General features: G+C 30.0%; 8 protein-coding genes and 1 pseudogene across 15 annotated transcripts; 3 read left to right on the top strand and 6 right to left on the bottom strand.

The window, feature by feature from the left end:
• The first annotated feature begins 2,132 nt into the window (after positions 1-2,132).
• On the top strand, positions 2,133-5,352 carry LOC100792129 (galactinol synthase 2). The gene is made up of 4 exons (NM_001356376.1): positions 2,133-2,583; positions 3,873-4,193; positions 4,705-4,839; positions 4,942-5,352. The coding sequence occupies exons 1-4, from the start codon at positions 2,245-2,247 to the stop codon at positions 5,140-5,142; spliced, it is 996 nt and encodes a 331-aa protein (NP_001343305.1). The 5' UTR covers positions 2,133-2,244; the 3' UTR covers positions 5,143-5,352.
• A 1,821-nt stretch (positions 5,353-7,173) lies between these two features.
• On the bottom strand, positions 7,174-10,750 carry LOC100811613 (WAT1-related protein At1g09380). 2 transcript variants are annotated; one of them, XM_003520739.5, is made up of 7 exons: positions 10,334-10,750; positions 9,223-9,285; positions 8,627-8,743; positions 8,266-8,515; positions 8,032-8,190; positions 7,743-7,894; positions 7,174-7,597 (listed from the first exon to the last, which is right to left on the bottom strand). In XM_003520739.5, exons 1-7 carry the CDS (start codon positions 10,507-10,509, stop codon positions 7,414-7,416), a joined length of 1,101 nt encoding a protein of 366 aa, XP_003520787.1. In that variant the 5' UTR covers positions 10,510-10,750; the 3' UTR covers positions 7,174-7,413. The 2 variants fall into 2 exon arrangements, with proteins under 2 accessions (XP_003520787.1, XP_025983728.1); XM_026127943.2 differs by lacking the exon at positions 10,334-10,750 and adding an exon at positions 9,376-9,529.
• A 5,666-nt stretch (positions 10,751-16,416) lies between these two features.
• Positions 16,417-19,687, top strand: LOC100790553 (GDSL esterase/lipase At1g09390). 2 transcript variants are annotated; one of them, XM_014773982.3, is made up of 6 exons: positions 16,444-16,780; positions 17,117-17,182; positions 17,369-17,557; positions 17,891-18,051; positions 18,516-18,780; positions 19,196-19,687. In XM_014773982.3, the coding sequence occupies exons 1-6, from the start codon at positions 16,537-16,539 to the stop codon at positions 19,426-19,428; spliced, it is 1,158 nt and encodes a 385-aa protein (XP_014629468.1). In that variant the 5' UTR covers positions 16,444-16,536; the 3' UTR covers positions 19,429-19,687. The 2 variants fall into 2 exon arrangements, with proteins under 2 accessions (XP_003521655.1, XP_014629468.1); XM_003521607.5 differs by lacking the exon at positions 17,117-17,182 and having other exon boundaries at positions 16,417-16,780.
• A 2,214-nt stretch (positions 19,688-21,901) lies between these two features.
• LOC100790028 (protein NIM1-INTERACTING 1) lies at positions 21,902-22,727 on the bottom strand. Of its 2 annotated transcripts, none has more exons than XM_006577142.3 (2): positions 22,585-22,727; positions 21,902-22,380 (listed from the first exon to the last, which is right to left on the bottom strand). In XM_006577142.3, exon 2 carries the CDS (start codon positions 22,367-22,369, stop codon positions 21,947-21,949), a length of 423 nt encoding a protein of 140 aa, XP_006577205.1. In that variant the 5' UTR covers positions 22,370-22,380; positions 22,585-22,727; the 3' UTR covers positions 21,902-21,946. The 2 variants fall into 2 exon arrangements, with proteins under 2 accessions (XP_006577205.1, XP_014629467.1); XM_014773981.2 differs by having other exon boundaries at positions 21,902-22,409; positions 22,585-22,683.
• Positions 22,728-27,169: 4,442 nt separating this feature from the next.
• On the bottom strand, positions 27,170-33,519 carry LOC100811075 (inactive glucose-6-phosphate 1-dehydrogenase 4, chloroplastic). Of its 2 annotated transcripts, XM_003520738.5 has the most exons (12): positions 33,285-33,519; positions 32,963-33,197; positions 32,683-32,861; positions 31,747-31,841; positions 31,253-31,367; positions 30,920-31,125; positions 30,690-30,798; positions 30,536-30,573; positions 30,261-30,381; positions 28,406-28,608; positions 27,746-27,946; positions 27,170-27,650 (listed from the first exon to the last, which is right to left on the bottom strand). In XM_003520738.5, the coding sequence occupies exons 1-12, from the start codon at positions 33,381-33,383 to the stop codon at positions 27,413-27,415; spliced, it is 1,839 nt and encodes a 612-aa protein (XP_003520786.1). In that variant the 5' UTR covers positions 33,384-33,519; the 3' UTR covers positions 27,170-27,412. The 2 variants fall into 2 exon arrangements, with proteins under 2 accessions (XP_003520786.1, XP_006577204.1); XM_006577141.4 differs by lacking the exon at positions 30,536-30,573 and having other exon boundaries at positions 30,261-30,392; positions 33,285-33,500.
• Positions 33,520-35,471: 1,952 nt separating this feature from the next.
• Positions 35,472-38,664, top strand: LOC100789152 (pyrrolidone-carboxylate peptidase). Of its 3 annotated transcripts, none has more exons than XM_003521604.4 (5): positions 35,472-35,691; positions 36,310-36,644; positions 37,356-37,460; positions 37,569-37,616; positions 38,149-38,664. In XM_003521604.4, exons 2-5 carry the CDS (start codon positions 36,372-36,374, stop codon positions 38,389-38,391), a joined length of 669 nt encoding a protein of 222 aa, XP_003521652.1. In that variant the 5' UTR covers positions 35,472-35,691; positions 36,310-36,371; the 3' UTR covers positions 38,392-38,664. The 3 variants fall into 3 exon arrangements, with proteins under 3 accessions (XP_003521652.1, XP_003521653.1, XP_025983727.1); XM_003521605.4 differs by having other exon boundaries at positions 35,679-35,779; XM_026127942.2 differs by having other exon boundaries at positions 35,689-35,900.
• A 5,153-nt stretch (positions 38,665-43,817) lies between these two features.
• On the bottom strand, positions 43,818-48,315 carry LOC100788612 (shaggy-related protein kinase alpha-like). 2 transcript variants are annotated; one of them, NM_001367556.1, is made up of 13 exons: positions 48,183-48,315; positions 47,644-47,802; positions 47,449-47,541; positions 46,801-46,860; positions 46,441-46,713; positions 45,927-46,001; positions 45,763-45,819; positions 45,503-45,643; positions 45,368-45,418; positions 44,754-44,849; positions 44,540-44,623; positions 44,286-44,388; positions 43,818-44,188 (listed from the first exon to the last, which is right to left on the bottom strand). In NM_001367556.1, the coding sequence occupies exons 2-13, from the start codon at positions 47,746-47,748 to the stop codon at positions 44,106-44,108; spliced, it is 1,221 nt and encodes a 406-aa protein (NP_001354485.1). In that variant the 5' UTR covers positions 47,749-47,802; positions 48,183-48,315; the 3' UTR covers positions 43,818-44,105. The 2 variants fall into 2 exon arrangements, with proteins under 2 accessions (NP_001354485.1, NP_001242406.2); NM_001255477.3 differs by having other exon boundaries at positions 47,644-47,799.
• A 1,676-nt stretch (positions 48,316-49,991) lies between these two features.
• LOC100788081 (mannan endo-1,4-beta-mannosidase 4) lies at positions 49,992-52,855 on the bottom strand. The gene is made up of 5 exons (XM_003521602.5): positions 52,403-52,855; positions 51,574-51,768; positions 50,923-51,042; positions 50,581-50,780; positions 49,992-50,481 (listed from the first exon to the last, which is right to left on the bottom strand). The coding sequence occupies exons 1-5, from the start codon at positions 52,778-52,780 to the stop codon at positions 50,127-50,129; spliced, it is 1,248 nt and encodes a 415-aa protein (XP_003521650.1). The 5' UTR covers positions 52,781-52,855; the 3' UTR covers positions 49,992-50,126.
• Positions 52,856-54,785: 1,930 nt separating this feature from the next.
• Positions 54,786-60,130, bottom strand: LOC100810541 (mannan endo-1,4-beta-mannosidase 5-like; annotated as a pseudogene).
• Between the last annotated feature and the right edge of the window lie 818 nt (positions 60,131-60,948).

Raw genomic sequence — 60,948 nt, 5'->3', positions numbered from 1 at the left:
TCAATTTCTTTAGTTTACCACCGACATTTTATAAGTTTTGCTTGCTAGCTAGATAGTTTTAAAATTCGTTGATAGATAATATAGCAACACGCTAACAATTTTCATATTGTTCGCATTCCCAGTCGACGTCATAGTGAAAAAATATCAAGAAAATAAAAGAAAGTGAAACCTAATAATAATAAATTAAATGTAGGAAATGTCTTTTTTTTTTTTTTTTGTTTACATCAAAGTAGGATTTGTCTTATTTAAGCTATAATGGTCTCTGTATTTTTCAATAATTTATATCATCTAGTAACTCACGTCTCACTTTCAGGTAGCTCTTGAAAATATGTAGTAAAATAAAAAAGAATCATAATATTTAAAAGTATTGAAGTAAATTTCGTCACAATTAACAAGATTAAAAGGTAAACAAACACGCCACTTAATGATAAAATAAAATAAAAATATGAATGACACCAAATTACATGGTTTAAATTTAAGAAAATATGATATTTAAAAAGATGAAAAAATATTTTAAAAAAACATGTAAATACCATCAAGGTAAATATTTCTCATATCACAAAGTTATTTTTAGGTAAAATTAACTAAAAAATTAATTACAAGTTAAAAATTAATTGCTAAAAATAGAAAATTTAACTTATTAAAGATATGTTTGATAAAATTAGTTAAAAATTTAACTGAAAAGTGAGTTGATAGTTAATAGTTGAAAAATTAATTTATTAAATTAAAAATATTTTATAAGATTAACTGTTAAAGCAGTTGAAAAATATAAAATGATAAAAAAATAAAAAAATTATAATTTATTTAAAGGGCTAATCAAGAAAGTAGATAAATATATTAAGTATAGAAATAGAAAGAAAATATAAAAAATTAGAAGTTAATGTTTTTATTTCAAGTAATATTTTAAATAATGTTAGAAACAACTGAGAGCTTACTTTGATGCATTATTTTTCTAAAAGCATTTCTAAGAGAAAAAAATAAGAAAAATGATTTTTTTCCATCAACTAAAATGTGTTATATATTTAGTTAATCATTAACTAATTTGTAGAAACTCTCACATAGTTTTTCTAAAATATGAAAAGATATCTACAAATTAGTTAATAATTGATTAATTAATAATTGATTAATGAAGAACTCATCTTAATTTATGTAGAAATTCATTTATTTTATTCTTATATTTTTCTCCTAAAAATACTTTCAGAGAAACTTATTGAAACAAATCATAAAAAAAAAACTTTTATCAAACTCATAATTAATTATCAAGTCAAACATAACCCAATGCATGTTTATTTTCACACTAAATATTAAATACGTGATCAGTCAAATCATATTTTTACGTTAAGAGTAAAATTAATAACATTTTTACGTCAATAGCGCAGAAAGAACACAATATATTATTTGCAATTTCTTCTTAACAGAAATCAAATAATTATAAATATTAATATTATGTTGGCAAGATATTTCAATTAATTTTTAATTTTTTTAAATAAATTTATTTTAATAAGTTTTAGTTTTTCTTAAAATATTAGCTTCTAAATTTATATATTTTGTTTGTAAATCAAATTAACTAGCGGTCTATAGATAATCAAATTTCAGAGTATTTTGATACAATCTTTGATCGTTTGCTTTCAAAGAAAAGCTTAAAATCAGAAAATTTATTGATTTCATTCTGTCCATTTAAACGTATTTGCAATAAGAAAAGGCATTTTCATACACTGAAAAGTTTAATTAAGTCATAAAAATGAATCAGAATAATCGTGGTACGGTTGAATTGCCATATACGAGGATATTCGCTCTATTATTGTTGTGTTCGCGCTATCTTGAGCATATGGATTTTTAGAATATAGTGATATGAAGTATATTATATTTTATAATAGAAAGATTTCGTTACTGTGCTTGAGATCGAACTAACTCCAACATTGAATATATAGGTAGAAAACGTTAAAAGTTGGACTAAAATGATAATATAAATTAATTAAGCAAAAGCTTGATTATTCAATGAAAACGGTTTGGCACCGTAGGATCCAGAGAGCATCTCTCTAACCGTTGGATCAAACTACACTAGCAGAAAGAAACAGCCTCCAACTCCATGAGGCCAAAAAGTCTATATAAGTCACCATTTCTCACACACTACAATTCATAACAACCAACCTCTTCAGTGATTTTTGCTTAATTACTAAACCAAACCATTTCTTATTCCCTCATCGAAACCTTTTCTTTCTATATATTTCCCTTTTCAATATCATGGCACCTAACATCACCACCGTTGTTGCCAATGCCACCACTGAGCAATTACCCAAAGCTCATGGAGGAAGTAGTGGGCGTGCCTTTGTGACTTTTCTTGCTGGAAACGGTGATTATGTAAAGGGTGTTGTGGGTTTGGCCAAAGGACTGAGAAAGGCCAAAAGCATGTACCCTTTGGTGGTTGCTGTGTTACCAGATGTTCCTGAAGAACATCGTGCGATTCTCAAATCCCAAGGTTGCATTGTCAGGGAGATTGAACCTGTGTACCCTCCTAAGAACCAGACCCAGTTCGCCATGGCCTATTATGTCATCAATTACTCCAAGCTACGTATTTGGGAGGTATATATATATATATATATATATATATATATATATATATATATATATATATATATATATATATATCTTAACCTTTTCTGTCAATTGGTTTTTTAGTTTAGTACACGTATCAGTATAGAAGATTTTATACAGTTTTAACGGTTGAAAATTAATATTAGTATCACGATTTTAATAAATTTACCGTAAATCAAGTTTGTAATTTTACAAAGTGGGTTTGGTTTTTTATGGTTGCGTGGGTTACACGTAGTATGCATTGGTCGTTTAATTTGGAGGAGTTTGGGAGATTCTGTCACCTTTTCTATTGCCTTGTGTTGTCTGGTACAGTGGAAACCGTTTTGTGATGCCCTCTCCACCCTTTCAATAATCATTTATATTTTTTTTATTTAATTAGTCATTAAATCCTTAGAGTTACAAAGCTTTTTTTTTTTCTATAGTTTAAAACATTTCAATATTCCCTATAATTATAAGATTTTTTTTGTCCTCGCTTTCAAGTGTTGAAAAAAATTATAATTATAGGGAAAAAATATGTTATTTTAAACTATGAAGACAAAAAAAAAAAATGATTGCAGGAACAAAATGAGGAAGAAACCGATATTTTATTTGCCCTCTGAATTTGATGGAATACCATTTTTGTACTTAAACAAGTGTAGTACACGTTTATAGCTCAATATAATTTTTGTACCTAAAAGTTAAAGTCCCGAACTGTTTTTAAGATAAAATTAGTTAAAAATTTACTTGAAAATTAAAAAAATTAGTTAGAAGCTGAAAACTTAAAAATTAATTTATTAAATTAAAAATATTCGGTATTAAAATAACTAAAAAATATAAAATGATGAAAAAATAATATCATAATTTATTTTAAAAAGATAATAAGAAAAATGAATAAATATATTAAAGATAAAAATAAAAATTAGAAATTAACGTTTTAAAAAATATTAGTTTCAGTAAAGTTTTAAAAAAAATCTACAAGCTCCTAATAAATTATTAAAGCAAGTTTATTTATGCAACAATCAAATAAATTTAGCAAAAAAAATTATCTTTATTTGCACCCTTTTATTTTCTCTTGCAGTCTTTCATGTTTTGTATTTTTTTTAGAAATACTATTTTTCAAAAATAAATTTTTGGAATTTACCAAAAAGTAGGGTGTAGTGAAAACAAAATTATTTTTTTATCAATAAATAATAGTTTATTAGTTTCGTTATTGAAAACAAAATCATCTGATCCGAGTTTTTTTTTTTAATTCTGACATAGTTTAGTTTGATCTATATTGTGAATGAAATTATTTGCAGTTCGTGGAGTACCAGAAGATGATATACCTAGACGGCGACATCCAAGTTTTTGGAAACATTGACCACTTGTTTGATCTTCCTAATAATTATTTCTATGCGGTGATGGATTGTTTCTGCGAGAAGACTTGGAGCCACACCCCTCAGTTCCAGATTGGGTACTGCCAACAGTGCCCTGATAAGGTTCAATGGCCCTCTCACTTTGGTACCAAACCTCCTCTATATTTCAATGCTGGCATGTTTGTTTATGAGCCTAATCTCAACACCTACCGTCATCTTCTCCAAACTGTCCAAGTCATCAAGCCCACGTCCTTTGCTGAGCAGGTATATATTTGCTCAATTAATAGCATGCTTCACATGAAAAAAAAAATATAAAGCTACACATTTAATTTCATTAGTCCAGCACCATGTGTCGCATTATTAAATTGGTCTTATGTGTAAATGTTATAAGTTTGGTCCTTAGCACGGTTAACCTCCTTATGTATTCTTAATTTAGTTTTTATTAGTAAGAATTGGATTAAAATTGCGTGTTATACATGTAGGAATCAAATTAAAAATATACTATACATGTATATTGTATAAGGATATATAAGGGGATTATCCTCTGATAACGTTTGTATGTATAAAGTGATCGATTTAATACACTTTTTTTTTATATACAGAAACTAAATTGCCTATAAAAAGAAAAGAAAAAAGATATACAAAGACTAATTAAATTGAGAATTTGTAATACATATACATAACAACAAAATTATATATTTAACCAAAAATAAATTAGAATATGTGAGTTTCGAAGTGTAATTGTGAATTTGTTTTCATGTACGTGTCGATATAGGACTTTCTGAACATGTACTTCAAGGACAAGTACAAGCCAATACCGAACGTGTACAACCTTGTGCTGGCCATGTTGTGGCGTCACCCTGAGAATGTTGAACTTGATCAAGTTCAAGTGGTTCATTACTGTGCTGCTGTAAGTGTTCATCTCACAATAGATTCATTAATTAAACTTTTTTGTTTGATTTTTAGTTGGTAATGTTAATGATTGATGTTTCATTTGTGTTACACACTATAGGGGTCTAAGCCTTGGAGGTTCACTGGGAAGGAAGAGAACATGGATAGGGAAGATATCAAGATGCTTATGAAGAAGTGGTGGGACATATATGAAGATGAGACACTGGACTACAATAACAACTCTGTCAATGTGGAACGTTTCACATCAGTACTATTGGATGCTGGGGGTTTTCAGTTTGTGCCAGCACCTTCTGCTGCCTAATATGATTCACAGCTACAAATTAAAGTCTAATTAACGACAAAGTATATATGTATTGTTATTTGTTTTTGTTTTTTTTTTCGTTTTTGGGTCTTATGAACGAACCACGTCTATAGTTTTAATTTGGATGACCTTTTTGTATACAAAGTCACATGTGACGTCTTACAGCTTTTGATTATTATTAAGATTTAATTATATGAGTCCTTTACTTAATTTGTTTTCATTGATCAAGAGTTGTGGATATATATATATATATATATATATCTTTAATTTTATTAAATGAAATTTTAAGGCATGTTTACTTTGCTCTTTTTATTTTTCATAAAAAATATTGCTAAAAATTAAATGTTACCGATGGATTTTTAAATAAAAGCAACCAAATTAAATGAGGTTTAATAATGAAAAAAGAGAAGGAACGGCAAGGCAGAGTTTAGCGGACAAAGATCAAGTTCATTTGTCACTAACATAAAACTGATATACAACAATACGTTTAATGTAGAGCAGAGAGGATAGCATAATACTATTTATACAGTGTAGTCAAATTGCATGCACGCATTCATTTAATCTATATTTGTAATCATTGAATGAAGATTGGACCACTCAAATTTTAAATGTGCTCTTTAACATTGATTTACTGAAATAAATCATGAATTATCCTATTTTCATCTGAAGTTTCCAAATTATTAAATGTGTGAATGCATGGAATCCAAATCAGTTTCACAAGCAAGATTTGATCATAGGAGAGATTAAATATGATATGAGAAATATACCTGAAAGACCAAGTGATGCAAGAGGTTTAAAGTATTCATGCCCTTATAGTAACATACTTTAACTCCTAAAAAATTAAAAAAATATGTTTTTACTTCTATACTTTTAGTTAAATGTGATCAAGATACCTTTATTTTTCATATTGATGAATTTGGTACTCAAACTTTTAAAAAATACAGATTTTGTCCCTCTTACTATAAAAAAAAAATTATGATTCTTAAAGAGGAGAGAAATCCACATTTTTTTAATAAAATTTGATGACGAAGTTTATACATATAAAAATAGAAATATAGAATCCTTGACCACGTTTGCCAAAAAGTATAGGAACCAAAAATATATATTTTTTCTAAAATTGTGTTTCCTTGGATTATTTTAATAATTTAAAGAGTAAATTTTTTTGTATATTTTCAAAACATGTATATAAAATGGAATTCAGGTATGAAACTCTGCTAGGCAAGTTTAAATTTTCAACGATAACAATTTGTTTTTTAAAAATGAAAGTTTAAATTTTCAATAAGGCACGTGATTTGCACATCCTCACCATATATAGATGGATGTCCAAACATCAATTATCATATGTAGTTTGTATATTATGTCTTTTGCTACCTGACTACAAAGAAACATGACAGTGACAATGCGGTAAACAATGTTGGAATAAAACAAATCTCTAGTGTATCATATAGCTTTAAGTATGCAAGTGCAATATTTCCTTGGAAGGGTAAGTGTCAACTTATTGCAAAAAAAAAAGAGTATCATCAAAAGTCACACTTTTTAATCATTTTATTGAAGGGTAAGTGTCAACTTTGAGTGATTCTATCTAGCTATATAAAAAGGTTGAGGTGTGGGCAAGAGTAAACTCAGACTTTGATAACAGATTTTGGAGTCTCCCCGTTATTGATAATGGTGAATCTGGAAGTAGTGATCTAACACAAGAATCAGATCTTCTCTTCTGGTTTTAGAACAGAGCATGTTGGAAAGTGAGAGGTGTGGTGTAAGGAAAAGCGTTATACTTAAATTCTAGTAAATGCCATTTGTATCAATATTAATAAAAAGCGTATTATATATATATATATATATATATATATATATATATATATATATATATATATAAAACGTTATATTTAAATTCTAGTAAACACCATTTGTATCAATATTATAGCTAGTTCCATAATCTTATATCGAATCGTATTAAAGAAATGGAAATTTTGAAAAGTACCCTACTGTAAGATTCGGACTAAAATCATAGTTTAACATTTCTGACACATATTAAAGGGATAACTGATTCCGGGTTAATATATAAATAATAATATATGTCTGCAATGCAACTGCAAAGAGTTGTGGACCACTATCAAATGTGACACAAGATTACACACATATCAAAATTCAAAATTCAAATTTACTAGTAGGAGCAAAAAAAAAAAAAAAAAAAAAAAGTCAAATAACCGAAACTTGTCAATCCTTAGCTACTAGCATCTTGCGACGAATCTCACTCTGCCTCGTCCTTCTTCATGCAATAGCACAACGATTATTAACATTGGATGACACATATGATTGCAATTCCATGTCATTTTTCGGATCCTTGACTGCTTCTTTAAATGCATCTTCAATACCGTCTTCCTTGTTCACCTCTTCACTCTTTCCCCAAAGAACAGAATAGAGACCCAAAACTATCAAGAGAGACCCTACGGCACTATATATAAACCAAATCAAAATATGTATGACTCAAATTTAATTTTATATATATATATATATATTTATTGTAAAAGACAACATGTATAGTTTATTTACTAGTTATAGATAAGTTATAAGTAAATAAAATGCACGTGATTTCTTACGTTCCAACGTATAATTTCTCACGAAGTAAAGCCCAGCTTAAAATGGCAGTGAGGACAAGCTGCAAAGGGGTAAATACAGAGACATAAAGAGGACCTTTTCTCTCAATGGTCCACGACATGAGGCAATACGCTAATCCAGTGCAAAATATTCCCTGGAACCAACATTAGCATATAGTTACTATTTGTTAAAAGAAATTATTAATTAATTCTTTGACGAGGTTAATTAAAAATAGTAGTAGGTAATTAATGTTCATATGTAGAAGCTTGCATAATGAATTAATGTACCTACCGCATAAAGAGCAGAGGAAAGTCTCATAGCATTGTGGAGTGACCAAGCTGAGGCAGTGTGGTCGACACACACGGCAATGATGATGCATTGAAAGCTTGCCATGAAACACATTAAGCCAGTGCTCGTGTAAGGAGCTGAAAAAGTCTTGCTTATGTCTTTCTGAAAAGAGGAAACAAAACTTAATGATTCTCTAAGTTCTAATATATAAAGGGAAAACAAAACATTGATGCTTACTTGAATTATGAACCATGCTGCCCAAACAAGGGTGCTAAGAATTACGACTAAAGGGCCTAGAAACATGTTTCCTTTGCCAGAAGAGCTAGTTCCTTCCATTTTCTCAGCATATCTCCAGTGAATACTTGATTGGCCTAAACCAATGGTTTTTCCATGGTAAAATGACAAAAGCAAGGCTCCGCTCACACACAATATTGTCCCGAATACCTTTGCTAGCCCAGCCCTCTTCTTGATTCCCAAATTCTCTTGTCTAATTAACCATAAAAAATTAAAACATCAAATACCAACTTTCTTTAATTTTTGGCCATTTGGAAGGCCTAGTGTGGAAATAAATTATAGGTTCAATCTGTTTGCTACCAACCTGAAGAGAACTGCAAGGATAAAAGTGAAAGCTGGGAGCAAATTGGTCAGTGCACATGCAATTGTAGCGGATGAATATTTCAGCCCCACAAAATAAAGCATCTGATTTCCTGTAACTCTGCATATTCAAGCTGAGGTGTGTCATTAAAATGCCAATATGCTCATGAAAACGAGATATATAGTCCATGATCTTCACTATATTATATATCTATAAGAGATTTTATCAATATTTTCTTTCAGTGACTTGAATAAATAATTTTAAAAATTTAAAGTATAAATAACTGAATTTCCAATCCCCCATTTCACATGAATAATTTTCATCTTATTCCACTTCTGTATGGTCTTAGTAGATTAAAGAAGTCTGCATGCGGAACAAATTATTATCTGTATACTTCTGCATTTTGAAGTTGCTTCGGGTTAACTTCTTTTTCAAACTAATTGGCTATTCAGTTATCGATGGCTTTATGGTTTTTCTTTTTGAATTATTTCACAAAAAAAAGAGAGTAGAATCTGGTGTGATAATCAAAATAAATAAATAAACAAATAAAAGATATTACAACTTGAGCATAAAAGGATATAAAAAGACCAAAAGCTTACCCTGTCAGGGACGAAAATAATATCTGAAGCATAAGACGTTTTGTGATCCTGGGAAGCGTATTCCTGAGAGGAAAGGAGAGATAAAAAAAAATGAAGTTGACTTATCAAAACCTAATAAAGGATTACAAATTCATTCATGCATGATGCATTTACTGATCAGGGTAGTTTTGTTCTTTGTCTTGTCTCTATTCACTCTCTCTACTCTTTTGTTGTGTATTTCATAAATAAAGTTAATGCCTGCCTCAACAAGAACCTGGCAATTTCCACCGAGATTATTTTTCGAAGAAGTACGAGACAAGCCATAAATGAAACTGCCATATTCAAGTCATGCGCTACTGCAAATCTATGACTCTATATCCTTTTAAGAAACTCCGTGCAACGTGTTGCACTACTTGGTCTTAAGAATAGAAAGTTGCTGGCACGTAACATGCCCACAGACTCATAACGCGTCCTACATGCATAACGTTAGCGTCGTCATCGTTTATTGGTCTCTACACTCTACACAAATGAGAACAAGACAAAGAGTTCATGCATAACATGCGTTTTAATCAAGCTATAGGAGCTTAATTACCCCCATTAACTGCGACTAATGCATGGTTGGTGCCTTGTTGCTAACTTTTTTTGTGTTCTTCTCTCCTTCTCTTCATGCATGTTCTTCCTTTGTAGCTAGGCAAGAAAAGCCTCACGCATGAATGTTTATTTTCCAGTTTCATTAACCGTTTGAAAACCTTTGAGTATGATATAGTCCGACGACGCTAATCATGTAGAAAAACAACTTCTTTCTTTTTCTAGTTAGGAAGGATGCTAAATTTGCCTTACTGTTTTTCTAATGATTATTTTTGTGAAATAAATGGAAAGTCCGCTACTTAATCATCAGAACATGTAGCATTTTTCTTTTGAGTGTCTCTCTACTCCATTTTTTGGATACAAGAAACATATATAGATAGATAAATAACACATATGAATCAACCAAAACAAAAGGGATATCGACGGTGACACTCAATGTGAGAATATTATAAGTGCTTCAAAGTTGATCAAACCCTTTCATGCATGCATTGTGTATATATATGAAATAAAACAAAATCAGTAAGGGAAGTATATATATAATTACCATTCAAGCCAATAAGCAAAGGGAGCAATGGACACAGTTGCAAAGAGTTGTCGATAAGCAACAAGGACAAGAGGGCTCATGCCAGATTCTATTGCAAGCTTTGAAGTAATGTTCATCACTGCATAGACCAATTGTACAAGAACCATTAAGAGGAACGCAACGAGACCGGCACCCATAATATTAATTCTCTCTTAATTTCACTCCTCTGCCTTTGAACTTTAGAGAGAGTTTTGTATTTGAATTATGAAATGCATGAGAGACAATACTATACGTGTTTATATAAAGAGGAGCCGTGTACAACTTTCGTGAAGTAACAGACAAATTAAAGTAACGGTGACAAGCTGCAATTCAATGTTTATTGTTATTTTTTTATTACACAAAAGAAACGGGGTTTCCATCGATTTCTTGCTGCACTTTAGGCTTTTGTGCGGGGTTTGGTAGCTTTCAATATTCATTAGAGTGACGAAGGTAACTTATAATAACTAGTTGATTCCAGTCATGTGCATGTCAACAAAAGCAATAAAATCAAGGGACCCATCACACTTCTCGTTGTAGGACCATTCATTCTCACAAGTCACACCCTACCCCCAGGCTTGTTCCACGTTGCAACACATTGCATATGCCTTCTCTCTTCCTTGAATTAAGCAGCATTTTCAAAATAAAAACAGCTATAGAGAGACTGGGGAAGTTTCACTTTCAGGTACCTTTAATTTTTAAGGGTCAAGTTTGTTACAATTTATGATATCATTTAACTCCTTTGCCTTGGGAAATGTAAGTGAAGTAAATTTTTCCAGGCTACAGTTATGACTGTGCAGATCTCTTTTATTCATATTGCCAAATCTAAGGGCCTATTAGGAGAGATGGCTTTGAAGTTAAACTAGGCAAACTTTCAAAATGCAAGGTTTTTCTAGATTTTACTCCATTCCTATATTATCATATTCACCTTCACTTACCCTCACGAGAAGTTTGTTTCTAATTTTGAATAAACGTTTTTTATAATGCTGTCTTAATACAATATATATAGACATTTGCTTTAACCATCTAGATTTCAAACTTTTCTATATATATGGGTAAGAGTCATCATCTATTTTTTCTCGTCGCGTCCAATTTGTCACTAATACATATACGTGGTGAAAGGAGAGAAAAAAAAATATCAAAAGAGAATGTTAACTAGTGTTGGAACACGAAGTATATATATATATAAAGAAAAAATAGAAAGTTTTCTAATGAAAAAATCTTTATCAATTAAAAAACGAGAAATGAATTTAATGATTACTACTGCTTTTTTAAATAATTAACCGCGTTTTAATAAAATTTTAAATGTACTGCTTAATAATGAAATCATCAATACTTGTACTGCTTAGCAAAACCCAGTTATTAATTAATATGTAGTGATATATGCAGTTTAATACTGCAAAATGCTTATTTTAGATCTGTATATGTGGCACATATTCATTTATTACGGCATAATCCGAGGACTTAATTAATTCATACGTAAGGTAAGGCTAAGGGTATACTTCAGCTTAGGATCCAAACAAGTGTCGGGCTTTATTTCAGGAAAAGTAATGCAGCCAAACTATAATGATAACGAGAAACAAAATCAACACGTATAGGTAGAGTACAAGAGATGATAAAGAGCAAAATATTACTAATATAAGCATTATTTTTTTGGACATGAAAATCCCTTTTTAAATGTAGAGATTGTAGGGATAATTTTTATTTATTCAATAGCATTTTGATTATTTTCATTGAATTTTAATCAATGTATAATTAAGTTTTCCTTTTTTTAAAATAAGGACAATAAATTTCGTATAAAATACTCAAAAATCCACTAGCAAACAAACCCAATGGATTTTAATATAAATAAGTTAGGTTATCTTTGGATAAATTTCTCCAATCATACAAGAGAAAAAAATAAGAAGAAAATTAAAATAATTCTCTGATACATCTCATAAGCTAATTTTAGCTTCTTCAAAAACTAATTAATTTTAATTTATACTAGCTGAATTTAATTTATGTGAGAAATTTATTTCATTTTTTCCTTATAACTATTTATAAATGAAAAAGTTTCAATACTATATATGTCACCTTTAGTGGGCTATAGATACCATTTGATAAATGTAAGTTGTGTTTTTTTTTTAATTTTTTTGTTCAAGTGATTTAATTAAATTGTAAGAGTAATTAAATTTATATTTGAATGCCTATAACTAATTAATGATTGATGTGATGATGCTTTGCTTATATTTGTATGTGTTTAGTGAGTTTATGGTGAGTTAGGACCTAGAGAAAGATGGATTTGTGATGATTAGTGAAAGAGATGTGAGTTTAGCAAATACATAGGTGTAGAAAGAAAAAATCTTTCCACAAACCCTATATCTCCCTAAAACCCTCATTTATGCTCAAACTCTCTCTCTCAACACAATTCTTTTCATATTTTTCTCTTCTCCAAGAAACCACCATAAGTAAACTTTGAACTTTAGTATTGTTGTGCATAAAGAGAGCGTATTTCTCCTCCCTTTAGTGATTGTTGACTAATCTTAGGTGAGAAAATCTTCCTTTCTTCCTCTATTTGAGTTCATTTTTTGTTTCCTTAGAAATCATACTTCCTCCATTTTTTATAAAACCATACTTCTTCCACATGATTAATTCAAGTCTCCCCAAATGATTAGATTAGAGAATAGAAAGTGTGACTATGTTAAGGAATGCACTTGGATTAATCACTCAAAAGGTGAAATCTTCTGGGAGTAAGGTGTCAACATGACGTGACATGATAGTTAAACATGTGCACTGATGATTGTGTGACTTGAGAATGATGTGTTACTTGAAGAGTTGTAGTAGTACATGACCGTTGGAAAAGTGAGGGATTTTTATATCACTTTTAACGTATTGATCTTATATTTCTTTTATATGTTTTCTTTCAAAATGAGTTTATCCTTGCGTTTTTTGTTGAACTGTGATGATCGTGTCACTTGATACAGGAGTAGATTATGATGTAGCCTCTAAGAATCATGTCTTTCATAATTGATGTGGACTTGGTGATGAACTTAAGAGCAAGATCCAACCCTTCGTCATTTATTTATGTTTTGTCTTATTGGAGATAAACTTAGGATTTATATATCTTCATAGATTTATATTGTATTTATTCCATGAATGGGATCCTAATTGAATTTTGTTTGGAGATTTGTTCGTGATGTTTTGATGATGTAGTTCCTTGAAGTATATGCACTTATATGTTTTATGACTTTGGGGACTTTTTTTGGATGATGTTTATATGACATACTTGTATGTATGAAAAAAAAATATTTGCATTTTCATTAATTAAACTAATTTAAGATTTTTAAAGGGATTAAAAATAATTTTTGTGTGTTAACATCTTAGTGTTTCATGTAATGATATTTAGGGTTGTTACAATAGACTATTGTAAAAATATATTAGTAGCATTTATTTATATTTGACAACATTTTTTAAATGTTTGTTATGAAAAAAAATTAATAACATTTTATGAAGTGTTAGATAAAAAAATATTATTAAAAATCATATATGTCACAGTATTTATTCAAACAACTTCAGTCATTAGTTATTGTATTCTACACATGTATTACATCAATTTATTTTAATTGGTGTAGAAAATATAAATGGCTTTAATTCACTTTTGTTACATAAAATATAATTAAGTTTAGATTTAATAAGAAGAAAAAATTAAATCCAAAAAATTAAAAATAATAATTTCAAAATATGAATAGTTAATATTGGAAATAAAAAAGTTTTGATAAAAATAAAAAAATAAAACCAGTAGTAATATTTAAGAATTTGAAATTTTACTATGAAAGTTTGGAAAAATAATAAATAACAGCGAAGTCATAAACCTTTCGTTTGAAATAAGTGTTTCTAATGTGCTGATATTTGATTTGTGATTGATAGCTTGCTAATAGGCAAGACGAGAAAAATTATCCAAACATGTTTCCAAAATAAAATTGATTTTTAAAGTGTGACGATATGCATTACAATCAATTAAACTTTTCCAAAATTAATCCATATATAGCTACTATATATTCTCCATGATCACAGAGTCATAGTTAGAAGGGGTTCAAAAACTTAATACATATATAATGAAATCTTAATAAATTATTTCGTCCCAACTCCCAAACTCATAAAATATCACAGATGACATGAATCTGAACGTAACTAACATTCGGAAGGTAGTAATTGTTGAACTAGCGAGACTACCAAGTTAAAGTTACTCCTTTTGGTTAAGAGGACTTGTCCTTCTTTCTACCATTGCTTCAACCCTATTGGGAGAGATCTAGCTTGTTTTAGATAAGGATAAAAATTGGGTAATATAGTTCTAGCTTACACATCTTTAAAATAAGCCAATGGGGGAGGGTTATGATAACTGGTTAGCAAACTCAGGTCAATTAGGACCTTTATAGTCAGACTGTGAATATGCCTCATGAGTCACTTTTTACCTTCTTTTTTTTTTTCTTTTTTCTTTTGGGCTTTAGTATCCCCAACCAAAAATGGGAAAAAGAAGATAAAGGTTACTTTAATATGAACAAAACAAGGTTACTTGGAATGAATGGTTGATTGCCAATAATAAAATTTAAATTTAATGAAAACAATAAAACATTTTGCTCTATTATTTGTTTTCCTAACATAAAATATATATTATTTTATTTTAATTTTATATGTTACAGTATGATAAATATTTCGTATTTTAAGAAAATAAACAAAAAAACATATAAAAAAAATATTTTTCACTCCATTTCATACCAATTTAGGGATAAGAATTTTCTTGTGGGTCTCAAAAATAAAAATAAAAACTTTCCTCCTGAATATTTTTCATCTGAAACAAAAAGATAGTTGTTTTTATATATCTATTTCTATCTTTTTTTTCTTCATGTATATTTCCATCCTCCGTGTTTCCTATGAGACACACAAAAGAAAATGAATAATAGTGAAAAGTGGTAAGTGAAAATAAAATATCACTTATTTTTATTAAAAAAACAAAATTATATTTTTAGTCTCCCATTTTATTTTTAATTTTGGATTTTGTTCCCCGATAAAATTATTCACAAATTTTATCCTCGTATTTAATTAAATCACGTAATGTTGGTCTCCCAACCCATAATTGGACGTTAATTGTTATAAAAGAATGTTGACGGTCACGTGTCATGTTGATGATGATTGTCACGTGTCATGTTCTGATTGGTTAATGAAAACAATTCATTTTTCATGGAGTTGACATCCAATCAAAAAATGATACGTGACAGTAATGATTTAATACGAACGTGACACGTGTTCGTCAACATTGCTCTATAACAGTTAACGTCTAATTGTGGTAGAGAACCAACATTGTCTGGTTTGATTAAATATGAGAACAAGATTCGTGACAAATTTTACTGGAAAATAAAATCTGAAATTAAAAATAAAATGGGAGACCAAATTTATAATTTTAACTATTAAAAAAAGTGACCCATAAAAGGATAGATATTGATATATTGAATTGCGGTTGGGGGAATCCTCTTATATAATTTCTTTTTCATAGGACAATAAAATACAAATAAAGATTTCATACCTACTTTAATAATTTTTTTTTTAATAATAACAGTGATGAGGATCGAACTTAAGTTCTCATCCATTTATCCCAGAATTTTTTTTCTTATTTTTAAAATCAGAAAATATTTTTTAAGAATAGATCGTAAACAAACAAGTTGTAAGGATTCCTTTTAAGTTTTTTGTCTTGTTGTGTTGAATTTTTTAAAATTAGATCTATAATCAAACTGATATCCAGACCAATTTATCATATTATACACAGATAGTGTGATCTAATTTTATAAAATGCCTATTTTTTAAAACTAAAAAGTTAATAAAAGAAATTTTTATTAAATAATAGTCAAAAACTATTTTTTTATATAGAATCTAATTGGACGAAATTTTGGTTTTAAAGAAAAGGAAAACTTAACTAAACTAGGCCACTAATATATTTACGTTTTTAAAATACTTTTTTATTAAAAATTAAATAATTAATTCATGAAAATATTCCTAATAAATCAAAATAAAAAATGAACAAAATTAATTATGGTGTAATTAGTTGAAATGATTATGATGATGAGCGTGTAGCTGAACTGAGCTGAGCAGAGCAGAGCGTAGGATAGGGGCGTGTATATAAGTTGAAGGCCTAACCGACACAAGAAAGTGACAGTATGATGGGTTGTGGCGGTGCAATCTCAGTGTCACTGCTGCTGCTGCTTCTCTCTTGTTTTACAGAAATAGCCTTGGCTGGCTGCGATAAGGCTCCAGTGCTGTTCGTCTTCGGCGATTCCAACTCGGACACGGGTGGACTCGCCTCCGGACTCGGTTTCCCTATAAATCCTCCCAATGGCCGCAATTTCTTTCACAGATCCACTGGCCGCTTGTCCGATGGTCGCCTCCTCATCGACCTACTCTGTCTGTCTAAGTTCCCTTCTTCGCTTTTTCATAATTCTTTTTTTCGACTTTAAAATTTCATTACATTACATGTTCTTAGTTTTTCAAATGTATCGTTTATTTTTTTCTCTGTGTTAAAAATTTTAGTATTTTGTTAATTTTAAAATTTAAAAACAATTAATTTACTATAACGAGTGTAAAAATTTACACTTTCTTTAATTTAGTCGTATTCTTCTATTTTCCCATTCCTCTCTTTCTTCATCTAACGCCATAGATTCCAACCTCGGAACCTTCCATCTCCCCTCCTGCACCCTGTCCTCCCTTCCCTCCGATTCCGACCAATTCGACATCGAGCAGCCACGGGTCACGGAGATCGAGGGCCAAATGCCGCACCTCTGGCTAGTGACGACGTGCGATTACGAGGTTGGTGGTGGTTATCGCTCGCGGACCTGCTTCTTCCACCGTCAGATTTGATCTCTGATACAGTTTTCTTATTATTATTATCGAACAAATCTATGTACAAGTTATGGATAAGAAAGTCCTTATTCAAATTTGAAAGGTACCGGTCATGATATCTCTAGCATTCTCTTATTCAAAATACATTTGCAGGCCTGAGTTTGAATGCAAGTTTGTTGGTACCATACTTGGACGCCTTGTCTGGAACCTCATTCACAAATGGAGCAAACTTTGCAGTGGTGGGGTCCTCTACTCTCCCAAAATATGTTCCTTTCTCCCTCAATATACAGGTCATGCAGTTCCGGCGTTTCAAAGCTCGCTCCCTTGAACTTGTTACCGCAGGTACATTTCCTCTGCTATTTTATTTACTTAACTTAGAAATAACTTTTCTCAACAGTCTTTGTGTCCCTTGTGTTAAGTATTTGACAATGGCATGTATGTCAACACTGATTTTTTGACACTTAGTGTCATATTTTTCTCTGTTCTAAAATTAGACTTTTCTTGTTCAAAGAAAGTCTTATCCGTATACATCAATTTGAGTTGAGTTGAGGTATTATTACATTGTTGTAATGCTAGTAAAACCATTGAATAGTATTTCTTTAACTGGGAAAAAATTCATATTCATTTATGAATTTGTACTTAAGAATGATCTGATTGCACTGTAAACTTGCGTAGGTGCAAGAAATTTGATCAATGATGAAGGCTTCCGTGATGCACTCTACTTGATTGATATTGGACAAAATGACCTTGCTGATTCATTTGCCAAAAATCTGTCATATGCGCAAGTCATCAAGAAAATCCCAGCAGTTATAACTGAAATTGAGAATGCTGTTAAGGTCAGTCCAGCGTTCTTCAAAATGTTTTAGTAAACTCGCTCACTATCAACGAATCTGACTAATTTTCTTTGTTTAGTATTGATGATTGTTGATTTAGGTTGGTAGAAGGGGCTGAGTGTAACCATAAAAGTGATCCTAACGTTCTTGCCTATCCTTTATGTCCAGATAATCTCTCCCTTTTCTTCTAATTCATTTCCCTTTAATTGAGTGCATTCTCTGCATTGGCAAATGTTTCGTAGTGTTTATATTGTGAGCGTTAAAATTCTTTATCAGAACTCAATAGATTATAGATAAGAGTGAGAAGACATTTCTACGTAACTACTAATTTGCCCTTTATTACAATAAGCTGCAACAAGATCTTGGGTGGATGATGTACATTGATCTTATTATTTTTCTGAGTTTATTTTTTTATTTTTATTTCTCCTTCTTAGAGTGTGATGTTTGCCTTCTCTATCTGTATGCAGAATTTATATAATGATGGTGCCAGGAAGTTTTGGGTTCACAATACTGGGCCGTTGGGCTGTCTTCCAAAAATACTCGCACTGGCTCAGAAGAAGGATCTAGATTCATTGGGATGTCTTTCTAGTTATAACTCTGCAGCAAGATTGTTTAATGAAGAGCTGCTTCATTCAACTCAGAAACTAAGATCTGAACTGAAAGATGCTACTTTAGTCTATGTTGATATTTATACCATTAAGTATGACCTCATCACAAATGCCGCGAAATATGGTAAATCCAAGCAACCACTTTCTTCTCATTTAAGTATCCATTATTATTTGACTCACTCTTATGTTGCTAAACTGAATCAAGTTTTCCTACTTTCACTCCATATATTATGATGACATAATTGGCACATTTAGATGACTATATATATCTGCACAGTTTGAACACATTTGTTATTGGCTGAAATTTGTTAGATATCACAAAATTTTGTAGGTCTCACTTCTTATTTAACATGTCACACTTATAATTTTGTAATTTCTAATAAATTTTAACCAATACTGGAAGGTATATTTGAAGGAATGTGTTGCTACTGGTGAGCAAGCATTCCTCAATGGGGTTAACTTGCAAATGGTTCAAGTTATTGGATTACTCTTATTATTATCATAATTTTGATGATGTTTGTGAATGCATTATTGATTAGGTTTCTCGAATCCGTTGATGGTATGTTGCGGCTATGGAGGGCCTCCTTACAATTTTGACGTAAGGGTGACATGTGGTCAACCTGGTTATCAGGTTTGTGATGAAGGGGCTCGGTATGTGAGTTGGGATGGAATTCATCAAACTGAGGCTGCAAATACATTGATAGCTTCTAAGATACTTTCCATGGCTTATTCCACACCACGGACACCTTTTGATTTCTTCTGCCACCAATGATTATGCACACTGAGTGTGCAAAACAGTGAATCCACTGTTAGTTCATTAGTTGTTGATTTACCATCAATATAGTTCTCCAAGAACAGAGTTTGTTATGTAGTAACGCCCACGCTGAAGTTCTAAAAGATTAGGGTCTTGCAATTGGGCTGTAACTAGTGGCCTATGTTACCAGAAATTGTATTTTTCTTTGCCAACTTGGATGTATGCTGTATTATGTAAACAATTGATGACTAAAATGATTTTTGGCCTGTTTTAGAAATTTGGACTGGTAATGGAATAAGTGAAACTACTTGCTTACATTTTACTGGTTTATTTGCAGTTGTATCGTGATTGAACCATAATAATTAAAAGAAAAATATATTCATGGGAATTGAAAACAATATCAAAGAATTTATAATTCATGAGCTAAATCCTATAAATAATTAAATTACATATTTTAATCAATCATAATATAAAATTATAATTAAGGTACGATATATGGATTTCTTTAGGAATTTCATCATAATCTTAGTGTTCACTTCTCCAGTTGATTTTCTCTTTTTAACTTAACGTCTTTTCATTGAGTGATTCAACTATATATTAGACCTGTTTGAATACAAAGTTAAAAAAGTTTTTAAAAACTTTTCTAACCAAAAAAAAATCTAATAGAAAAACTCCTAATTCGTTATTCAAACAGGCTCATTGGAGGTGCAGTTTTAAATTCAACTGCGATTAATTTTCAAAAGGAAATTTCATGTTTCAATTTAATTAAAATAACTGTCAATTTTTTTTAATTAAAATAACAAATCTTTTGAAAGGTTAGGATTTGTGCAATTGAAAACATAACTGCAGAATATCTCAATCTAGGGTTCCAACTTCCAAGCTTTGTCCCCATTATATTTCAATTTCAACGGATGTGGCATGGCTGCGCATAATAGATGCCATGCACTCACATAAAGTTGTCATTATTCAATTCATTAAATGTAAGACTCAAGCTGTGAAATATGTGGACCTAATTATCCTCGTTTATACTATTTGTAACTCGTCACGATTACCATTTGACCAAAACACAAAATGATATATTGAGGAAAAAAATAAGATAACTTTGCAGGTGATTTTATCGTCCCCACAAATTCAAAATACTATAAAAATAAAAATTGTCATGACATCTAATATTGCTTTCTTCAGGAGAATTATTTTTACCACTAAATCATTTGCTTCTGGGTGTTAAACAAGCGGTGCGTTCAAATCTGTAATAAACTACAATTAGTTTTAGCTTTTTTTTTTTTACCACCTCCTATATTTTGGAAATTAATTTTCAGAATAATTTTATAATTTAGAAATTAATTTTTAGAATAAAAAGGAATGTAATTAATTTTTTTTATGTACTGTTAATATAAGAAGTCGATAAATATCAATCCAAAATTATAATAAATATGATCTTTATAATAATTATTATAAAAGTTAATAAATTTATTATAAATATTAGATAATAATATAAAAATATTTAAACTACATGTTAGACTATTAGTGCATTAGTGCATGAATTATTTACTCTTAACAAATTAGACTTAGTTAAGTTTTTAGTTTTTGTAATTTAGCTCTTTTTTATTTTTGTTCTTAAAATTATTTTTTATATTTTACCTATAAGTTTCAATTTTTTTTTTATTTTTAATCTTTTTCGTCAAACATGTTAAAAGAAAATTAAGGATGTGTTTGAATTAGTATTGCAATTACGTTGAACAGAAACACTTATTCCCTTTTTGTTTTTCTAACTCAACACTGTCACACATTCATTTTTCCTATGCTCTTTTCTTTAATCATCATTCACTGATTCACAGTAAAAAAAAAAAAAAAAAGGTGAAAATAGGTAAGATGGCATGCCGAGGAATTAATACCACCTAAATTTAACATTTTTAATAAGCATACTTGACAAGATTAAATGTTCTTTCTTAATTATGAAAAAAATATAAATATTTAAGAATTAAATAAAGAATAAGTATAATGAAAAGGATAACAGTGAATATTGTAGTAAACTTTAAAAAAGATAAATAAATGAACAAAAACAAAACTTTCTTTTGCTGATTAGATTGATAAAAAAGAATTATAATTTAAAGGTTCTCAATAATTTATTTACTAATCCTCATAAACATAAATACTACAATTAATTAACTAGGAAAAATATTCTCGATTCAACAGCAGAGAAACAAATACTACATGAGATCCATTACTACTAATGGGTCCCACAAAGCTCATATGTATGTTTTTCTTCCGTTGGATTTTCCTTGTAATCAAGAGAGAAGTCATACCCAAGTAGATAATAATGAAAAATCGGTGACCGCAATTTACTAAGTATATGATAGCTTCTTTTCAATGTACAACAACCACTTTAGGGTCAAAATCATGATCAAGAGCAACGAAAACTGGATTACAAAGACATTAGTAAGGTTAGCAAATCATAGTCATATACTCATATAGTATAGGGCATAGCCAATTCATCAGATATAAATGCATATTATTCTTATAATATAGTATAATTTTATAAAGTAAGATCCAAGTCTAAAAAATGTTCACTTGCTTTGTCTTTCTCTTCATTATCTTGGGCTGCTGCTGGTGTTGCCGTGGTTGCTTCTTGTAAATCTTGTTTCTTTTCTATGATCAATTCTTTCTCTGAAGGAACAGCTGCATGATCATGACCTGAAACAATATTAATAATATTATTTCTCTTTGCCGTTTCTCCAGAATCGATGAAGTCTTCTGGTTGAAACTTTGGGTTCCAAATAGTACTCACTGCAGCTGCCCTTTCTCCATCAATCTTCTTAGTATCTGTTAATTTCTCCTTACAGAAACGATCGCGAACATCCTTTGTCCTCTTTATCAAGGCAAAGAACTTTTCCATCTTCTGCTCCTCATTTTCTTCTTCATTCTCTATTTTTCTCTTCCTTCTTTCTTCTCCTTCCATGTTCCTTATAACTAACGTATTAATTTGACGCAAAATTAAGCTGTACGTTAGTATACATATATATGTGAGCCGTTTAGAGAAAAAAGGAAAAATAAAAAACAAGAATTAATATTGAGAAGACTATGATGCTAGTTCAATTCCCTATACTGTACAGATACACAAACAAAAAATAAAATACTAGAGCATAGAGAATAAAAGTTTGAGAAGGTGATGACCTAGAGCATAGTATAAGGGTTCAACCCAAAATAATTAATAGGCTTCTTTCACCGTGAGTTGAGATCTGACATGAACTTCCTCTAGTCAAAGAAATGAACGATGGAAATTGCTTACTCAGTTCAATGAACTCAAGCCGTACGTGTGTTATTTTATACTAGTCATATTATTGGATTGACAATAATGCCCTTGAGTACTAGGTACCCTTGAGAATTGAGATGAGAAATTATTAAGTAGTTATGATGTTCATGGTCTCTGTACATATATTTAATTTTTTTGTCAATCATGACATATATTTAAGTTTTTAATTTATGAGAAAAAATTAATATTATTTAATTATATGTTATGTTAAAATTAATAAGGACCATATGATCCATGGATTTATTTTTCTTTATTTGACATGAAATTTTGATCCATACAGCTATTTATTTGATTTTAAATTTGACTCAATATCAGGATTTGATATTTTATAAATCAAGGCTAGATGAACTCAATTTATTAACATAATATATTAATATTAATATTATGTATAGTTAAATTGTGTAATAAAAAAGTATAAAACAAAATAAAAATATATTTTATAATATATTTTAAAGTAAATAATATCATGTTATACAAAATATTGTTTCTTAGAAATTTTTTTAATATTAATACATAATTATTTAAAAATTTATATATTTTTAAAAAAAATATGCAACATCAAAATTGGATTGGAATGACCAGATATATGATTAAAATTTATCCTTAAAAATATATTAATTAAGTTTAATTTATAAAAATGAATCAGTCAAAATTAACTTCAAAATAACCAAACCAAATTAATGACGAATGATCAAAATTGAAAAAGGAGTCATAAAAGTGAGGGGTAGGATGTTAAGTTTATGGAGAAGAGACTTTGATCGAAAGCATTTAAGCATGTAGATGCATCTTTCGTACGTCATCCCATAACGTAATATTTCCACCTTCATAATAGTTTTTTTTTTTTTTTTGTCATGGCTGCTTTTTAAGACACATGATGTGTGATTTTAAGGAAAAAATATTATAAGGTCAGAGTTTATTTGGACCAATTTTCACGATATACATTATTGTATTTTATAACATATTACATAAAAATAATATATAGATATGGACTATCAAGAGAATATACCTCAATTTACTAAATTATTCTAATTTTTTAGTATTTATTTTTAGTCATTGGAATAAAAAAAATATAAATACAAACTATACAATAATTCCTTCATCTTAAATTGTGATAGATTCCATCGAGAATACTTTAGGTTGGTGAACATATATAGAGATGAGTGGACCCCATAAGAAACATGGAATACTTATCCTGAATTAATGATGCGTGTCTGGACTCAACAATACTGTAGCATCATCAGATTTCAAATCAGTTTCTATATACTAGTATTTTCTTAATAAAGTAATATTGCTACATCATTCGACTACTTTATTCTTGTAATGTTTAACAAGTATGATGATGCTACTATATTATATTGCTAGTGTTTAACTTATATTGCTTGTCAAAAATAACTTGAGTTATATTAATTTTTTATTATCGAAAATATGATTCTTTTTTATTAGTTTCAATCAGTTAAACAATTTTTTATTATTTAAATAACGCACTCTCAAGTCATTTATGATCTAACGAAAATGTTTGTTAAGTAATATGAATTAACTTTAAATAACTAATATAAGCACAGTCAAAGCTGCTCTAAGAAAAATGTTGACCATGTCTTGAGCGTACTAAATAAGATAACAAAAGTGAAATTTCTAACATTAATGTTATCAATATACTTTCATGTTTCTTTTATCAGTATACTTCAATATATTTCCATATAGTTTCTAACATAAAAGCATTTTACATTAATTTTTTAATAAACGAAATTTATATACTTGTTAGTAATATATTTTATTTAGTATAATCAAGTGATATTTAGAATTTTTATTTCACATTTAACTAATTTTCTTCTATCAATTTAGTTATTTAGGATAAAATAATATTTTCAATTATTACTTTATGTCTAAATGGAATATTGAACTCTAAACTTTAGTTAAAGGAGCCAAGTGACATACCTCCGATTTTCAAGTTGTAACAAAAATAAAATGCTTTGTTTAGTGCAACTTGAATTTTATTAATTTGTGGAATCTAGATGGGAAAAAGCAAAGAACGAATCTTCCTTGTTTTGTTGCGTTAGTGGACCAATTTCAATTCTTTGTACGAGCTACTCGGCCTCTGTCCATAGTTTTTTTTAAGGAGCGATCTTCAATGGGCTTAGTCTTAGATGAGTTGACTCATTACTTTAACTAAAAGCATTTGAGAGGATTAGTAACATTTTTTTATTGATTAAAATTTATTAAAAATTTAAAATCATAAGTAAATATCCTTAAATAGAAAGTAAATCTCACAAAATTTTACGATTTTTAATCAATTTCATTCAATAATAAAATGTGTGCTAGTATTTCTTAAATGTTTTAAAATGATAGGTGTGAATTACATACTAGTATAATATATTCATCATTTAGTAAAAAATTATCAATAATATATTCATCGTGACAGTGAAAGATGAAGACAAAGTAGCACTATACTTTTGTCAAAGTTGTAATTTGTAAGGATGCTTGTGCATGCGACGTCTACTCATGATCTTAATTACTCTGGCCCCTATAGTGGAATGGAAGCAAGGATAATCCATGTGCCATTTTGAGATGGAATTCTCGTTAAGATTATGTTTCAATTTTATACTTATCACAATGTAGACCTTAAATAAGCTCGATTCATTTATTCTTCTTAAACAATCAAATGTTGTGATACTAGCAAACAACTCACTATCCTCTTGAATAACATAGTGTCCGGATCCTTCCTTAATTGAAAAGGTTTTAGAAAATTCTAGAGCTTTTAAAAAAAGTGTAAAATTTTCTAAAACGTCCTCAAGAACTCTAGAGTAGTGTAAAACTCTTTAGAAGCTTGTGGAAGAATGTAGAAACCTCTGAAATATTCTGGAGATATGTGGAACCTTCTGAACCCTTATGAAAGGGTATGGAAGGAAGTAGAAGAGTGTAGAGACTCCTAGAATGTGTGGAGCATTCTAGAGATAATTTTTCACCCTAAGATACAAGTAATCTCCACCATTCATTGTAGAGGTGAAGTAGTATAAATAAGGGTAGGAGTCTTCATTTATAACCATTCAAGACAAAAGTGAGTTCACTTCTTAGAGTGAAAAAGCTAGAAAGTTAGATAGCCTTTTTGAGAGAGAAGATAATTAGCTTGAAAAGTCTCTATCCTCAAGTTTGGGTAAGTCACCGTAGAGTGAGTCAATCTTGTAAACACATCCTTATAACCCTACTATTCTTTTGCATAGTGGAATAATCTTCATATTAGAGAATTGTAATTTCTCATTACTACCTTTAATTACTAAGTGTTTATCTTAACTTCACCAAACGGAAAAGTCCAAATTTTTCCATCAGATACATACATCATCATGGGAATTTATCAAAGATTATGAATCCTTCATGGACATTTTGACTAAATTGGAATCTCACGAGTTTTATCACACTATTCACATTATGATTCAAGTACTAAAGGATCCAATAATTTAGCAAGAAATGATCAAGTTGGGTAACCCGACGTGAGTCAGATTGGTTGGTGACCCAGTGGGAGAACATTGTTTGATATCTATCAGGAAAAAAGATAGACAGAAAATTTTAATATGATTTTATTATATTAAAGTTGTCATAAAATGATTCATTTTAGGTGACATCTCCCCTGTTATTAAAGTGTAGAAGATGAGATGCCTCATTCTAATTCCATGATACATGCGTTTGGATTACAGTTGACAGACCATGATTAGACCCAATGAAAAAACAAAAACTTTTTTAACGTCTATCCAAACCATGGTTTAGGACTCAAAACCATGTTTGAATACAAATCAACCACAATTTTGTCGAACATGACGATATTTGTGGATAAAGCACAAGTTACACTCTCCAAACTAAGATTTGGAGTGTGCAAACTATAATTCAATATCCACTTTCATTTCGTTGTCTTGATTGCAAAGTGGCCTTCATCTGAGATAGTCTTTTTAGTATTTCGATAGACTTGATTACCCTACACGTTTTAATTGTAATGCTGCAAGTGGCGAGCAACATGACCTACTCATCACGTACGTATGCATTAGGGGGGGATGGGGGGGCTCCCCATTTCTTCGTATGTACATATATGAGGGACAATAACTTGTTTGTACATCAAATTAACCATCTCTACTTTTCTAATATCAAATAAATAATTTTTTACACAATAAAGAGCTTTAATAAATAGTTAAAAACAGATAAATCAGATTTAAATTTCCTAAAAAATGTTTATATTATACTGTCATCTCTGATTTTTAAAATTACACTATCTTCCCACAAGAGATAATTAATGTTATATTTTAATTTAGTCTATTTTAATTCAAATAAACACCCTATCACGAAAGAGTTAGGATATTTTAAACACACCTATTATCAACTTTGAAATTTCATCCAAAAAAAATACTTTATTTCATTTTAAAAATTAATTGATAAAAGCGGTCCAATGCTGAAAATATATGCTTTCCTTAATTCTCCTTATTTTTCTTGAATTTTTTTCTTCACCTAAATTCAATAAAAAAAAAATTACAGTTTTCAAATATATGCAATTGTCAACAAGACAAAAACAACGCTGTTCGGCAGTTGAAGTTTTTTCCAAAATACTTGACACAGCCTAGGTAGGTAGTCCTTACAGGGCAGGCAGGTAACATAGTATAAACACAGAAGTAACGTGCTATAGAAGAAACAAAAACAAGGATGCAAGTTTTAATCCTCCACCCAACGGACACCATGTTTCGCCCAGAGGTAGTATGCCCCAATAGGACCGCGACCCCCCATCTCATAAAGCTCCACTGACATATTGTTCTTGTCTATCTCATTCAGAATTGGAGTTAGAATGGTCCACGCTGCTGCCAACTCATCACTTCTCATAAACAAATGGTTGTCTCCATCAATGACATCCAGAAGAAGATGCTCGTATGAATCCGGCACCTCCATGTTGTACCTTCAACATTAATAATGTAACATGCAGGCATGGTTGGTTAGCATCATTTGGTCAAAATATGGTGCAAACAAATAGTCCAACATTTAAGAGCTTACTTGTCCTTGTAAAGCAAATTTAATTCTGAAGAGTCCAGTTGCAGGCCTAGTCCTGGAACCTTATTGTTCACTCTCACCAAAATAGCTTCATCAGGAACATCCCGAAGAATGAGTTCATTTATGGCACGGTCCCTGTTATGCCCGATGCACTCATGGTATACATTCCCCGGAACATTGCGAAATTGAATCCGAATCTCCATTCTGCATTAACATATTTTCTTAGCTGGGTCAGCAAATAACACTACATTTGAACCAATATATTGTACTTTTAAAGGAATTGTTGCATTCAAACACAGCCATAAGCAACTCTTAGATCTCCACCCTCCAATATTTCTTTTGAGTGTACAAGTTTAAGACATGGGGGCAGGGGAGGAAGGAAGCAAATTCATTGTACTATTCAGCCTTTCCTGGACTGACCTTGAAATAACAAAAAATCCTACTACCACTATTCTTTACCCTTTTATTAGACCACTTTTCAGAATTGGAAATTTCATAATTGTTACAAGATCAATATTTCTCACAGGCTACAAGACCTAAACTCACTGCAATAAGGAGAAATTATTGGAACAGGGATAGTCATGCCAAGGAGTCTAAATATGTAATCTAGGACATAAAAAGTACATATCTAAAGAAAATTGACACAAAAGATGATGATTTTACTGGTGTTTGATGAGCCCCAAGCCTGTTTTAATCAGAAATGGCACACCATCCCATCGTGCATTGTCAATGTATAGTGCAGCAGCAAAATAAGTAGGTGTCAGACCATTTACGCATGCATCAACTTTGGCTCCACCACTTGCTTTATATTGGCCAAGAATGACATCCTTCGGCTCCAATTTGCGAATTAACCTCAAAACCTTGAGCTGAAAAAGAAGGCAGCAACTAATGATACTAGGTGATAATGAGGAAATAAAGCATCCTTCAAGTTGCCATTGTAACAAACAACCTTAATATCTTAAGAAAAAGTTGTCCTTAACAAATATTAAAATAGTATTAGTGTATTTGTTGTTTTGAGTATTGTTAAGTATGTTTTAGAGTGACTCCTTTATATTTTAGCATTTTCTGCATTGCAATTAGGCAAGTTTCTTACTTAGTTGTTTCTTTGTCTTGAAGTTAATGAATGAAGGGAAGCAGTAGAAGGCATGAATAAGTGGAAAGAACTCAAGTTTCACAGGAGAAGTAAGCTGTGGTTCTAGCACCTAAGCACCAGAAGACTAGTGCCTGTGTGCGCACTGGGAAAATGCGCATTACTCACAGGATAGCCAGCATCAAGTGCTGGTTAGTCAGCACTGTCTTGCACCTGAACGCTGACACGCACCTGAGCATCCAATGGGCAGCACTAAGCATGCATGTATGCTTCAAAGTACCCCATGTGACCATCAGATCCCGAAAACTGGAATGTCACCGCCTAGGAGAAAGTGATAGTTATTTTTCCTGTCAGTATACAAGGACAGAAGGACAGAAGGACAAATCTAAAAAGACAGACCAGATCAGAGGCTGAAAAGAGAAAGAAGCAAGAACAGGTTAGCTTAATTGGAAAGGAGGAAATTCTTATGCCTAGTCTCCTGTTTTCTTTCTATATTCATTTTTAGCTGAATTTCTCTAGCTAGGGTCAAGATGGATCTTAGTTCTGAATTAGATGTAATCCATATTTGGATTTAATTCAAACTTATTGTTCTTTAACTGGACGATTAGTTACATTCTTAATGCTTTTTTTAAAGTGGCTGTACATGATGTGATTCGACGATCATGCTTAACAGTTGGGAAATTGTATGATAATGCATGGCTTAATCATCATGTCTAGCATAGATCCGGATGATTACTATGCTTGTGGTCAGAATCACATCATACGAATTCTAGCCTTCTTCAATTACGGCCAATCTAAGGGATTAGATAATCATAAATTCATAATTAACTAAAAGAGAATTAATACGCTAAGGACTTGGATATTAACTTACAATTGGGAATTCTACCATCCTTAAATTTTTGAGTTACAAAGAAATCTAAATTTGGTTAATCCATGGATGAACTATGTGGAAATCAAATCCCTAGCTTCCTGTCCCATTGCATGAACTTTTGTGTTGTTTTTGTCTTGCTGTTCATTTCAATTAATTCAAAAAACAAGAGAAAAATGCTAATAACACATTCTTTAATTCACTTTTAATTATTGATTGAAATTTATTAAGACTCAAAAAATCATATGGATCCCACACCCTAGTTAATGAGTCTAACACAGTATTTTGTGAATCCCAGTATAATCCAACTGATTTCAACCAAAAACAGTGTGTTTGAGAGTGTATTGTTAGCACTCCTCAGAATAAGAATTAGTTTCAAATGTTCACTTTGATTCCAATAGAATTCCCTTCAATCCGTTTACCATTTATCCGAGTAGCTTCAATACAACGAATTAGTGATTATTCTTTATTACTTATTTGACTTGGTACACTTGCTAAGGCATATCATAAGGTTTGTTTACTTTATTATAGAGTTTATAATCCATAATTTGCATGTGTACCTTTTCATTTCTAATATCTTCTCCATCAAGGCTTATTGGTGGTTCCATGGCAAGCAATGCAATTGTTTGGAGCACATGACAGTGAACAATATCACGGATAATTCCGTAGCCACTGAAATATCTGCATGGGTACTGGGTAAACAGAGGACTAAGCTGCTATCATATAACAAACAACTACTTTGGAGGAAAAATTCTTTATACATATTCAGTACAGAATTATGCATTGCATGATATTTACTCAAATGAGTCTAATGACATAATAGTCACTAAATTACCTTCCTGGATGCACACCCAAGTCCTCTGATAAAATGACCTACAGCAATTTAATTAAACAATCTAATGACAAACATTAATATGCAGAAGAGACATTTGAATTTTCATAAATTCCAGAAATTAAGGCATGCTAATCAGATTAAAAATGGGACTAACCTGTACATTATCTATGTAAGTACGACTCCAAAGTGGCTCAAAAACTAGATTTGAAAACCTTAAAACTGTAAGATTTTCAATGAGATTCCTTCCTAGTAGATGATCAATCCTAGCAACAGATGAACATGAATCATCAATTTAATTAACAGTATTTCTGTATCTGCCCAGGTGGTTCATCCATCTATGTCTTTGGGTGCATGAGCTGAAAGGTGAGAGGAAGTAATAAATACCTAAATATTTGCTTTTCCTGAAAGTTTGAAAGAATATATTGTGTCAGCCTATCGGAAGAACGTGCATCAAAGCCAAATGGCTTCTCAAATATTATGCGATTCCATCCATTCTGGGTCTGAGCACTGCTTGCAAGGCATGAAGCAACATCCAAAAGTGCTTCTTGTGGCACAGAAAGGTAGAATATCCTGTTGGTTTTGGATCCTCCCTGAGGTAGATAATAAGCTGTGATAGAATCAGATACCAAAGGGAATACAGCTAGTGAACGAGTTTACAGGTACTCATTTGAGACAAAAAGAACTTCATATATTCTGGTGAGATTTTTCCGAAGTTACCTCAATTTGCTCCATTCGAGAATTCAGCATGGACATCCCATATTTATTGTCATAGCCTCCATTAATGTAATATGTTTTACTAAGGAAAGCATCTAATTTGTTGTCACAATTTTCTCTGAAAGTTTTTGCATTTCACATTAGCCACCAAGCTAGAATATTGTATAATACTGACTAAGCACAGGGGGAAAAAGGGAACTGGACATTATTCTTTTATTCTCAAGCCAGAAAGACGCATAACTTTCTGTTTCAAATGAAATTAGTCAATTTAATTAGAACTTTAATATTAAATAATTAGACACATATAAATGTTAACATGAAAAATAAATTCGTAGGAGATTTTATCTGCTATAGGTTGGGAGTAAGTTTTTACAGAACATGACTTAGGAAGCAGTTTCCCAAGTTTCTGAGTGTAAAGTTCAGTGCTAAAGATTTGTCCATGAACAAGAAGCAATACATAGAAGGTAACAATTTGGAAACTGGTAAGAAAATCATACTGATGATCAACTCGGCATGTTAATGTTGAAGCTATAATAGATCGCAGGTCTTCATCAGTTATATCCTTCCTTGAATAACCAAAAATGCCTACATTCTGCAGACATGGCAATGTAACAATTGGAAAAGATAAGATTCACTAGAAACAAGTACTCTTGATATGTTCCAATTTCTTTATCATAGTAAAAAAATATTGGAATAAAATATCATGCCAAAATCCAACAGATTATGTATTCACAACAAAGGAATTCGAGGTAGAAAAAGAACAAAGCTACAAATTAATTTACATAAAAGACTCATTAGATGGATGATGAACTTGCTTATGGTCTCATAGCCAGATTTGAGCCCAGCTAAAGAAGGAGGATTCTGTTAGACTCTAGGTTGATTCAATCCAGACAGACAATGGTGTGCTGTTGTTTTTGTTGCTCGTTAGGTGGATGATTGAATCCAATGCAATTTTATTATATTTGAATTTGTGTTGAAGATCCAACATTGACTAGCAGCAAATGAAATGGCAAAAATAGTGTATATGAGTGGAAGGCTAGTAAAATTTTATAAACTAACTTTTGGGATTGAGTTAAATCCAAACCCAAAATCTAATATGGTATTAGAACTTATGCTAGTGTTGTTATTAAGCCTGTCGAGCTACTCGTTATCGGACCACTCGCATATGTCCAATCCTGCAAACCTCACATTCAAGATGTTCAGTCTTTGGCATGAGGAAGGTGTGCCAGAGATCCTCTAACTAATAATACGGTCAAAATAGTGTATATAAGTGGCCAGTAATCCTCACTTTATGAGCTATCGGGATGAGTTATGCCCAAATCGAAATTCTAAGAATTTTGAGTCTCAAGATATGAACTGAGGCTTTTGAAATGCATGTACGAGAACTTTTAAGTTGAAAAACAGGTGCGATAATGCAATAAAAGATGTTGTACCTCGGGAAGAAAGCCACTGTAGTAGAGGGCAAACAAAGCAGGGAAAATCTTCCTCTTTGCCAGCTCACCGGTGGCTCCTATGACAGCAATACAAAGTGAGGGCTTTCTGCCAACATCCACGGGAGTACCAGACAAACCTGTCTGCAGCAACGATAGAGACTCCACCGGAGTGACCTTATCTGTGTGAATGAATATCATGAACAATTTTGAAGACAATTAATCACATGGAAGCCTAAACAATTAAGACAGGTGAACAGTGGTCAATTAAAAGTCAACACACCATCAGGAACACGAAGATTTGAAGATGAATCAGAAACCGATCCCTTTTCATTTTCCAAATTATTCCTGAAGTGATGGTTTCTATTCTTAGGTTGCTTTGGTGGCTGGAATTGGAAGCTGAGTCTCTCAAGTAGCCACAGTTTCAAACCACGAAACTTTCGACACAAGCAGGTGCCTCCAACATTCAGCACAAGACGACCACCACCTGTTGCTGAATGAAAGTTGTTCGATGCAACCTGCAACAATTAAAAACTCATGCAGCAGTGAGTGGACTTGGAGCAACAAATTTAGAACGCAAAAATTAAAGTGAAGAAGAAGCATACGGTGAGTGAATTTGAGCAAAGATGTGCTGGAGCAGGTCTTTGGAATGCAAATGAGGATTCCGAGAACGAAACCGAGGTTGAAGAGAAAGACACAGACATTTCTACCTACGTGTTCGGAGGTAGTGAGTGATTAAAGAGAGGACGGTTGCAAACAGTGTTCGGAGCCAAGACTGAAGACACTCTGCTGAACCAAAGGTGAGCTCATTGGAAAGCCCGTGATCTTTGTATTTTGGTCGGAAACACTTTAAATTATTGCTAAATATTTTTTTACTCCAATGATGTGAATATTTTTTTTAAAGTGTTCATTTTATAATTATCAAATTCATCAAAATTTATTAATTTAGTTAATAATAATAAATTTATCTTAAATATATGTATTTTTTAAATATTATTATCGTTAATAATTTTTTCTCTAATACATGTTAATATATTTTTTCTTATATTTTAGACTAAAAATAATTAATGCTTAAGTTTCATATAAAATAACAAATAATTTATAAAAATTGAGTGTCATGAATAAGAATGGATGTAATATTTATATGGATAGTTTGCATGTTTAGATAAACACACATAAATATAAATTATAAATTAAATTCATAAAAATATTCATATATAATTTCATAAATCTAAGACACCATTGACATCACTCCAAAAAAGACAAAATAATTATAGTAGTATACGGGATCCCTCGTTAAATAGGCATTTGATCACACTAGGTCACCCATTACTGAATTTGTTAGATTTTTGAGTTCACACTAAATTGTAAGATCTTTGGCGGATATTTTTTGGCATGAACAATAACCAATACGTAGAAATAAATATTAATTTTTTAGAAAATTAGAAATTAAATTGTACTGTTTTAATTTTTATGAAATTAAATTGTTTGGCTAATACAAGAAACTGAACCTTTCTCTTTGGTGAAAAAAAAAGTAACTTGAACCTAATTTTATAGGTTGTCATTAAAGTCAAAACAATAATTATCCGCTTAAGTTTTCCTTATTAAAGTCAAAAGAAATACTGGTGCTGTGTGGCAGGAATTGACGAAGAAGGTGTAGGTGAAAGCCGCTGCCATGCATTGCAACTCCAATAGAGCATAATCAACAAAATTATAACTTCAGCCAACTACCAAACCTTAACGGCACAGTTAAGATTAATGTTTAGGTGAATTTAGTGTAAAATATTTTAATCTCTGTCATATTAGTTTTCACGTTTTATGCATCATTAACGTAAAAAATTATATATATTTGAATAAACTTTACATGTGATTCCCATTAAATTGCATAAAATAGAATGAAATGTGTTGTACTCTAATAAGTTTCAAATGCCCTTTTGAGTTTAAATAAAATTAATCGCATCTTTTGAAAAAGGAACAGACAAAAAAGTGAATTGCCTTGATTAGTATATGTTAAATAATTAATTATAATGATTTCTTTTCTTTTTAACCACACTGATATTCCAATAGGACATTTTCTCTCATTATTAATCTTAGCGATAAAATATTCACAAGTCACTATAGTTTTTCTTTTTTGAATGGGCAAGCACTACCTACATACATTACATGTAATTAACATTACATTACATAGAATAACATATAATGTATCTAATACTATGTCTTAAATGCCTTTTTTTCGATTATAAAATTATTGTCCTATGCTAAATGATTAGTTATAATGTGTGGTATTTAGATTACGATACAAAGAAAAAAGAGACAGAATATAAAAAATAAAAACATGAATTATAAAAATTTAACTATTCAAGAAGTAACTATAAACTTTATTACTTGGCATTTTCCTTTTCATGTTATAAAACAAAATAAAAAGAGAAAAAATTACATCTCTTCACATTTTATAAATAGAAAATGTTATAACCACAAAGCCATACTGATGACATTCTATACTAGTATCTTTTATTTTTTTTTATCAAAACCCACTATGATGATTTCAATACGACACCTTCTTGAAAACTATAAACACCTTTTATTATTTTGAGTATTTATAAATACGTATTTATTTTCTCTTTCTTCCTATTTATTTATTTATTTATTTCTACAATTTGTTGGTTTAACCATTGTAATTTGTAGGACGTACAATCTACAAAGGTGTGTTATTCACATATTCTTGTACCACAAAATTATTAAATTGTTACGCACGTTGAGGTTAAAAATCTACAAACGACAAATCTGTTATCAAAATAGATAAAATAAAAAATAAAAACGGAACAGCAGCAACGTTTGTTGTTTGAAGGTGACATTGACAGCGGCACCCACCTGTACTTGTATTATTTTGGTATTCGTATAAATGTTTTCCTCTTTCTCTCTTCTCTTCTAAATCTAATTCGAATCTTCGCCAGTTAATAGAAACTCAACTTTGAGTAGATAATACTGCTGGATGTCTCGTCTCTAATTATTGTAAGACCTTCTCTCTCTCTCTCTCAATCAAAGTTCCGTTGCGTTTTCTCCTTCAATTTTTCTAATTTATGGCTCTTTGATCATTTGGGTGCGTGATCATCATCTTTTTCTCAATTTTATTTTGATGGGGTCTTGGGTTTACGGTTCTACTACAATTCAGCAATGAACAAAGTGCTTTGCTTCCTCCGTAACTGTTATCTATCTGAAAAGTTAAAAACTCTGGTCTCATATGCGATTATTCTTCTTTGCATCACACTTGAAACTGATTTTTGTGTTGTTGGTGGTTACTCATATCTTAGATTAGTGAATTATGAGATTATGTAAAGACCCGTTTCTTCTGATTCTGGTTTCCCTTTTTTGCCGTTTTTTGGTTTTTTGTTGAAATGGTTGCACTTTTTTCTTTCACTGCCTCGTGCTTCGAAAAATTCCGAAGTGAACTTCTTTTCTGGTACTTTATGCAATTCATCAATGATAATATTAATATCTGAACTCTATGTTGAATCAAAGTTTGCTTGATGTGTTTCTAAATAATTTCTTTGGATATGATCCACCATGTAGGAAAATATTTCAATTTTTCTGTCCCATAATATGCTCAAAAGTTCTTATCTATTGATGCAGGTATTTGGAAAATAGTTTTGAGTTGAGGATCTAATCATTACCAGATTTAATATACTTGGCAAATGGGGTCTGAAGGTCCTACGACACCGACAACAACAATTCATGTGACAGGATTTAAGAAATTCCATGGAGTTTCAGAGAATCCAACAGAAACAATTGCCAATAATTTGACGGAGTACATGAATAAGAAGGGTTTGCCAAAGGGTTTAGTTATTGGGAGCTGCAGCATTCTTGAGACTGCTGGTCAAGGAGCACTTGTTCCACTGTACCAGAGATTACAATCCGCCGTTATTGCCAAGGACACTGAATCTTCAAATTCCAATAGAATTATTTGGGTGAGTTGCCCCTGTACTCGATCTATAGCGTCACTGTTTGTGCTCATAGCTTTGTGTATTCATTCTTAAGTGCTGGTCATTTATGTAATTAATTCGTACCTGTCAATTAATTTCCCACTGAACCTGGATATGTTATGTTATTCTAGCTGAATTATCTTGCAAAAAAGAAATAAAAAACCAAGAAGGAGAATAACATTATCATCCAACATGGTAGATAGCACAATCCAAGACTGTCAGTCACATTCCTTGTGAATTTCTGAACACACCAATAAAAGTCTGCAGGAACTGCAGAGGAACAACCTAACACTGCTCCAATAACTTAAAATAAGCATTGCTCACTGTGAAATGGATTGAGTCTTTGTGACTACTATAGTAATTACTCTATTAAAATCTGCTCATTAAATACTGTGAAGATCATATTGTTAACGTTTTGTTTGTGATTAAATCAGTTGACTTTGGACTTCTATTTTTAGTACTTTTACACATTAATTCAAAGGCTGAACAAAAAAGGATGGCAATGAAAGCTTGAGCATCTAAATAGTAAATATCATGTTATAGTCATAAGAAGTCTCGGAATGAATAGTGAGAAAATAACCAGTTGACTGGGATTTTTCGTTGGTTAGGCTCAGATATATCTTTATTAAGTTGAATATATTTTTTTATTCCTCCATCCCTGCAAGCCCTGGCTGTTTCTGATTTTTGTTTATTCAGCTGCATTTTGGGGTTAACAGTGGTGCAACAAGGTTTGCTATAGAGAACCAAGCTGTCAATGAGGCTAATTTCCGATGCCCTGATGAAATGGGATGGAAGCCCCAGGTGAGATTGGAGTAGTAGATTCATTTCAAACTTTCTTTCATCAACAAACCTTAAGAACGGATGTCCAAAGATCATCTTCACCGAAATTTGCATAATTTTATGTTGCAGAAAGTCCCCATTGTTCCTTCGGATGGTGGAATTTCGCGAACAAGGGAGGTAAATAGGCCACTTATATTTCACATATACTTAATTCCTAAACTAGTGTGTACTCTTGGGCTTGGTGTTTAGTCCTGACACTGTAAATACTGATTGCTATTTGTTTTGGTGGCACTGGAGCTGCTGCTTACTCCTTACACTAGCCAATTTTCTTATGCTATTCTAAAAATCATTAGCAAATTACGTTTTTGGGCTCCTCATTTTGTTAAAAAATCAAAAGTAAGGAGGTATAGAGGAATTTAGTTATGTGGGGTTGTGCCCCTTCCCCTTGATGGGGAAAAAATATTACATGGTTCGAGACTACCATGGTCTGAGACTTCCAATCAATCTCTATATGACAAGTAATTGAATGTTATTAATTCTCGTGTAAATTGAAAAACTCGACATAGACTTGCAATGTAATAATTTCTCCTTAATGGGGGAGGCTTACACAGGTAGAAAATAATTTTATGCATAGATAACATGAAAAAACCACTTGGTAAAACATGGTTGGCTCTGCTTACTAAAGAGAATTCTACCTAACTTTGTGCAGACTTCACTTCCTGTTGTGGAGATCACCAAAGCCTTGGCAGAGAAGGGATATGAAGTTATGGTATCAGTTGATGCAGGCAGGTTTGTGTGCAATTACGTTTACTATCATTCCCTTCGCTTCACCGAGCAAAACGGGATCAAATCCCTTTTCGTGCACGTGCCGCTCTTCGTGACAATAAATGAAGAGACTCAAATGCAATTCGCAGCTTCCTTGTTAGAGGTGCTTGCCTCTATACCTCAGTAGTACCATTACACTCGGTCTCAGACCCTCAAAAGTGGGAGCTCCTATATTTATTCTGGTGTGATTATGCTTATGAAAGTGGATGATGGTATCTTGAATGAGATAGTTATAATAAAAATATTGTATTTAAATGGAAACGGTTTAATGAAAATGACATATGTTGTAGAGGGCATTTGCTCTCATTGGTAAATGTTTCTGATTAAAGGTTCCAGCACATTGTGATGACAGTTTGATATCTTCAATGTTTACCTTGTGAATAAATGTTCATTTTCTTTATAATAAGCTCTTTTTTCCCCCTATTATATCATGCTTCTGAATTAGTGTATAACAACATGTGGCTGTTCCCCAGTAAAACTGAAAAATAATACTATTTGAAGAAAGAAGAAATATAGAGTTTAGGCGTGGTGGTAGAATTGACTGACTCATCATGTCTCACCTATCATTCACTTCTAAAAATTGAGACACAAAATGGGTTGAATCATTTTTGTAAAGTTGGATAAAAATTTTAACATTTAGTAGAATTTTCATTTTTAACCATATTTTTTCGTCCACAATTAAGAAAAGTATTCTACTTTTTTTCTCTCTTTTTTCACAAGTTATTTTCTAAACTTACACTACAAATAGCTTGAAATAGGATTTCTCAGTAGTCGTAAATCATAATTTTTATTTTCACTCCTTGTTACACCTAAAAAATTTTAAAAACTTTTACGGCAAGATTTTTTCCTCCACCATCTTTCACTTCACTTTTGCTCATGATAGGTGAAAAAGTGCAAGAATAAAGAATCACTACTTGGTGAATGATGATTTTCTTTTGGTTAATATTATACATTTTAATCCTCGAATTTGTTCTCTTGCTTTTTCCTTTTATCTTTTATAGAAACATGAGTGAAGAGAAAAAGAGAAGATTTTTCACTCCTTTTCGTTCTAAATTATTTTTATCATATAAAAGGTTGGTGTAAGAAGAGAGCATAACAAGATAAAACAATATTTTTTTTTTTGTTTTTGTGCAAGATTTTATTTTTATTTTTCGTAATTATTTCTTAAATTAATGTGTTTTATATCTAAATAATTTATGTTACAAAATATTTAATTATTTGTTTTCCTTAAAATAGTTAAAACCAAATATATAATGTTGGTAAATTTGATATCATAACTAGTGAAATGAAAGTGACATCAGTGACGCCCAGAATTTACCCTATACTTACACCAATTTACATATATTACTTCATTTATTAATTTGTAATTGCAAAGAACCTATAACAACACAAAGCATTGTTAGGCATCATATATGGAAATTACAGCGTATATATAAACATATATTATCATTCAACGTTGTTAAACAACATGTAAATGCTAATTAGAAGATAGAGTTGGAAAAATATAAATATATATAGTGATCCATAACATATACATTTAGGGGTACGCTACAACCCTAACACGAAACTTGTCATCATCTAAAACTTGACATAACCACATGCTCACAGGCCTAATTCATTATCAAGAGGATCAATGGGCCTAAGCTTAATAGCCCCAAAACAATACTAGTATGATTTTCATCCATCTTTTTTCTCGCGTCGTTCAAATTAGTTTTTGTACTTTATCTTTTTATAATTTTTCTGTTTTTCATGTACTTAATAAATACTATCCTATTTTAATACGCACACGTGCTACATACATATAATTTTTTATTTCCTTCTTTAATTCAACTTATATTTGTTATTAGATTAGTGATTATGATCTATGTAAAACTATTTTACACTAATAAAATAAAGATATTTAATTTATTACTAGTGTAAAACAATTTTATGCTGATAGTGTATAATTATTAATCTCATTTGTTATTATCATTATCATTTTATTTTTTCTCTTTTATGTAGTTCTGTGTAATCTAATATTGGCTGAAAAAGTGATGTTTTTACCAAGTCAAATTCATTTGAAATAAGTTCACTCTTATATCCATAAATACCCATTTACCTTTTAATTCTCTTAATATTTATATTATAGTATTCTTCCATGGTCATGCCGCCACACATACATATAATGCTTTAATTTATTTATTTTATCATTTTTCTTCTTATCTAGCTTTATTTATTTATTTTTGTCCGTTAACCACTATACTCATTATGTCCATGACATGCAATGCGATTTAAACCACTTCAATATCGGACACGTAACGAACCGCAAGGGAAAAAATGCATATTATATAAAATAATAAAAGTATAAATTTTAATTTTTTCATAATTTTTTAAATTTATGGTTTTAATTCCTTAAAATTTTAATTGTAACATTTCATCTTCTAATCTTATAAATTAGTGATCTCCATCCTTGTGATGGATTACTCATAAATAATTTTAATTAATTGAATTATTAAGTTAATTATAAATTAATTAAAATAATTAATTATTAAACATTGAATAAAAAATATTAATCCTAATTTTTCACAATAATATGTTTTTCCTCTTATCCACAAACACTTATTTTATCTCTATTGTCGTACACAATTCTACCAAAAATAATAACATTAGGATTAATAGTTTTTTATTAAAAAACTTTAATGATTAATAATTTTTATTTAATTTATAATTAGTTTAATATATCTAATAATCACAATTATTAATTTTTTTAATGAATATAATTATTAGTTAATAATCTATGAAGGAAATCAAAATCACAAATTTATAAAATTAAGGAAGCAAATGTTATAATTAAAAATTAATGAAGTCAAAATCATGGATTTAAAAATTAAGAGAACCAAAATTACAATTATGAACAAAATTTTGATGAGTAAAAGTGTTTTTTATATTGTTTTCAATCAAAATTAGAATTTCAGCTCAATAATTTATAAAATAAAAACTTACTTTAAAAAATGAATATACATATATTACTAAAACACAATTAATTAAATAAGATGTGTAAATTATTATAAATTTTTTATATCTATTTTTAAGTTTTATGAATAAAAAAACTATTTTTTTAGAGGAATAAAAAATACACTTTTAAAAATTATATATAATTTTTCTCTAGTACTTCTTCCATCTTAAAATAATATTCATATTAGATTGTTATACATAAACCAAAAAAAATATTATTAAATAAATAAAAAGAATAATAATTTTATAAAATAAATTTTATATTATCATTAATTTATTTTTTGATTTTACAGTTGATCATTAATATATAAAGAAAAATAAGTGAAAAAATATTCTCCTAATTTTAATTTTAATGATATATTGAAAAATAAAAATAAAAATATAATGTGAGAATTATTTTAGACGACTATTAGAAAAACAAGAAATAAAGAGAGCCTTCTGGGCCAAATTCCAACAGTTAACAAAGGGTTCTTAATGGTTGATATCATTGCTAAAGCAGAAGACGAATAGATCAAATTCAAAGGCACACAGAAGCTGCTTCTCAGTTCTCAACTACTATTCTATTTGTGCTTCAACTAAAATATCCTGTGATATTACTAGAGATTGTGGTACAAGAATTCACACTTTGCCCTAGTTCCTTCATAGGTATTAGATAGCCAAATGTTCCTCGCTCCTCAAGCTCTAATGCTGAGTATTTCAGGTCAAGGAAATAATTTACTTCAGTCTCAATACACTGTTTACACAGTGATATGCAACACAACGCGTGAAGAAGGGAAGGAAAACGTTTTTTATTTGTAACTCCTATCAATTATAAAACTCTATTATGGAAGAAATTCTTTTAAATATATTTTTTTGAGTATGAAACATTGGAAACTGAAACCGCATAGCTCTGGTTGTGGGTCATTATCGTTGGCTAGACATTGTGATAGTAATCATGGTATTGGAGAATCAAGGCATATAGACTTTGAAACAAGGTCAAGCAGAGAATATTGCAGATTGAAGTAACTTATAAACACTAACTAGCAATCAGAGAGCTTTAGTGGAATCAACTTTTCTTGTGTATATGTTTTAATCTGACATTATAGATTATAATAATGATGCAAAACCGACCAATTACATTGAGAGTGGCACTCTGATGCTGCAGCATATTGTGACACAAGGTCGAGAGCAAAAGAGGAATAGCATGGGGGTGATAGGTGCTTGGTTTTTCTTCCTGGTGTCTCCCTCACCCTCAGCAGGTTCAGCACATTGAAGAAACTAAACACAACCGTTTTGGTACCAACAATAGCAAAAGCATCATCGTGAGAACCTACAGTTGCCCCCAGGATATCAAAAGCTTAAGAAAATACGGCATAAACATATTGTAAGTGTATTTTAGCCTCCTCATATTAAGATGATTTGGCACAAAAAACAATTATTCCATTTGATGATAGAATGGATTACACTTTATATAGATCAGTTAGGTGGCTAACTAACTCAACTGAAACTGTTTTAACAAACTGACTAATTATAATTTACACAATAACTGTGGTTATTCTATCTTAACACCTCATGTGATCGCTAATCACGAAGGTTGAGAAGTGAGGTGATTGCAAGTTAGCGATAGAAACATGATTTTAGAATTGGGTTCATAAATAATAGTAACAAAAGAGCACATGCCTTCTTAGTGGCATACAAGGTTTACTTCTTTTACAAGACTACCAAATTTAGAACCTAACCTGTTGTCTTTATATAAGCAGTTTATAGTTTAAAGAACTCAAAACAAACCATTGCATGGTAAGAAATCATTCACTAGGGCAATTATTCAGGAAAGGGTCAACCAATCAGAACCAATTGTTTCATGTAAACAAGAATAAGTGATTGCTCCACTCCATAATTAACTCATACCCTTCTAGTATCCTTTTCTAATAAATTAAATTGCTGACGTTCAGATTTTGTCAAGTGCTAAGTGAACTTTGATTTGTTGAATTAGGGATATTAAACTAAAATATAAGATAAATTAAGTACTTTGTTAAAAAGGGGAAAATAATAAGGACAACTGAAATATTAGAGATCAAATTATCTTTCTTCATGATTCTTCTATAATAATACAGAATAAAGTCTCCACATTATAAAAAGAAAAGCGAGAGACACTTTCTGGAATATAGTTGCCATTTCTTCTGAAGCTTTGGGCTCCTACTTTGACCACGTCCTAATATAATACGCGCACCACGTTGAAATAGTAAAAACCAAACTAAGTACGTAAAAAATACAGTAGTTAAGATAAAAAAAAAATGCCAGTTTAGACAGACTTGTAAACTGCACACTCTTCCAGTTTATAAAACAATTAGAAAACTGCTTGTTTAAAGAAAACTTTTCAAAAGAATTAGATAGAAAACTGCTTGTTTAAAGAAAAAAAAAATTAGACAAACATTTTATATAAAAAAAACTAATTATTTTTATTAAAAATATTTTTTTGAAATAAACATAAACAAACGGGCTCTTTGTCTAATAATTTCACCTAAGTTTAGCCACACAATGACAACTTGACATCCCCATACAGAACAGAGCATATCTAAATTAGCCAACCACCCATCATTGTATTCACAAATACCAACACCGGTTTAAAATGTCTTCTATTCGATGTTACAACCTGCTGTTAAACAGGAAACACGATTTTCTTCTGAAAACCCATCGAGTGTTGGGTCATATCGAGTATCATATATCTTAAATCAGTTTTTACTAGACACAGAAATACAACAAGGATACATAAAGGAACAGATTTCATTTCATAATAAATAAATAGAGAATGACGGAGCATTCACATGGGAACGACACTATTGCAGTTTCGTTACATTTTTCACATTATCACAAGCCAAGAAACGGGCACTGCTTCCTCGCATGTTCTGGAATCAATTTCACCAAAATCTCAACTGGGACTCCCTTCAATTCTGGTACACGGGCAGCAAGAACATCAGCCAGAACTAATAAACTAACAGAGCAAAGTTAAATAAATAAACAGAATAGCTTATTCAAAAAGTATCATACCATGAGATTTAAAATTGAACAATGGTGGAAGGAAACGACCATTTGGCAAGCGAGTGTTTGGGTCACGAAGTTCATCAAAGAAAGGATGGGTCAAGGTATCTAACTGCACAAGATAAAGTAAAAAACACATTATATAAAGCTTCAAAGGCGGAGAAACAATCATTACATGAGCAGTACAGTACAGCTCCATTTTGCAAATTAGGTGGATTGAAATTAGAGTTAGAAAGGCCTGCTAAGAAGTCAAATGTACTCACAGCAGTGCACCGCAAGTTAGGGGAGTATTGTAGTAGTCTTGATACCAGATCAACAGCTTCTGGAGGCATGCGCTTGTGAAAGATCTAGAAGGACCAAATCAACAAATTTATCAGTGTGGTGCGCTAAACAAGACAAGTTACTAGATATATTAGTATTTTCACTATGGTGAATAAAGTATAAAACACGAAAGGCTATTAAATTTATTTGTGATACCTTGTGCCATGGATGCGCTTTAATCTGTGGGAATTTAAATTCCGTGTAGTTAGGATTCATGCACTTTATCTCTTCCCTTGTTGGAGTTCCCAGAACCTACCAAAGCAACAAGTGGACAGTTTACACGTTAAAGATACTGACATTGTGACAACCAAGCCTATCCATCAAATTGATCAGAGAATCAGTGATTCAAACAAGGAATCTCCCAAGTAAGCTAATTCAGCCTAAAAGATAAAAAAGTTGAAGCAAAATAAATGACCCACAAGTCATCATCCATTGCATTTTTGTGTTACAAATTACAATTGAGTTAATTGAACTATCCAAACATGATAGATAGATTCAATGGAAACTAGAACACTAATCTGTGCTAATGCATGGGAAAACATGAAATTTCTTTCAAATGATCCCTTTTTTAAGAAATCACAAAAATCCCACAGTTGTGAAAATTGACAAATGTCTCTATTTCAAGAAAATAACTGAACTGACAGAAATGCCACTGAACAAGAAAGAAAAAGTGACAGAACTATAACACTAGGCATTGGAGCTTGACAGATTTAATATATTTCTATGGCAGACATAGCAGTAACAACAAAGAAAATAATCAGAAAGATTACCTTGATGATCTCAACAAGCTGATCAACTCCACTCTCACCGGGGAACAAGGGCTGGAAAAATAAAAAAGAAACAAACTTCATTTTTACATATACTAAACCACAGAATCAAAGGAGCTCCCATCAACAACCACCTACCTGTCCAAGCATAAGCTCAGCCAATACACAGCCAACTGACCAAATGTCAATAGCTGTAGTATATTCAGTTGCTCCAAATATAAGCTCAGGTGCTCTATAATATCTAGAACATATGTACGATATATTTGGTTCGCCTTTCACCTGTCAAAGGTTAGAGCAAACAAGGTGAAACCACCCAGATAACTGAAGTTTCAAGAGGAATGCGTGAAGGTAGAAAAGACAGAAACACACACACACACACATACGTACATAAAACATACCAAGACTTTTGCACTTCCAAAGTCACATATTTTAACCTGGTGAGTGTGCGGATTAACCTGCATAGAAAAACTTTCAGTTAGTATTTGCTGACTAACAGTCATGAATCTCCATAGTTTGAACTAAGCAGCAGTTTTTGACCAGATAAATAAAATAGAATACATACCAATAGATTTTGAGGCTTGATATCCCGATGGCAGACTCCAATGCAACGATGAATATAAGATAGTGCCCTAAAGATCTGCAGTATATCAAGAAAACAGATACAGCCTCGGCAAGATAAGAAATGAATACAGGAAGGACAACACTGGATATATATCTACTCTACATTTACCAAGCCAGCTCTGCTTTCATATTAGCAAAATACACAAATCCACACCCAACACAAAATAGAATCAAATGTGCAGACTGTTAGGTGTAACTAGTAATCAAACTTTAAGCAACTTGAATTCAAAGGTCAACCAATGGCATAAAGCAGCAACTCTTGGCAAAGAGAATTAACACCACTTGAGCAACAACAGCATGGTTCAATATTTATCTTGCCGTTTAAGTGCATGCTCCAAAATTTGAGCAATAACTCAGAGGGCTAGAAAATAATCCAAAACATTAACACGGCTATTTTCCAAAATAAAACTGACAAAAGGGTCATGACAAAACCAAACTGACATGATTAAGCATACCTGGTATGTATAGAGTTTTACATATATCAGAGGCATCCGTTGGTTCAACTTGTTGTAATGTTTGATCACACGATTAACTGTTTCAGGAACATACTCAAGTACCAAATTAAGGTATAGTTCATCCTTTTCAGTGGTTGAAAAGAAACAATGCTTCAAACAGACAACATTTGGGTGGTCAAGAAGGCGCATTGTTTGCAGCTCCCGGTTTTTATACCTCTTGTCTTGAAGAACTTTTTTGATAGCCACAGTTTCACCAGTCTCCAAGCATTTAGCCTGCGATTATACAAAAATGTCAGCATCATATGTCGCTCTGTTTGAAAGGCTAAACTAATACATCATTCAGTGGATAAGAATTCATACTTGGAAGACAACCCCAAATGATCCATGCCCAACAATCCTCTCTGCCATATAGCTTATAGTCTGAAATATTTTAAAAAACATGTTCTATTGTTATAGAGACAAACAAATTTAAGAAAGGGAGAAAATGAATTGAGAAATATGGTTAAAGTAAATATGTAGACAAGGATAAAAATCTAGTATTTGATATTGCATATCCCATTAAGCTCCACCAGTCAGTAAGTATTTGGTGGGGATATTTTCCAATAGGAAGGCACAACACAAACATGTTGAAGACAGAAAATAGTAGAACGACCCACTGTATAAATATTCAAGTTATCAGGCAGTACAGCTGACATAATACCCAACAAATATTGATGGTGGGGGGGGGGGGGGGGGGGGGGGTGGCTTCGAGGACAAATATAATAAATCTCATTTCAATACTGAGTACTCACATTCATAGCAGCATTATTGTTTATGAAAGACAGGAAAAAAGACATTTACACCCAATTAATAGCACCAAACTGAAGCATTAATTGCTCATCAACTTCCAAGCACCAAGATGTCAGTCAGCAGAGCAAAGGAGACAGTCAATAGTCAAATTATTTCAAACTACATCCCAGTTTCCACAGCACAGTACATGTTAGGGGAAAAAGAAGGGAGAAGGAACACCTGCTTCGGTTGACCATTTCTACCCCCAATGGTAGTAACAATGATATGTCCGGTCTCCGTTCCGTTACCATCGACAACGGTGGCTTCCATTTCCTGCAAGATGGAGCATGCTGTAAGCAACAATGTCTCAACAAAAGAAGTATCCCCCCCAAAAAAATGATATTGTATTGAGAATTAACACAGCGTATGACATACTTTATCGTCCCTAATTCTCATATCATTCATCTCCTCAGGCAATCTATCAACACCACTGGATTCTCTCAAGCCTGATGATGTTGGTGCCACACCAACTGAAGCCATTTTGTACCAAACTTCACTGTTATTTTAACAGCTTAAAACCCAATCTCTTGCCTACTGGAATTAGTAGCACCAAAATCAGAAAAAGAAGCCAAAACAGGAAAGTTGCATCTTCCACACACAGAAATATAAACAAAGTAAAAATGTAAACGCCTTTTATTTGCGGAAACTACTGAAGAAAATTAGAGATCCATCTATCGAGCATCACAAATCCAACGGGAAACCCATCATTGCATCAGTAATCCCACGGTTAAAAACAGAGAAAATAAAATTAAAATTAAAATTCCCAAACAAACGGTCCTAAAGATCCTCGTAAATCAATATAGCACAATAGAACGTGAAATAGTAGTTCCGATCTAAGGACATAAAACTAAATGAGAAAAGGGAAGAAATAGGAAAAAAAATGGTAAAAAAAGAAGAAGAAGAGGAAAACGTGCCTTTGGTGGCATGAATGTATGTATGTAAGAAAAAGTAAAGGAAAAGGAAGGAGGGTTGTGAGGTTATTCTTTATGGAATTCTGTGAGCAAAACACTTCTTCTGCTTTTTTGTGTGGTGTACTGTAATGAGCTTGTGGCACTCAAAGATGAACACTGTTTTATGTTTTTTTTTTTCCGGTAAAATATAATTTTAGTCTTTAAATTTTCATCTCCATTTTGTTTATTTCTTTATTTTTCTTCATTTTAATCTCCACAATTTTTAAAAATCTAAAATATACATTTATAGATAAAATAAAAGTTTAAAGTCATGCGTGTCATTTAATCAATCACGTTTAAGATAATTATTATCCAATTTCAACAAATTTAATGTGTATTTAATTAAGATTTTAAAATATTTTTTTTATAAAAATATGTTATGATAGTCAATAAAAACTTTTAAATAATAAAATAAATTTTGTGACAATCAATTAAAATTATTAAGATTTTTTTAAAATACAATAATAAGGTATATTGGTATTGCATTAAGTTTTTTTTTTACTTATAAAAAGTACTCTAATGTTTAAAAATATATATATATTGATAGATTTTTTTGGAATAAATTTTATGAAGACTTTTAACAATAAATATAGGTTAACATATCAAAAAATCTCACTTAAGATATTCAATATTTTATTCTTCCTTTATAAAAATCATAACCCATAAAAAATTGTAAACCCCTGCCGCTGCATAAATGAGATCAAATAAGAAAACATACACACAGCATTGTGGTTGAACAACTAACAGCAATACACAACACCAGGCAAGAAACTTTATTTATTTTTTAATAGCAGCAGATAAAACATCATAGAGAATTGTATGTTCTTTCACGTTTTAACACTTTGGATTTGTGTTGCAATGTAAATTAATATGAATTATAAATTCATGTATTTTTTTATCATTTGAAATAAAAATCAATTTTAATTTTACCTGTAAGACTAATAAATAGGTTCACTGTACTTGATCAACTTGATTATTTGTCTATATACTAACTATTAATATTACTTATTATTATTGATATTATATTATAAACATATTTATATGTATATTATATATAATTATTATAAAATTTTACTATTTTTAGTTATTATCTTTTTATGAACTTTATCTTCTTTTTATTGGGAGATGATTACTGTGAATCCTTTTTCTATTGTTATTGTGCTTCAGACAAAAAAACAAAAATTGAAAAAAAAAATAGTACAAATTATAAATATATGTATTTCTTTTTTTATCATTTGAAATAAAAATCAATTTTAATTTGACTTGTATGACTAATAAATAATTTTATAAAAATATTATTTATTAAATATTTATTTTATTACAAGTTAAATATTTAAATAATTAAAGTAAAAAAAAAAATAGCCTTCATTGAAGGTTTCTGGATCTGTCCTTGCCTAAGACATGGACTAAAATTGAGGAATGTCAAAAAATTGATAGTTAGTAGACTCAGTCACTAATTTAAAGGAGGAGTTATAAATTAGGTCATTTAGTAAAGCTTGCATAAATTGTATTATCTCTAAAAGCTACATTTTTTATTTCAAAGTGTTATTTTGATTTTGCTTTTTTTCTTTTTATTCTTATTTGTGTTATGACATTCCTTGTGAAAAGAAAAACATTGTCGAACTTGTTTTTCTTTTTTAAATTTTAAAATATGACGTAAAATTTATTATTTTATATCATTTTCTCTTATACGAAGATGTGAGAGAAAGACGTGAGTGACTCAATAGATAAAATGTGAAAATGAGAATAGAACATACTGATGAGTAATTTATTACAATTTAATAGAAAAAATATTTAAAAAAATATGTATTTAAATAGTCATATGAACTTTATTATTGCTATAGATTATATTATTCCAAGATGATAGAATGCTTGGTTAGAAGGAAAGAATGTGTTTATGAAATAGAATTATGCAAGACTTGACATCTTCTTAGATTGTTTAGTAATGATATTGGTAGTTGAAGGAGTCTCTTCAAAAACGACTTCATAGCCATCACGAAAGTCATCCATTCCTTTGGCCAGTAGTTGCCAAAAAAGCCCTCCTGCACATGACCCCCTGTTACTTGCACTCTTGTATATCAAATTGTATAGTTTCTCAAACAAACTATTCCTTTTCTCCACGCCATATCCTGAAATCTTTGAAGATAACCCAAACTCGCTAAGAAGAATGGGTTTCCGTAAAACATCATTTGCGTCTTGAATATGGACTTGGACCCAATTGTTAATAAAGACATCTTGGGCTGTTTCATTAAACCTAGACATCCTACATCCAGATCCACCTTATAGATTAGCACTATTGATTTACACAATTGGTTATATATTGTATATAGTTAACAAATTCAAATAATTTTAGAGGAATTACCACTGAGGGTATAGATGGATGGTGGTAAAATCGATTTCCGGAACTTGATTGTTAGAAATGAAATCGGTTCCTATTTGATATCCAGGATTGAACTGCTTCCTTTCTGGCATCGATTCACCATAAAATCCTTCAAGCCCTATTTGGAGTAAGTGATTGCTATCAATGGACTTCACATAGGCAGCCATCTCCCTCACCCAATCCTTTAAGTTACACACTTTTTATATGTATCACAATGACTTTATATTTATGATGACCAATGAGAGACATGCATATAACTAAGATAGTTTGTAATTGATTAAATGTCCAAGAAGAGAAAGTAAGAAAGAAAAAAAAAAAAAGTACCTGAATTTGTTTTCCAGATAGCTCTGAACAACGAGGTTCGTTCATAAGCTCCCATGCAAAAATAGTTGGATCATCTTTATATGTTAATCCAGTTATAGTATTCTTTCTAGTTAATATAGTCTGTGTTACAACCAAAATTATAAAAAAGTTAAATGGCTAAACAAAAATACATTATGGTTACTTTATTAGATTGATTTTCATAAATGATATAATACTAGTAAAAAATATTATCATTTAATTAGTACTCTTTAATAGTGAAACATATTTTATATTATCATTTAATTGTAACTTGAAACAATGATGATGTATTAAAAATAAATTATTTTTAAAAGCTAAAATTAAACTCTCATACAAATGAGAAATGTGATAACTTTTAGTTTATTATTTAAACTTAAATATGATATAACACATGTACAAATGATGCATATTATAATCATTAAATCAATTAGTAATTTAGATTATACATTTAATTATAAGTTTCATGTGGTCTTTAATTTAAAAATTTAAATGAATTTTATAATTAAATACACAATCTAAATCATTATTTTTAGTCTAATAATTATGATTGAATGTTGTCTATATGCTACCATTTAAGAAAAATGGCCCGTATTTGTCTTTTTTTATTCATCATTCTTTTCTTTAGATTCTTACCTTGACGTGATTTTTGTAGTATTGCTTAATGACGGGGTGTGAGAAGAAGTCATCCTCGTTGTTTACTTTTTGACCATGTTCCTTTGCCCATTGAACATATTGATTTTTTCCACCACCATCTTTCCAATTATTTATTAGGCTTAGGATCAGCCATACCCCATTCTTTCCTGCTTGTGATATCACAGAATCCAATCCCTGCATACCATATAGAGTTCACCAAAAGAACCAAATTAATTAAAATACCATCTAAACAAACACAATTCGGTAAATAAACAATAAACTAGTATATATATATATATATATATATATTATAAACTCCAGGACCATTCCACTTGATCAAGAGAGAATTTTGCTTTCAACACTTGAAACCCCTAAGTTGACCATATTGTTATTAGTAACTTAAATTCTATATAATTTTTACATTATTTTCACAGCTTTTTTTAATTAAGAATCTAGCTACTAGAAATTTTCATATACATCTAATTTAAAAAATAGTTTATTTATTTATTTAAATAACATAGAAAAACTACGATAATGTAATTTAGTAAGGCAAAAAATTCTAATAATCAAATTTAAAAAATTACATTCGAAAAAAAAATTACATTTTTTGCACATTGAATACCTTTCATATAATTATTATTTTTATGGTGGAGAACAATATTGATGAGTTCATAATTCATAGGACTCACATTCTCACGTATCAAATAAGTCGTCATTTATTGAGATATACAATATAATATTTCTCTTTTAAAAAGAAAAAGACAAAGTCTGCACATGTACACGCATGAAAAAAGAAATGCATTTATTTAAGCAGCACATGCAATAGTACCTTAAAAACATTCTCATCATAATAACCGGGAGAAATTTGAAGGGCTTTGTAACCTCCATCATTGAATGCCCAGGTTCTTGCTACGTTCAAACCGTGTTGGGATGCTTCTTGAAAAGTTGTAGTGACCTTAGAAATTGTAGACGGATCAGATGCCATAGTCATTAACCAATAGGCATTGAATCCGTTGAAGTATTGTGACTTTTCATTTAGAAGAAAATGGGTATCACTTCGTTGAATGAAACCATTATCATTAGGTATTTTGGTAACGTTTTTTTTGTGTAAGTGATGATGAGGATTGACTATATCCTTGCAATTCCCATATTGACAAATAACCAATGTCATCATAAAAATCATCAATACCAAGTTTTGAAACCCCATGGCTTTGTCTCAGGACACAAAGCTCCAAAGTTAAACTTGTACAACCAAGTGAAAATTAAAGAGAGAAAAAAAGAATCAAAAGTTTTGAGACAATGAGTTTCAGTTCAATGGAAAAATAGACAACTAGAGTGAAGTTTATATAGAGGTGGGAACCTAGATAAGAGTTTTAAAAATACACCGTAAAAGTTTTATATTTTAATATAATTGAAGCATGAAAAATATAAAAAATAAGTATAAAATAATTGTGATATAATATAGTAATATTTATTTAAGTTAGGTGTTAAAAAATAAATAAATAAATTCAAATGATTTGACCTTTTATTTTTAATTAAAATGTAAATATAAATTAAAACAAATAAATATGACATGATTTAATCTTTCAATTTAGGGTTATAATTTTTTTATTATTTAGAGTTATAAATAAATATGTCAACTTATAATATTTAATCTTTTATTACTTTTATTAAACAATAAGTGTTTCTAAAAAAATAAAATTGTAAATATATTGCCAATATATGATGATAAATGTTAGAAATATTTTAAAAATCAAAGTACTTTTGAAGAATTAATCATTAATTACAATGATAAAACAAGTTTAGTCAAAAGTTTGTGTGAATTTTTTAAATCACCATTGGAAATAATATAAACAAATTGCATCACTTTTAAGTGAAAAAATTAATTGAATAAATTTGAAAAGTTTATAAAATCATTTGACTAGCTTATAAGTTCCTCTTTAACTAAATTTAAATGAGACCATAGGAATATATATAAAGATAATGTAATCACAAAAATAAGGGTACAAAATGATACATGATGTCTATTAGTAAACATATTTTTTAAAGTAATCAGGTAACTATGATTTTTATTTGTATAAAATTTCTATTAAACTTTTTCTTCAAATTAGGAACACATTCAATTTAATTGTTAAACATAGTTAACAACACTATCCACTTAATAAAATATAAGTCAAAATAAATGCATAGAGGATAGGAGAAAAGTTTTTGAAAAATGATAACAAAAAAAAGTTAATCCCTTCATTCCATAATAATCGTCATGTAAAGAGAAAAATTTATCCTAAAATAATTCTCATTTTAATTTTTTTAATGTAACATTAATTTTTTTCACTTATATCTTTTATAATGATATATGTTAAAAAAATGAAATAATAATGATAAGATTAATTTTATAAAATTATTATTTTCTTTCATCTTTTTATTAATTTTTCTTTCTATGTGTAAAACAATCCAAAACAACAATTATAATGGAACGAAAGAGTTACATTAATTAGGCTTGACATTTAGCAATAAATTTTCAAAAGTTACAAACGCATTAAATTATAAATAACGTCAAGACAAAGGTTTTTTTAAAAAGCAATGATTCATATTTCTTAAACTAAAACAAAAATGTATAAAAAATTAAAACATTTTTTAACAGAATTAATTCCAAAATGAATGAAAAAATTGTCCTTGATATTAACTTAGACTACACTTATAAACAAAAGTTAAGAAAATTAACATTTAGGCATAATTTAATTAGATTAGAAAGTGATTTAGTTTAAATTGGGACGGTTTAATAAAGTGATTTAGTTCGATTATTTATTTCACTCTTATGAATAGTTAAAAAATTTAAAAAATCAAACTAAATTGCTTTATAAAATAGTTCAATTCAAATTGAATCATAAAATGATTCGGTTTTAATTGAACTCTTTTAAAAAAATGATTTGATTTAGTTTTTTTACAAAATAATTTATTTTTTAAAATCCAATTTGGTTTAAATTAAAAAAATTCAATTTAATATTTTTACACACCCTTAATTATAACTTAGGGTGCTCAATAAAGCATGATAAATTGTATTATATTTAAAGGCACATTTATTGATTCAAAGTGTTATTTTGAATTTTCTTTCTTATTAGTTATTATGATATCATACTGTCCCACCCACCATTTTGATGGCTAGTGACATTGAATTATTTGATTACAAGAGAAGGATATTTTTTTACATACAATTATTCAAGATTTGACATTTTTTTAGATTGTGGAGTGATGACATTGGTCGTGGAAGGATTTTCATTGAAGATGACTTTATAACCATCACGCAAGTCATCAATTCCCTAGGCCATTAGTTGCCAAAAAAGTCCACCTCCCATTATTGAATATGAAATTGTATAGTTTCTCAAAGTAATCATCTCTTTTATCAACACCATATATTTGAAGACCTTGAAGACTTTCCCAACTCAGTGACAAAAATGAGTTTTCCTACAACAAACATTTGAGTCTTGAATATGGGCTTGGAACCATTTGCTAACAAAGTCGTTTTAAGCAGTTTCATCTACGTTCGATATCCTAAATCCAAATTCACCTTATACATTAGCATCCATTGACTCACACCACTGGCAATATACACTATATTGCATGGATTTTATTCTATATATGGAATAAATGAAAAATAATTATAGAGGATTTACCATTGATCAGGGTAGAGATGGATGGTGACAAAATCAATTTTAGGAACGTGGTGTTATAAATGAAATCAGTTCTTACTTGATATCCACAGTTGAATTATTTCTTTTTTCGACATTGATTCACCATAAAATCCTTCAAGCCTTACTTCAAGTAAATGATTGTTATCAATAGATTTAACATAGGTTGCCATCTCCTTCACCCAATCATGCAATATTTAACAAAGTTTTTGTATATATCTCAACAACTTTATTTTTATGATCTCAAGTAAGAATTATGTAATCATGACACTTTGTAAAACAAAGACCCCAAAAAAAGGAGACCTGAATTGATTTTTGGGAGTAGTCATTTTGAAAATGAGATTCATTCATAAGTTTTCATCGAAAAATTATTAGATTATTCTTATATATCAATCCAGTTATAATATTCTTTCTTATAAGTACAATCTACATTACAATCCAAATTTACAAAAGATTTAAATAATTGAAAAATATATTATATTAATTAACTAATTGGTTACATAGCTTAGTTTGTATGAACGATAGACTGTTAGTATATATATATATATATACTCCATCATATTTAATTTTTTTAAATCACTCAAAATATTAAACAAGTTGCATCATGGATGAATTTCGGTCGACAAACCCATCAATGCATAACGAAATTAAGACAATTGCTAACTAGAATGCCAATTTAATTAAAGATTTACAAAAACTCTTGAACAAGTCCAATTTGAGCTACATAACTATTTTTACTTAAATTTATGTATGTTCACATATTTAAATGCATATTCGGTACAATTTTTTTAATATAATTAATTTTCATTTTTTAAGAAGCTGTGAAAAAAAATCCTTTAAAGAAGAAGCCGTAAAAATGATTATTTTATCAAAATAAATTAAATTAAATACACACCATACTATAGTTTACTTATTAAATTTATATTAACTAGCATATAAAAAATACATATGATTTCAGAATTTTTGGTTATTATGTAAAAAATAACATTTAATCACAATTATTATATTAATTGACTGTTCATATTACGTATTTAATTACAAATCTCATGTAATCTTTGAGTAAAAAAAACATGTAAATTTGTAATTAGATACGTAATTTAAATAATTATTTTTAATATAATAATTATAATTAAATATTCTCAACTCCCTCAATTGGCATTCTTACTTTGACGTGATTTTTGTAGTGTTCCTTAACGATGGGACGTGTGAAGAAGTCATGTCATTGTTTATATATTAACCATGTTCTCTTGCCCATTAAACATATTGACTCTTCCTACCATAATCATTCTAGTTATTTACTAGACTTAGTATCAGTTGCACCCCATTTTTTCCTGCTCCTAAAATTACAAAATCCAATCCCTACAAAACAGAGTTCACCAAAGAGCACCAAATTAATTAAAATGCCATCGGAACAAATACAAATTATTGTAAAACAAACAGTAAAATTGTATATAATAAAGTTTGGCATCATCATTCCACTTTGCCCAAAGAATTAGTCACTACAAAATATATTCTCTATTTTTTAATTTGTCTCGTTTTATTAAAATGCATGCATCGTATTTATTCATTCTCCTTTACAAAAAAAAGTCATATCCTTTTGGTGCCTAATTGATAGAAACTAAAGACTACGAATGATACACTTTCATAAATGAGAGCAAAACGAGATAAATTATTTTTGAAGAACTAAAAATAAATATTACTCTATTTGTAAGTATTAAAAGCACATTTTAACATAAAATATTATATAATTTTTACATTGTTTTTTGAGACTTTTTTTTAAGAAAGGGATAAAGTACAATTTCATATATAAGTGGCTTAGGGGTGTTCAAAACCGAACCAACCCAAACAGAAAATTGTAAATCGTAAAAAAAAAAACTGGAATTCAAACCAAACCACGAGTTTTTGGATTAGTTTGATTTTTTTTTTATAGAAAACGAACGGTTTGATTCGATTTCAGTTTCTAACTGAAAATTCAAACCAAACTGAACCAAACCGCATATTTACATATTATATATATATATATATATTAATTTTTATTTTAGTATGTGTGACATTACCCGTTAGGAGCGGATTGCGTTTCAATTTCAAGGGAAGATTCTCAAGAACAAATTATTGTAGGGAAAATTTGCAAAAATTTATGTTTGATTAGTATCTGAAAGTGTTTGTATGACATGATTTATACATTTTCAATTCAACTCACTATTGAGTATTAAAAGAAATATTAATTCTTTGAGTGTTTTATTTGAATTATTGTTGTAGCAAATTTTTATGAATTACTTGAATCAATTTACTATTTTATGTTTTTATACTTTATTTTCTTAAGGAATATTTAGATCTATAACATGTTATTTTTTATTATGATTATAAACAAGATTTTATAATTAAAAAAAAACCAAAAATATACCCAACCGTACCACATAGATTGGTTTGATTTGATTTAAATTTTATTTTTTAAAAAATTAAAACCAAATCAAACCGTATGTTAATTTATTGTTGGGCTCGGACTTAATTTTGAAAAAAAAATAGTCCAAATCACACCGTGAACCCCTAACATGGCTTTTAGAAAGAATAATTTCAGTAAAAAAAAAAAAAAGGAGGTTGCAAGTATTTTTATTATCAAATTAATAAAATTATTTGATAAAAGATTTTAAAAATATTATTTTTCCCTCGTTGAATACCTTTCATATACTAGTAATTGTTTTCAAAGTCATGCACTTAATATAATTTTTTATTGTGAAATAAAAATAATTAATACATTTAATTATTCTTGAAAAAAAAAATCCTACACATCCGTGCACGCTATAAAAACATACATTTATTTAGGTAATACATTAAGATACCCTGAAGACATTTTCGTTGTAAGAATCGGGAGAAATTTGAAGGATATTATAACCTCCATGTTGAATGCCTAGATTCTTATTACATTAAAATTATGCTGAAAAGTTTCTTAAAAAATTGTAGTGACCATAGAACTGGTAGATGAATCAACTTGGTTTCTCTGTGCTCTCCATTCAAAAATCATGAAAATAGTATTGTTTTTGAATAAAAAGCACAAAGACAACTTAAAAAATGACAACAAAAAAATCAGATCTTAAATTGATTGAATAAGAATTGAATTCATTTAAGTAGGATCATTTTTCATTTATATAAAAAAATAAATGTCACTTCGATGAATGAAATCACCATATATAAAATATTATTTTCATGATTGAGTTTTTGTGTGAGTGATGATGACTATTACCAATAATCATGCAATTTTTGTATTTATCAACAATAATCAATGTCATCATAAAAGCCATTAATACCAAGTTTTTGGAATCCCATGGCTTAGTCCCACAATTCACAAAACCCAAAAAGTTCATCTTGTTTTTCATTTCACTGGATTTTAATTAACTTATGGAATCGGGCAAAAATTAAAGAAAGAGAACAAAGAAGCAAGAGAGAACAAAAATTTCAAGAGACGATGAAAAATAGACAACTAAGATGAGGTTTATATAGAGATGGAACATCAATGAAACAATTATGAGTATTATGCTTCATGCAGAGGTCTCATCATAAACTGAAATATGTGATCGGTGGAATTCAGTCAAAACTTCTTCCTATTGGACTCCACATTTAAAGATAAGTCTCGTGTTCAGTTATTTTGTGAATTAAAAAAAGATAACACAAGTACTTGTTTTAAGGATATATAAATATAAGTAAATAAATGAATGTTAAGAGTAAAAAAAATCTATTCAACGAATTTTTGTTTCAAGCAAAGGAGTAAACAAAACCACCATTATTTTGTGCCTTTAGTTAAGGATACCATAATTTGAAATGGATGTTGTAATGTTTCTGATAGTTTCCTAATGTGTACTTGATTATCATATAGTCCAAAAACTATTTTAAAGAAATTATTTGTTTTTTTAAATAAAATGTTTTCTTTTTAAATAAACTCTGTTTGGTGGTCTACCAAAAAATATTGAGAAATAATAACAACATATTATTATATAACACCACTATTTTGAGAACACACTCGATCTTATACATTTTTATAATCTTTATATTAGTTGAAATTTATTTTAAATCATAAGACGCCCTATCAAACATCTCTTATACTTTCATAATTTTTAATAAATTTTAACTAATTAAAAAATGTATTATAAAAATATGTTAAAGTTGAATTAAAAAAATAAAAAATAAAAATCTTAAAATGTGTTGCTAACACTCCTTAAAAAAACTTTGTTTGGTGCCAATTCATTTTTTCATTAATTTGTTTAAAATATTAGATTTTCCGCCACTCTCTCTATTTCGCTGTTAGGATATGGCCTTATGGTTCATTAGAGTTTTTTTTTTTTTACATTTAAAATTACAAGTTGATAATTTAATTAATATTTTTTGACATTTATTTAATATTTTTTATTTCTTAATATCATTTATTTTATGATATTGTATATATTATTATTTTTTATCCTGATAAGAAAATAATTAATATCATTCAATTTTTAATTAATAAGTAAATAAATGCATTATTTTCTTAAAAAATGACAAATAAAAATCAATAACAGTAACAACTACACTAAAATAAAACAGAAAAACAACAACATGATTTGATAATATGTTTTTTTAATTTCTAACTAATTTTATCATGTACAAATTATATCTAAAAAAATCATGTATGAATTATGATAGGGTGCCGTCCTCCTTTAAGCTTAGTCCATACTCCATAGTGTCGTTGTCGTGAATTCGTGCAATACCAAAATTGATGAGCGTTTTTCCAGTCACGTTAGAGAACCGAACCACTTTTATTATTTTTCTTCTTCTTCTCCATAAAATGTTGAGGTTAACAAAGATATCAAACAAACACGTACCTTAACAACCAATGTCGTCATCGAGTTAATGATACTCATCAATGTCCCTCTCTTATTAATTTATCAGTCATGTTCATTTAGTCTATTAAAAATAATTAGTAACAAATTGAAATCAAAAATATTTTAATAAAGATATAGTAGCATTTCATGTTTCATTTAATATTTTAAAATTATTTACAAGTACTCTAGAAATTTATACGTGTTAATATAATTAACGCCTTTTGCCTTTTGTGCTATTTATTTGCGTCCTTAAGCTTGACCGTTGCTTTTTCTCACGGCAGATCTATTCTATCGGAAGAAAGTCATAACATAATTGGCTATGTGCCTGTCATATCATTGGTGGTTACAGTATGAGAACGTAGGGAAAAAACTTGTTAAGATATATTATTCATTTATCTTTTACATATATCTACACGTATCTTAAGAATATACTCTATCAAAAAAATATTTTTTTATCTAAATTTTGTGTATTTAAAATCTAAATACTAGATTAAAGCTTCAATGACCCCTTTCTTCTTGAATTATCAATATCAGATCACTTTCTTCAACAAAATACAAAAAATTCAATATCAGATTATTGGTTTGAATTCAAAAGAATCTGGCTTCAAAAGAAGAAAAACCCAAAAGGATCCGATCTAGTCCAACAGTTTCTAACTTTCTAATTAGGGAATCTCATTTTTTGAAAAATATATAACCTTATGTTCGAATAAAACACGAAAATATACCTTTTTCCATCTAAAATGAATTTTCAGAACTTCAATTTTGTAGTAAACTAGAGCAATGAGCCCCTATGCAGATGCAGGGCAGCAGGAAAAAAAATGATCGATTTTCTTTGAAAG

The sequence above is a fragment of the Glycine max genome, chromosome 3 (genome assembly GCF_000004515.6).
Source record: "Glycine max cultivar Williams 82 chromosome 3, Glycine_max_v4.0, whole genome shotgun sequence".
NCBI classification, from domain to species: Eukaryota; Viridiplantae; Streptophyta; class Magnoliopsida; order Fabales; family Fabaceae; genus Glycine; species Glycine max.
The sequence above is the reverse complement of the archived record's forward strand: the minus strand, read 5'-3'. Positions and strand labels throughout refer to the sequence as shown.

Excerpts from the sequence above, each read along its gene's own strand:
- LOC100792129 (NM_001356376.1), top strand. The coding sequence starts at position 2,245 with ATGGCACCTAACATCACCACCGTTGTTGCCAATGCCACCACTGAGCAA. Across the intron at positions 2,584-3,872 it reads CCAAGCTACGTATTTGGGAG|TTCGTGGAGTACCAGAAGAT; the intron begins GTATATATATAT and ends AATTATTTGCAG. Across the intron at positions 4,194-4,704 it reads CCACGTCCTTTGCTGAGCAG|GACTTTCTGAACATGTACTT; the intron begins GTATATATTTGC and ends GTGTCGATATAG.
- LOC100811613 (XM_003520739.5), bottom strand. The coding sequence starts at position 10,509 with ATGGGTGCCGGTCTCGTTGCGTTCCTCTTAATGGTTCTTGTACAATTG. Across the intron at positions 9,286-10,333 it reads TTTGCTTATTGGCTTGAATG|GAATACGCTTCCCAGGATCA; the intron begins GTAATTATATAT and ends CTTTCCTCTCAG. Across the intron at positions 7,895-8,031 it reads TTTCCTCTGCTCTTTATGCG|GGAATATTTTGCACTGGATT; the intron begins GTAGGTACATTA and ends TGTTGGTTCCAG.
- LOC100790553 (XM_014773982.3), top strand. The coding sequence starts at position 16,537 with ATGATGGGTTGTGGCGGTGCAATCTCAGTGTCACTGCTGCTGCTGCTT. Across the intron at positions 17,558-17,890 it reads CCTTGAACTTGTTACCGCAG|GTGCAAGAAATTTGATCAAT; the intron begins GTACATTTCCTC and ends AAACTTGCGTAG. Across the intron at positions 18,052-18,515 it reads AAATTGAGAATGCTGTTAAG|AATTTATATAATGATGGTGC; the intron begins GTCAGTCCAGCG and ends ATCTGTATGCAG.
- LOC100790028 (XM_006577142.3), bottom strand. The coding sequence starts at position 22,369 with ATGGAAGGAGAAGAAAGAAGGAAGAGAAAAATAGAGAATGAAGAAGAA.
- LOC100811075 (XM_003520738.5), bottom strand. The coding sequence starts at position 33,383 with ATGTCTGTGTCTTTCTCTTCAACCTCGGTTTCGTTCTCGGAATCCTCA. Across the intron at positions 32,862-32,962 it reads AAATCTTCGTGTTCCTGATG|ATAAGGTCACTCCGGTGGAG; the intron begins GTGTGTTGACTT and ends TCATTCACACAG. Across the intron at positions 31,126-31,252 it reads CTCGAATGGAGCAAATTGAG|GGAGGATCCAAAACCAACAG; the intron begins GTAACTTCGGAA and ends TATCTACCTCAG.
- LOC100789152 (XM_003521604.4), top strand. The coding sequence starts at position 36,372 with ATGGGGTCTGAAGGTCCTACGACACCGACAACAACAATTCATGTGACA. Across the intron at positions 37,461-37,568 it reads AAATGGGATGGAAGCCCCAG|AAAGTCCCCATTGTTCCTTC; the intron begins GTGAGATTGGAG and ends TTTATGTTGCAG. Across the intron at positions 37,617-38,148 it reads GAATTTCGCGAACAAGGGAG|ACTTCACTTCCTGTTGTGGA; the intron begins GTAAATAGGCCA and ends AACTTTGTGCAG.
- LOC100788612 (NM_001367556.1), bottom strand. The coding sequence starts at position 47,748 with ATGGCTTCAGTTGGTGTGGCACCAACATCATCAGGCTTGAGAGAATCC. Across the intron at positions 46,714-46,800 it reads CATTTGGGGTTGTCTTCCAA|GCTAAATGCTTGGAGACTGG; the intron begins GTATGAATTCTT and ends GTATAATCGCAG. Across the intron at positions 46,002-46,440 it reads TAAAACTCTATACATACCAG|ATCTTTAGGGCACTATCTTA; the intron begins GTATGCTTAATC and ends GATATACTGCAG.
- LOC100788081 (XM_003521602.5), bottom strand. The coding sequence starts at position 52,780 with ATGGGGTTTCAAAACTTGGTATTGATGATTTTTATGATGACATTGGTT. Across the intron at positions 51,043-51,573 it reads ACTACAAAAATCACGTCAAG|ACTATATTAACTAGAAAGAA; the intron begins GTAAGAATCTAA and ends GTTGTAACACAG. Across the intron at positions 50,781-50,922 it reads TATCTGGAAAACAAATTCAG|GATTGGGTGAGGGAGATGGC; the intron begins GTACTTTTTTTT and ends TGTAACTTAAAG.